The sequence below is a fragment of the Corvus moneduloides genome, chromosome 22 (assembly GCF_009650955.1).
Source record: "Corvus moneduloides isolate bCorMon1 chromosome 22, bCorMon1.pri, whole genome shotgun sequence".
In the NCBI taxonomy this organism is placed as follows: Eukaryota; Metazoa; Chordata; class Aves; order Passeriformes; family Corvidae; genus Corvus; species Corvus moneduloides.
Window position 1 is genome coordinate 6,630,460 of NC_045497.1, and position 60,948 is coordinate 6,691,407.

The 60,948-nt window shown below is 53.8% G+C and overlaps 1 protein-coding gene across 1 annotated transcript; it reads right to left on the reverse strand.

Annotated features, from left to right (window-relative positions):
* Window positions 1–3,389: 3,389 nt before the first annotated feature.
* Window positions 3,390–56,492, reverse strand: EPHA8 (EPH receptor A8). Its single transcript, XM_032131813.1, has 17 exons — window positions 56,227–56,492; window positions 43,870–43,934; window positions 33,571–34,234; window positions 20,246–20,401; window positions 18,632–18,967; window positions 16,303–16,427; window positions 16,019–16,181; window positions 15,201–15,297; window positions 14,479–14,546; window positions 13,862–13,987; window positions 12,868–13,053; window positions 12,198–12,259; window positions 11,649–11,858; window positions 9,520–9,669; window positions 8,119–8,309; window positions 6,958–7,113; window positions 3,390–5,660 (listed from the first exon to the last, which is right to left on the reverse strand). The coding sequence occupies exons 1-17, from the start codon at window positions 56,309–56,311 to the stop codon at window positions 5,546–5,548; spliced, it is 2,955 nt and encodes a 984-aa protein (XP_031987704.1). The 5' UTR covers window positions 56,312–56,492; the 3' UTR covers window positions 3,390–5,545.
* Window positions 56,493–60,948: the final 4,456 nt, after the last annotated feature.

Genomic DNA, 60,948 nt, shown 5'->3' on the forward strand with positions numbered 1-60,948 from the left:
CTTCCTGGAATAAGCGGGACGGTGTGTAGGGAAATACTCCCAGCTCTGCATCCAGAAACTTTTCTGGAACTTGCAGATTGTCTGCAATTCTATTCTGGAAGGACCATCATAAGCAGGAGATGTGCATTGGGATTTCCCAAAACACAACTGCCAGGAGTTTTCACCCAGGAAATTTAAGAGGCTTTGTTGTTTTACCGGCTATTGGGGATTTTTGACAGCCTGTTCAGAGGATTCTGTATGGGGGCCCAACAAACTGCTGAGGGGGCAGAGATGAGGATTCTGCTCACAGGCACAGCAAACCCTCCCATCCCAGGCCGTAGGGGCTGGGACATGGGTCCCTGAGGAGCTGGGCTGCCAGGCAGTCCCCTGGCACTCCCCTCTGAGTGGGATGCTCCAGGGTGCATCCCATAGACCGGTGGGGCCGGCTGGGATGCACATCATGTGGCTGGAGGTTCACTCAGGCTGCTTAGTCCAGGTTTACACCCAAAGGAGAGAAGAAGTCCCTTTTGCAGGCAGGGGATGAAGTGCTATTGCTTTCCTCCTTTGTCCTGTGGCTGCTCCAAGGGAGCCCTCCTAATGTGAGACCTGCCTCTCTGCTCTGAGTCCTGCCCCATATTCCCAGCCCTGCAGAAGTCAGGGTAGTCCTGGCTCATCTCTCCCCGAGCCCGGCTTGCTCAAGGTGGGGAGACATTGGGCTGGTGGCAGAGCGGGCACTTCTGTCATCCTGGGATGAGCTGTGCTGCTATTGCAATCCTTGATGGTGGCTGCCAAGACATGACCTATGGGACACTTCAAAACCCATGCAGAACTTAACCCCATAATCCTTCCAAGAGTTAAAGCAGCAGCTGGGGCTGATATTTCTATCTTACATCAGATTATCCTGAGTAATTTACTTGGACATGACGCTGAACAACTGTGCTAAAAGCAGGGAGAGAAGGTGGTTTGGGAATACAGCCTTCCTTGGCAGACTAAGCTGCTGTGTGATCAGACAGGAATCATATCAAGAAATCCGAAGCCGAATTCACCATCTGTTCCCGCCAGCCCCGGAATGCATCTGACCCCTGCAAACCTCCGCAGGGCTGGCACCGACAGGGTGTGGGGGGGAGCCGAGGCGGCGGCTCCACGCAGGGCTCTGCAGGTGCTCCGCAGGTCCAGACTGCCACCTCCAGGCACACAGAGCTCGCAGAGCCTCCCTTCCTAATGACACAGCCAAATCGGGCCCGGGCAGCTGCAAAGGAAATGCTTCCGAGATGAGTTACTGGAAGCCTGGGGTAATGCTGGGTGTCAGTAGACAAGAAAAGCTGTTTTACCAGGGAAAGACCAGCTGCCAGCGGTGCAAGATGGGATAAAATTCTCTTGGGGGACATTTAAGAAGGTGTGAACATCCTGTGGGCTGTTTTGGTACAGGAAGGGGTTTATCTGCTGGTGTATATGAACCAGGGTGTCCATCACCTCTCCTTGGATGGAAGACTTTGCCTCTAGACCAACCCCTTCCCCAGGATCCTCTTCCCAAGGATCCCTGGGTGCCAGCCCTGGCCCCAGCCTGGCCAGATGGGAGTGCAGGAGGTCTGGAAACATGGCTCTGTGTCCTGGAGAAGTGTCCCCAGTGATGGGCCTCTGCCAGGACTGCAATTTCATGGCAATTTCTTTAAAAATGACGCAACTGTGCCTCATCTTCCTGAGGCTGTGAGCAGGGTGATGCCCTGGGTGTGGTGCTCACAGGCTTTGACAAAGTGATGCTGTAGTGGCTGTGGGCCCCTCCCCACACAAAGCCATGCACCGCAGCCTGGCTGAGTGCCGCTGCCACTGCCGCTGCCCCTGCTCCTGCCTGGGGAAGGAGCCAGGCACCAGCATCATCCATCCTTCCAAATGTTTGGGTCTGAGAAATGTAAGAAAACTTTGTACATTTTGCACAATGTGGACACTGGCTTTATTAATAACTGAAATAAAGTAGTGAAATGTGCGTCCTCAGTGAACAGTGACAGGTCCCAGCATGCCCAGGCTGTCTCACTGTGCACTGTGCTCTGGACCATGAGCAAGGTATGATGTGGTTGCTGTCCCTGTCTGTATGAAGTGATGAGGGTCTGAGCAGAACCTGCACAAGTATGTGCACTGCACAGGCACCTGGAGGGGCAGGATGACCTTCAGAGATTCCTTCTAACCATATTTATCAGGGAATGGTTTGGGTTGGAAGGCACCTTAAAGCCCATCTTGTTCCCACCCCCTGCCATGGGCAGGGACACCTTCCTCTGTCCCAAGCTGCTCCAAGCCCCGTCCAACCTGGCCTTGGGCATTTCCAGGGATCCAGGGGCAGCCACAGCTGCTCTGGATAAAGGAGAAGGGTCTGGGAGAGAGTAAGGGTTGTAGGGATGGGAAATGTAAATACAGAAATGGGGTGAAGGTGAAGGGGAATGCAGAGCACAGGACTTGTAAGCTCAACCCTCAGCACAGGGGACACTGACCAGGAGCAGCTTGTCCAGCCTAGGGGCCGGTGCTTCTGGAAAGGGGCACGGGAGAGAGCGGTGGGAGGGGGGACCATGAAGAAGGAAGCTCTGGCTGGGCAGGCAGGATAACCTGACAGTGTGCAGGCAGGCTGGGGTAGGACAGAGCCCCGGGCAGCCGGGCTGGCCTTTCCTCACCTGCGGGATGGGGAGCGGGCTGGGGCAGTGAATGGTCACCTCCATCCTTGAAGCGTGGCAAAGGCAGGGAGCATGTGAGCAGGCAGTGATGGGTTTAGAGCCTACCCCACACTGTGCTGTGGGACCATTTTGCTTTTATAGGGCGTTTACTGAAAACAGTGCTTGCTTTGTCCTGCGACTCATTTGCTGGTAAATCCTTCACGGAAGGGCAGCTGGAACACTGCTAAACACCCACAGGAAGAGTTTTGCAAGCCCACCTACAACATACTTCAGCTCAGACTTCAGGACATGAGGGCTGAAGTTTTACTGGTTGGGTTTTTTGGTGTTAATTTTTCTTTAAAAAAAAAAAAAAAATCTGCATTTCCAGAAGAAGGTAAGGCTGAGTCTAGGAAAACCTGCAAGAGACCCCCGAGGTTCAGAGGAGCCTTTGCACACAAGATGTCCTACATGAGATGCTCCTACACAGCAGTGACGTGGTGGTTTTGGGAAGTCCTCTCCCAGCCACAGCACCCCTTCCTTGGGAGCCTACAAACATCCTTTTGGCTCTTCCCTGTCCCTGTGGGCCCATCCCATGGATACTCCTGCTTTGCAGGGAAGCATCCTTCACGTGTGGGAGGCTTTCTGGAGCAAGGGAGGTGGTGACTAGCTGAGCATCCCAGTGCTGGCCCCCCCAAAGCAGCTGCAGTGTCCCCCATTCTCACTGCAAGTGGTGACAGCTCTGTGCAGCCCAATGACAATAACAGGCAAGGAGATGGATCACGGAAAGAGGGGTTTTTATTGTCCAGGAGGAAGTGCACACTCTGAACATAAAAGGCAAACCCTGCCCCACCATCCCCACAGCCAGGAGCAGCCCAGTGACCCCATGCTGCAGGATCTGACTCATGAACCACCTGGAAAGGGGCCATCTGGCAGCTCCCAGCCTCAGATCCTGCATCCCACCTGACTGGGGTTGCCCAGCAAACCCCAAGGACACAGGTGTGGCGCTGGTCTGACCTCTGCTCTCACCAGTGTGTCCATGACGGAGTCCCAAATGTTGGGAAGAGAGGACAGGGCCAGCACCCAGCCCCCTGTGCGGCAGGGCTTGTGTGAGCTCTGTCACGTGCTGGCTGCGGGGAGGGAGTGTGCCAGGGCTGAGTGCAGGACGCAGGGTGCAATACAAATGAAACAACACATTGCATCTATCCCCCTTACAAAAAGCTTCCATAGGAAGAAGTAAAGTGCCCGCCGTAGTCAGAGAATCCATCAGGACACAAGCGCCCTGCATGGAAAGCCAAGCCAGCCCTGGAAAGGCTGGTTTAGCCAGAATTATTGCAGCTGAGAAATGGCTTTAACCCGCCCCCCACCCCCCTTGTGCCCAAACAGGCCTGGCAGGAACAGCCCTCAGGCCAGATCCCGCCAGCACCTGCATTGGAGTGATGCTGGGTGTGCTGTGCCCGTGCGAAGGACAGGGTGCTGTGGGCCAGGCTGGACCCCGGCAGGGAGCATGGCTCCCTCCAGTCCCTCTCCCCTCCTGTCACCCCCCAGCCCAGCCATGCTCCCAGCAGACTTTTTTTTGCAGTGAGTTCAGCCCCACAACTGAGGCTTCTGTGCTTTGAGACCATTTTGTGTACTTAACATCCTATTTCAGTAAAACAGTTCCCAAACCCATAGAAAATTGTATTTACACCAAAAGAAACTCCCAGCCCACAGCCTGCCCTGCTCCCCAGTTCATCTGTACCTTGGCATCCAGCTCAGCCTCTTGGACCAGCTCCACACATCTTTGGAGGCCACTGCTGAGCACCAGGCAAGCTCACCCAGAGAAATGCTCCTGTGGAGGACAGACCACCCTCCCAGACACTGGGGTCACCACCAGTGAGATCCTCTGTGCCTGGAGCCCCTGCCCTCAGCCACAGGATGCTGTGATTGAAGCTGGAAATGCTGTCAAGACCCTTCCTCTGCAGGTGACCCTGCAGCTCTGGGCACTGGCAGCCAGGTGATAGCACAGCTCTTGGGTTTCTCTAGGACAATATAAGAACAAAGAATTGTTTCTCTGTCCCTCCATCATGGGAGATGGGAGCATACTCTCCCATTCCTCTCTGTTCTGGGGGAGGCCAGGACAATTCTGCTGGCAGAGAAACCTGAGCTTGCGGCCCTAGAAAACATGCCTGGGCTGCCTGGAGGGCTGTGCTGGATCTGGGGAAGAGTAGTGCTGGTGGGTTAAAGAGGTGGAGAGTGTCCTGCAGCACTCCAGGGCTTCTTGAGGCTCCAGGTAGAAGGCCCTGGACAACTCTCCTCCAAGCTCGGAAGTATGGTCTGAAGGCAGACCCAGCTGTTCCTGGCACTGCCACCTTGTACTCTGTCCCCTGCCCTCCTGCTCTTGGTAGAGGTGGACCATGAAGTCACCTTCAGGCTGGTGCAGTTCAGGAGGTCCAGGCTGGAGTACGCTGGGAGGTACCGGAAGCTGCTGTGTGCAGCCTGTGGAGCCCTGCTAGTTCAAGATCCAAGGAACTCCCCAGCTCCTGATCCAAAGGAGTTGTGTGCCATGGCAAGCCCAGTCCCACTGCTCCTGGTTATTGCTGATGTGTCTGATACCCCTCCACCTGCAGGAGCAGCTGGACCATCCCACTGGGTGGTGGGGTTGCCTCCTGTCCTGCATAGTTGTGTGGAGACCCCCAGTCCCACAGGGAAAGAGCAGAGTCATGATGTGTCCCCAGCCCACTTGGAAGGCTGCTCCCCCCTTCAGGTGGGGGAAGGAGGCAACAGGACCACCAAGGTATTTGGAATACCATGTTTCCACCAACGCTGAAATCAAAGAGATGCTGGCAGGGCTCCAGCTCCTGGTGCCCCTGTTCCTGCTCACCACCCTGCTGCCCCTTTGCCAGGGTAAGTGTTAAGGAATGCCTGATGTGGCTCTGCAGAGCTTGTGATCAGAGATGCCTCCTGGGGCCATTTGTGTTCAGCAGCTGGGATCTCATGGCCTGGATGCTGCTCAAGATCTTCTTCTGGTGGCCCATCATGGTGATTCCCAGGCTCCGAACATCCCTGGAGAACAAAAACACTGTCAAAGACACCTGTGCCAGGCCCCAGGGAGACAACTGCACCCCATGGACCAGCCCAGGAACCTGTGCCTGGCTCTTCTCCACTTGTCCATCAGCACAAGGCTGGTCCTGACAGGGGTCCATGGGCATCCTCCCAGGGACAGAGAGACTGCCATTCCCTTGGGCACGTCCTCCTGACAAGGCCACTGTGACAGCCCTATGGGGAGCAGGATCACTCCTGACAGGCTGGCAGGTGACAAGATCGATGCTCTGAAATTGGATTCAGTTTTAGTGAGATGCCCTCAGATAACCCAGTCAGAAAGATGGATGGATAATGAGCCTTCCCCATTCAAAAGATTCTCTGATGTGCATGAGAAACAGGGATCACTATCAGCTGAATCCCAGAGCAAAGGCCCCATGTACAGCCCCCGATCGATGCAGACGACAACCCTCTGTCTGTGTCTCTCTGTCTTCCCTTTCACTGCCACAGGAACCACTGTCCAGCAGCTCCATGCCTCTGGACAGGGAACAAGGCTCCTTAGAGGCTGCAGAGGTTGTTGCCAGCCCTGTCACTACTGGTAACAGCACGGGATGGGGGATGTAAGCAGGCATAAGGGTAGGAGCTGGTATAGTTGCCTTCTTTTCTGGTACCGCTTGGATGCTCCACCTTGGAAACTCCCTAGACAGGTGGGAGATCAAGTTCCTCACAGCAGGAGGGTAGTGAGACAGATCTTAACCCACTCTTGGTCATGTGTTAATGACCTTCCAGTGATGCCTCCCTGCTGGCTGCACTGAGCAGGGAACCAGTCCTGTGCATGGGGTCTGGCAAAGCTCCAAGGTAATGCCCAGCTATTATGTTTTCCCAGTGATCCCAGAGAAGTTGCACAGGGTAGCACGGCCACACTCTGGTCCAGAGAGGCCTTTTGCAGGGGAAACAAAGATGAGAAGCACAGGGAGACAGCAACCTCCCGCCTGACCCTGCTGTGACCAGGAGGTTGGATTAGGTGACCTCCTGGAGCACCTTGCAACCTGACTTACCTCCTATGGGCCTATGGTGACATTGGAGAGCCACCACAGAGCACTGGAGGTGACTTGGTGCTCACAGCCTCTCAGTACAACTCCAACACCTTCCCTCAAAGCTCAGCACAGCCTTGGACATTGTCCCAAATCTCAACACCATTTGCCTAGAGATACGTATGGGGCACCAGGGACCAACTAGAATGAGCCAGCCAAGGCAGGACGGTCACTGTTTGGGGCTAGTGGTTTGGTGCAGGGACACCCAGCCACGCCCTGCTACTCACTCGATGTTCATGCGCATCACCATGCCCAGGGAGGAGTACCCAGCCATGGCAAAGTTCTCCCGGTAGTGCCCCAGTCGGATGGAGTCCAGCCAGTCCTCCACAGTCAAGCAGCTGGTCAGGTCGAGGAGACCCCTGTCCAAGCGTGTCTGGGTGAACCTGGGAGCAGGACAGAAAGGTTGGTCCAAGGTGACCAGGCTGTGAGGGCCACCTGAATGCACCTATAGAATCAGGAAAACATTAAGGCTGGAAAAGCCCTCTAAGATCATTAACTCCAACTGTTGACTCAGCGCTGCCAGGGCTACCACTAAACCATGTCCCCAAGTGCCACATCCACACCTCCAGGGATGGTGACTTCACCACTGCCCTGGGCAGCCTGTGCCAGGGCCTGACCTCCCTTTTCATGAAAAAAATTTCCCTAATTTTAAACCTAAACTTCCCTTAGTGCAACTCGAGGCTGTTTCCTCTTGTCCTGTCCCTCATTCCCTGGGACCAGAGGCCAACTGCTGCCTCGCTGCCCCCTCCTCTCAGGGAGTTGTGCAGAGCCACAGGGTCCCCCCTGAGCCTCCTTTTCCCCAGGCTGAGCCCCTTTCCCAGCTCCCTCAGCCGCTCCTGGTGCTCCAGGCCCTTCCCCAGCTCTGTTCCCTTCTCTGGACATGCTCCAGCCCCTCCATGTCTTTCTTGTCGTGAAGAGCCCAGAACTGCCCCAGGATTCAAGGTGGGGACTCACCAGTGCCCAGCACAGGGAGGCAGTCACTGCCCTGGTCCTGTTGGCCACACTATTCCTGATCCAGGCCAGATGCCGTTGGCCTCTTGCCCACCTGGGCACACAGCTGTGACCCTGCAGATCCTGCAGAGCAGGACAGAGAGAGCCTTCACAGGCAGGTAAAGGCAGGGATGCTGCTGCATGGGCAGGGATGCTGCTGCATGGGCACTGCTGCACTTCCTTGGCCTTGGCATGGGGGTGCCATGGAGGGAGCAGGGAGCTGAAGTGCAGGAAGTTCCTCACTACCCACCACTACCTATGCCCACGGGCCCTGTGCGTGTCCATGGTCCCAAGGGCAGCCATTGGTGCCACAGCCAGTCAGAAATAGCCCTTATTCCTGCAACCCACGTGGCCTGCCCAGTATCAGTCATCAGCCCCTGCTCACACAGAGCCCTCACCTGTTCACGGTGCCCATGCACTTGAGATTGTCAGGGTTGCGGATCAGCTTGTCCAGGATGCCCACAATCTGGGAGAAGCGAGGCCTCTCGCTGCGGTCCTTCTGCCAGCAGTCCAGCATGAGCTGGTGCAGGGTGGTGGGGCAGCCCATGGGGGCAGGCAGGCGGTAGCCTTCCTCCACAGAGTTAATGACCTGGAAGGAAGCCACACGCCGCAGTGGAGCTGCACCCCCATCCCGCTCCCAGCCCCCGATGGGAAGATCCGTGAGAGCTGCTGGGGCCATGGGATGGGGAGCAGAGGGCTGGGCACAAGCTTTGTGCTAAACAACAACTGAATGTCTGCGTGCAGGCTCTAAGCAGAGCTGGCAGCAGGCTGGACACCACACACGTACAGGAAATCAATGCTATGACAGCAGAGTTATTTAGTGGTGCTGTGGCCTAAAATATTGCAGCTTCCCTCCAGCAGACAAGCCACGAGGGCTGCACTCACACTCAGTTGTTCTACAGCCAGGGCGTGGCACTGGTCGGCAAGGCTGGAGGAAACCCTGCTCGAAGGAATTGTGTGGAGGAGGTAGTGTAAGCCACTGCATTCATGCCCTGCTGTCACCAAAGCCACCACAAAATAAAAAGAAACCTAGGAAGAGAGGGGAGTCCCAGCACAGGGGGAGATTTATAGAACTCATAGGTTAAAAAAGGAGTCCTGTGATTCTGCAGAGCCAAAATACTCATTTTACTCATTTACTGCCTCCTTTTGGAAATTTTGCCCTCAGGTTGTGGTCAGGATTATAACCTACATTCCCCTTCAGATTTTATACTACTCTTCAGATGAGAGTGGCTCCACACAACTCAGACAAGCCCAAAGCCTACAGCTGGGTGGGGCTAGCCTGAGGCTGTCAGCAACCTCACCTGGGCACTGGAAGGGATGGATGCCCAGCACTGGGACTGGCAGGCTGGTGCAGTGCAGCTGCAGGGATCCTAGGGAAGCCCTAACCCGTTCCAGGGACTCGGAAAGGTGGCACAATGTGCGGAATCTCTCCAGCCAGCAGAAAGGCAGGACTAGGGACAGCCACGGTGCACACAGGCAGCGTGGCAGCGACCTCCCTGCCTGCATTCATACCAGGCACTTGAGTCAGTGTCCCCAGGACGGGGCAGGACTGGGAAGGGCCAGCAGGTAGGTCAATGACCAGTGAGCTCCGGTCACTCCTGGGAGCCACGGGACTGCAAAGGCAAAGGCTGTGCAGTGCAGAGATGGACTGCTGTCCCCACAGAGGGGACGTGCACCCTGTGCACAGCCCTGTGGGGATGTGAGGAGAGGCAAGAGCTGATCCTTGGGGCCCTGTTCCCAGCCCCCCACCACGCTGGCCTGGGGAGGGCAGGAGGAGGGGCAGGTTTGGCAGCACTCACGTCCCGGTTGGTCATGTTCCAGTAGGGCCGCTCGCCGTAGGCCAGCACCTCCCACATGACTATTCCATAGCTCCACACATCACTGGCTGAGGAGAACTTGCGGTATGCGATGGCCTCGGGAGCCGTCCAGCGGATGGGGATCTTCCCCCCCTGGAAAAGTGAGTGAGAGTGGAGGCTCAGAGCAGGCAGGGCTCAGCATCCTGAGCTCTGCAGCTAGGACAGCTGTTGGACAAGCAATAAGCTGAGGTGGCGTCTTATGGGAAGGACTGAGGAGGCAGTGTGCACAAGATAAGCCCAAAGGTGTGTGTGAAGGACGACTTCAAGGTGTTTCCAGCAGAACAGGGAGAACACTGTGCTCTTTTACAAGGTCTTCATGGACAATTTGGTCCCCCAGTGCTCAAGAGACAAGGAATTCACAGTGATGAAGAAGACCCCTGGGCTACCAGAGTACACAAGCACAGAGCTGACCCTGGGTGCAAGCAGAGAACCTGACTTGAGCAGACAGGAAGAGTGATGGGATGTGCTCCCTGTCCTTCCCTGCTTTGACAGGCAAACACCGAAAAAGAAGACGCATTCAATTAAAGGACCATGCTGACAAAAATCAGCAATGTATGGACCAAGAATGCTTTTAAGCTGGAAATGTGGTTGCCAGACATCTGAAGAGGAAAGTTGCAGTATAGGGGACATTGGCTGGGCTTCCCAGAGCATCTGGGGCAGGAATGGTGTGTCTGGGATCACCTTCCAGGGATACCTGTATAGGGAGAGTTGCCTCTACCTCTACCCAGCTCTGCCTGCCCTGGCACATGCCTTGATAAGGACTGAAGATGAACAACGTGTCTCTTGGGAGAGTCCCTTGGGGGAAGCAATCTCCTGAGCACGTTGAAGACAACACAGGAGGAACACAAGTTGCTGAACACAACAGAAACCTCATTTGAAGGGTACCCTGACTGAGACCTCACCAGAGATCCTGACTCTGGCACTGCCTCCTTGTGGTTCAGCTCCACCCACACTATACATTATCCAGTCTTCCTCCACAGCAACCAGCTCTGGTGGGTTTCACTGCACTGAGGTGCCTCAAAGCAGCAGAAACCAAGCAGCAGGAACCTCCCCCAAAGTTAAATTATCTGGAATGCCCTGCTACTTCTTGAGATACCAGAGGGAGCAGGTGAGTGCATGGACACACAAACAGTGAGCCCCTCTGGCTCAGCTTCTCCACTTTGCTGAAGCCATGAAGAGCATGAAGGCCACGTTCCTCAGGCTGGGCCATGGTGCACTCATCCCTCAGAGCTGCAGCTGCTCTGGGACTTGCTCGGCATCAGCTACCCCAAAGGAACCTGAAGCCCTTTCTGCTTCTGTAGTCTTGGTCTTTCTGAGAAATGATGCTTGGAATCCTCAGCTACAGCTCCAAACTGGCCTCCATCAGGAACAGTCTGTCCTCCAGATATGTGCCAGGGGAGCACACTAATTCTTTTCATGGAGAGAGAAGAGCAAAAAGAGTTCATTTTATTTAACATATTCTATGTATTTCATGAAAATGTGTTTCATTTTGCTTCTGATGACCTCCCATGGAGGAGAACATCAAGCTCCAGAGCTGCCAGGTTGGCTAGAAAAATCTCAACATGGCTTCACAGACACAAGTGTCCTGCATGAAATAAAAACACAGGTTGCAAAATCAATTCCCACCTTTTCCACATCCATGAATGAGGCAGTCACATGGAAAAACCAGTGTGTGGCCACAATGCTGAAGGGTAGACCAGAACACCCCCCTACGGATTGACGGGTCTAGGACAACTGAGGAGTGAATGGAGCTACACAGCCTAGGGAAGGACTCCAACAGGGACACGTAAGCCACACGTGCCCATGGGAGCAGTTGGTTGGGGATGTTTGATAACTCCCCGCCCTCCCATCCTGCTGCTCTTTGTTCACTGCACACTCAGTTCTGGGATGTCCCTGTGCGAAGGACAACGCTCAGGACCTCTTTGGGTTTGAGCTCTTGGCCCAGATGTCAGCAGGAGGTGACATCACCATTCCTGCCCTACCTGTATTGGCTTGAGAGTCTCTGACTTTTCCATGTGTCAGTGGCCTGAGGCAACAACAGTCACTAGGGACCAGCACTGTGAGCCACCCACCGTGGTGGTGTACGCAGCATCAGGGTCGTCCTCCAGGACGCGGGAGAGGCCGAAGTCGGACACCTTGCACACCAGGTTGCTGTTGACCAGGATGTTGCGGGCGGCCAGGTCCCGGTGCACGTAGCCCAGGTCAGACAGGTACCTCATGCCCGCCCCGATGCCCCGCAGCATCCCCACCAGCTGGATCACCGTGAACTGCCCGTCGTGTTTCTGGAAAGGAAATAACCATCCTGTTGGTGCTGCTGTCATTAAACCAGCCCCCCAGTGCCTCTCATCTTTGGCTTAGTACCAAAGTGCCTCCAGCTTGTGCCCCTGCCCACTTCCTTGCCCTCTCAGTGCCTCTGACACATGCTCAGGCAGTTGTCCCTGCCTTTGCAGTGTCACTCCAGGGAGCCAGACACGATGCCTGGAGCCTGTGTCTGCCGGAGAGGTGAGAGCCCAGCACCCACAGCTCTCTCTAACATAGGGCTTTCAGTGGCTGAGAGGCTGAGGAGCAGGAACCAGCCCCAGGGGATGTGCAGTGAATGAAAATACAAACTCCCTCCTTACCCTGAGAAAGGTGTCTAGTGAGCCGTTCTCCATGTATTCAGTAACAATCATTACCAATTTGCCTGCAGAAGACAAGGGAGGTCAGGTTAGCAGAGAAGTCACCTTCCTCCGGGAAGCCCAGTGCCAGGTTTTTACTGGGAGAGACATGAAACCAGGCCTGTGGGTCTTCTGCAGCCCCTCAGACTGGTGTCACCCCTGCGCTGGGCAGGACTGGCCCAATGATGGGGATGTGGCAACAACCCAGACAGGTACCCCTCCCTCCAGGTGCCATTGATATGGCTGGGTCAGCTTCGTCACCCTGCTGAAATTTGCATGCCATTAGTGTAAGGCTTTGCATCAAAATGTGCCTTTTTGGAGAAAGACTTCAAATTGTGATTCAATACAGGCAGCCTTTAAAGTAAATGCCTTTGAGTAGGACATCTCCCAAACCAACAACAACCTGGAGCACACTGCAGAGCAAGGTGTGGAACTGCCACGGGAACTTTGTCCTGGAAGAGAAGGCAAGGGGGTGGCTGTCCCAGGTCAGATGCACGAATCTGAAAAGCCACTGGGGCAGTGAAGGATGGAGTGCACCCAAAGCGAGCCCTGACCCCCATCTCCCAGGCTGCTCACAGGGAGATACATCCCAACTCTGCCCCGCCATACGCTCCCTCCCCTGCCAGCCACATACTCCTGGTGACCACACCCTCCAGGTGGATGACGTTGGGGTGGTCGAACTGTGCCATGATGCTGGCCTCACTCAGGAAGTCCCGCCTCTGCTTCTCCGTGTAGCCTGCCTTCAGTGCTTTGATGGCCACGGGAATCTCCCTCTTCCCTGGCAGCTTCAGGCGGCCGTAGCACACCTCTCCAGACTCCCCTGCAAGGCAAGGGAAAGTGGGGGCATGGAGAGCTCCTCCACTTCTTGCACTCACCCACCAACACCACAAATCATCCAGTCTGTCAGCATACTCACAGCATGCCCCAGCCCCTCTGGGTTTCAGTCTGAATTTCAACCCCCTCCAACCCCTCCAGGATTCAATCCTCTGAAAGGATTGCTCAGCTCTGGCTTCCTGTTCAGGAAGGGTGGGAACATCAGAAACCACCTGTCTCTGGTGCCTTTCACTGAAGGCAGTGGGCCAAGAGCAGTGATTGCAGTGGCACTTGCTTTATTGTTTTTAATGAACAAATTTGAGAGTCTCAGAGCAGCCAGGATGACCCTCATCATTTCTCTGGGTTAAGCCCTTAGGGTGCTGCTCGTGAAGTTCAAGCTCCATCTCTGCACTGTGCTTCCCTGAAAGCCCCTGCTCCTATGCAAAATTCCCTTTTGTTCTGAAAATTTACCATTTCGCTTGCAATTTCATTTGCATCTTGTCACCCCAGGTTTTTCATGGGTGCATGTTGGGGCACCCATGGGGACAGGCTGAGCCATCTGCTGTGCCAGCCTGAGCCACCAGTGCCACACCTGCTGACGAGCAACCCCCTGCACCAGGCTGCTCCAAAGGGTTTATTTCACTCCCCCAAACCCCCACTCTATCCGAGGTTTTGATCTCACAAGGATAAGGAGCAGATGAAGCCCTGCTGAGCACGGCTCTGATCCCAGCGGGCCAGGGGCACGGCACAACCTCAGATCATGGATTTCCCCGAGCAGACACGATCCAAAGAGGCAGCTGGGCCCCAGGACTCACCAGACCCAATGACCTTCTCGATCTTGATCCGGGAGGCCTCTATTTCACGGGTGAACTCATGCACAGCTTGGCAGGGGTCCTCGTACGTGTGGGGGTCCACATAAAACTTGGACTCGGGGAACTTCACTGCCAGGTTTCAAAGTGGAGAGAGGAGATCAGCACTCTCAGGCAGCCGTGCTGGGAGGAGGGACACCCAGCAGCAGGGCAGAGGATGGGCAGGGGCAGGACAGGCTGAGGAGCCACAGAGATGCAGCACAAGGAACCCTAAGTCACTCTTTGGCCCAGCAGTGTCCTCAGAGCAGTTCAGGACCGGGCTGCCCAGGCGTTCTCCACATGATTGTCCCACTCCATCACTCCCCCCCCCCCCCCCCGCCCCTGGCCTGCTGCTCTCTGGGATGATCCTGCTGCAGTCTCAGTGCACCCTGTTCAACCTTTCAACCCCATTACCAGGATGCCCCTGGGATCAGAGCCCCCACTCAAGTCTCCTAAGACATGTTCCTAGGAGGAGGCAAGATACAAAACCCCTCCCCCTGGAAACCACAGCAGTGTCAGGGGGTAACAGTCCAGCTCTGCCCCTCCATGGGGCTGGCTGGGGTCCTTCCCAGAGACTGTCCTACCTTGCCCATTCTGATAATGCATCTTCTCCTCATCAGAGTCCTGGAAAGCCTTGCTGTACCCACAGTGCCTGCCACAGGGGGACAAGGGTCAGAAAAAAGCCCCCATCCCCCATCCACAAGCATTCCAAAAGCAGGGTGGAAGGCAGTGCATGCTGGGGCTGTGGGCAGCCAGAGAAAACACCTGGCCATCCACCAGCTGCATCCCTGCATCTCGCTGGACTGACACTTTGGTCTGGATCAAAGAACTCTCCAGGTGCTCTCCGAGGCTTGGCAGTGCTAAAAGCATGTGTGCTCCACATGCCTGGCTCAGCCACATTCAGACAGAGCACACAGTCTCCCTTGGATCTGTCTGAGGTAGAAAAGATCTCTCCACTCCTGACCTACCCACCAGTCCATCCAGTCAGCCCTTGTACTGGTACTAGTTCTGGTACTGGAATTGCTATTGCCTGTGCTGCTAATGTTCCATATATCATATATTATAGTGTATATACCAATTTTTTACTACTCAGCCTGCTGGCATGAAGAGGGGAAGATCTGGAGACTGGCTCTGCCTCAGGGAAAGTGGTGACCCTTAAGTGAAGTCTCTTGGCTGCTTATTAATCCCAGACCTATGGATGCTCTGGACAAACTGAAAGGCGAAAAGTTGTGCCAAAGTTCTCCCGTCCCTCCTGTCCCTGTTGGAGACCTCCAGAAAATCCCCCTGGCCTCCAGAAAACTCTTACCTCTTCTTGCAAATCAGAACTACCAGCAAGGCGACGAGGCCAGTGATGAGTGTCAGGCAGATCCAGACGATCGTCATCGTGTCGTACCGGAGAGACGCTGAAGAAGCAGGGTAGGAAGGGGTGAGCTGAAGTGGGGACTGGAGTGGTGAATGCACTGCTGAGCTCAGGAATGTACCTACCCCATGGTCTTCAAAGGTAAAGCCTTGGGATGACCATGGGGTCATGGTCTTCAAAGATGAAGCACTGTTCCACTTACTCCCAGTTTTAAGCCTCTCCCAGTGTACAGGGACCATTTGCATGTGGGGAAACCAAGCCAAGATCTGAGAAAGCCTCTCTACGTCTTCCCTGAACTAACTGCTACATCCTTCCTCCCTCTTCTTTCTAATGTATAAGCATAGATTCATGGAATCATTAAGGTTGGAAAAGACCTCTAAGATCACTGAGTCCAGCCATCAACCCAGCACAGCCAAGGCCATCACTAAACCACATCCCCAAGTGCCACATCAACAGATTCCTCAAGCACTTCCAGGTGTGGTGATTCCACCACTATCCTGCGCAGCCTGTTCCAATATCTTCTTCCAGTGAAGAAATATTTCCTAATATCCAATCTAAGCCCTGTTTCAATTTGAGTGTTTCCTCTTGTCTCAAACATCTCAGGAGTGCAACCTCAAGCAATCCCTGCAGGCTGAAATGCCAGGGGATGTGCCTCCAGGCCCCCTCCCTGTGTGGTGGAGGAACAGTGGCCACGGAGAAGGGCATCACCAGGGTCCATGCTCTCTGCCCCACACTTCCCTCACCCCACACCTGCACACACTCACCCGGCTTCCCAGTCTCCACCTCCACAGTCTGACTGAACCTCCCACAGCCGGCAGAGGTGCGAGCCCGCACCTGGAAAATGTAGCGGGTTGCAGGCTTGAGCCCAGAGATGGTGGCAGTGGTGCTCTTGGATTTCAGAGTCGAGTAGCTCTGCATTTCCTTGTCCTGGGGACAATCAGCAACAAAACTCTCTCCGCATCAGCACAGCGACCAGAGTCTTCCAAAGAAGCCCCTTGTGCAAGGCTGGCTGATAGCAGGGGCCTCTGAGAAACAAGCTCAGCGTTACCTTCTCGTAGTACTTGATCTCGTACTCCAGGATGATGCCGTTGGGCTGGTCCGGCTCTTGCCACAGCAACGTGACACTGTTCTGGCCTGTGCTCTCCTGGTGCACCACCACCACCTGTGACGGGGCTGGGGACCAGACACAGGGGGTTAGGTGCCTGCTGATGGGGGGGAGCAGGACACAGCAGCAGGGAAGGGTGGAACTGGAGCCCCAGGCAGGACCCCTGGCTTAAATCAGGCTTCTGGTTTAATTAAAGCCATGTGGAGATGAGTGCTGTGATGGGGATTGCAAACAGGCTTTTCCTTGCTTTGGCTGTCTCAGTCTCTTTCCCATGGAGTGAAGCAGCTCTGAGAAGATGAGAAAGGAGGGCACTGTCCCAGGACAGGCAGGAGGGGACACTGGTGATTTGCTGTGATCTGGAGCCAGAGAGGAGAAGTACCAGTGGGGTTGCAGGTCATGGAGACCCCTAACAGGACTCTGTCCTCTCTTGTTCCACCTGGGATAAAGGGAGAGGGGCAGGGGAAGAGGGAAAGGGGAGATGATAAGTGTGGTCAGGGTCTGAGCATCAGTCTAAAAGTGCCCTGGGGGTGCTCTGCTGCCCTGGTATATTTGTCATCTTCCCAGGCCTGAGCTGGGAGCCTGTGAATCAGTTCGTGTACCTGTAGCCACGCCTGAGCTGTTGCTGTCACAGCTGGAGGAACCAACTCACCAGCCTCTTTTCCCACTGGGAAAATACCCACTGGAAGTTCCTCAGAGTGTGATGGCCAGGTGCAGCCATTGGGTATGGCTCATGGGAAGTTTCAGGCCCCACTTGTGAGCTTCACTGTCAGGTGAAAAAAGAGATGTGGCAGCCCTGGGGAAGACAGCTGCTGTGGCCATGGCTGCAGTGCAGGGGTGTCACTGGAGCAGCACAGAGACCAAAAGAGGCCACACAGGGGCTGCAGCAGCAGTGGGGCACCCAGGGACTGAAGGGCAGCAATTAAAGCTCAGTTCATCTTTGGGGCTGGCTCCTCTGAGAAGCAGAAAATGCTGCTGGTACAGAGCACCCTGGGGAGATGGGACAGGATGGGATGCTGGGAATCAGTTAAACTGCATGAGCATGGGCAACGCCTTTGCTCCAAGCAGCCCCAAGGAATCTGTGCTGCATCTGCCTCAGCCGTGCTCAGCCTTTGGGGCTGGGGGGACAAGGGTGACCAGCACCCAGGAGGTCCCCCCATGCAGTGTCAGGGTCCCTCAGCTCTCTGGAGGGCAGGGGGCTCTGTCACATGCAGCAGCTGGAGCACAGTAGCTGAACTACCAAATTCCCAACCCTGCTGCTTTCACAGCACCTGCTCAGAATCCATTTTGCAGCTGAGAAGTCAAAATGGGAATATTCAGCACTTCCTGAGAGCATCTCCATCTGAGGCATCAGGCTGAGGCAGCTCATCAGCACTTGGAGGGATTGTGAGGGATCAAGCCAGCAGGACTGAGCCACTTCCACGTGCTGCAGAAGCGCTACAGGCTGGCATTAGTGACAAAGGGACCTGTTCTCATGCCAGCCTTGAGCTATCCAGCAAGGCTCCCCAGGTTTCTCCTGCTGGTACCCCTGCCATGAGAGCAGAAGGGGCTCAGCATCATGGGAAGTTCTTGGGGGCTCATTTCAGACTGGGAGGACTGACAAGGAAGGTCAGTCCCTGCTCTGAACTCTCTGCCCACAGTGTGCTCCACGGAGAAGTGCCATGGAGCAAGGTCCTGTCCTACCTGGGCTACAGCACTGCTTAGTGGTTTCCTGGGGAAAGAGCATTTTGCAGTGAGGAATTTGCAAAGGTGAGACATGCATGGGAAAGACTTTTCCCAGCAAACATTGTTGTCACTTGCTGGGGCCTGGCATTGGTGTGAGCTAAGAGCAGAGCATGAACTGCTGCCTGGCCCTTTGGGAAGGAACAAAAGGCTGGAGGATCAGCCTGAAACATTCATGCTCCACTTAGTGTTCCTGTCAATAAACGAGTGTTCTCCATGTCCCCCGTCTCCTGCAGAAAAGGAGCCTCCAACAGCAGCTGCAGGCTGAAGTGAAGGGAAAGGAGGAGGAAAAAGGACACCGTGAGGCAGAACCAGAGAGGGATAAGAGTTGCCTTGGGCAGCAACTTGTCCCCAGCCCATCCCAGCTCCCCGAACCCACCTCCAGCAGCAGAGAGGACAGGGGTCACATCTGGCTGTCCCAAGCCCATCACCAAACCAGCCCTTCACTGCTAGAGCAGGTTCTGGATCCCACAGACACTGGCTGGAGCAACGTCGGAGCAACATCAGCATCACCCCCACAGGCCAAGCCTGAAGGGGGGTCTGCTCCTCCTACCTGCCTGGTTTGTCGTGATGTTGGCGACCGCGGCTCTCCTGGACTCCAGGCTGAGGTCGGAGACGCCGTTGACGGCCTCCACCCAGAAGGAGTAGTTGGTGTGTGCGAGGAGGTTGGTGACGGTCAGCGCTCCCTGCACCAGGCTCATCTGCTGGGGCACGAAGCGGATGCTGCTGCCGCAGGCCTCGCACGGCCCCGCGTCGCCCGTGCAGCGCCGGCACAGCACGTTGTACACGATGTCCGCACGGCCACCCTTGTCCAGCGGCGGGCCCCACTCCAGGGTCACAGAGGTGCCGTTCACACTGGAGATCAGGTTCACAGGAGCAGAGGGGGGCCCTGGAAGAGAAGTAGGGATTCAGACAGAGCGAGGGCTGCTGGAGTATTGGGAATGGTGGAGTGTGGGACCGATGGAGATGCACCTTGGGCAGCAGGAGCTGAGCGCACAAACACTGCTGCAAGGGACACAGAACTGCCCAGAGCAGGGAACACGAGACAGCAAAGACTCAGCAGGGCTTGGGGTGAAATGCCTTGGAGGTAAAATGGTCTGGATCAGGATGCCAAGTGCCAGATGTTAGTTTTGGGAGAAGCAGGAAGCAATGGTGAAGCATGAAGATTTGGGGGAAGAGCCACAGTGCTAATGAGCTGGATATGCCCACCTAAAGGGAAAGGTAAACCCACATCTCCTTGGCGAATTAATAAACTTGGGTGGATATTCCTTAGGGAAACACAGGTCAGATGCTGCTGACCCCTCTTTCACCCTGGCCTCAGCTAGCAATGCCATGCCTGTCTGTCCTCCTGGACCAACTACAGAAAGGAGGACTCCCCCTGGGATGTCCTTGTCCCCTTTTAATAGCACTGGGCCCCTCAAAGCAGTCTGTTGCAAAGCTGAGCTGAGACCATATGACAAACCCTGGTGTCACTGTCCACCCACAGAGGAGGAGAGCACAGCAACACTTGCACTGACCCCATGGCTGCCCAGGGGTGTCTGACCACCCGATGCACTTCTGGGAAAGGAAAGCTGGGGTGGGGCCAATCACTTCTCCCAGGTAACAAGTGATAGGACAAGAGGAAATGGCCTCAAGTTGTGCCACGAGAGGGTATTAGAGAAAATTGCATCACAGAAAGGATGGTCAGACATTGGAACAGGCTGTCCAGGGAAATGGTGGAGTTACCATCCCTGGAAGTGTTCCAAAAAATGTGTGGATGTGGCACTCGGGGGCACGGTTTAGTGGTGAACATGGTGGTGGTGCTGGGCTGATGGATGGACTTGATGAACACAGAGGCTTTTCCAACCTCAATGATTCTGTGACTCTCTGATTCTGGTCAGTGGTGTTTGGAGAGCAGCAGGATGGGGGGTGACACAGAGGCAGTGAGGGAGTGCAGCTAAGGGGGGCTCCCAGCTCACGTGCCAGACAGAGACCCAGGGTTGTAGGGCTGGAGGAGCACCTTGGGCATCAGGCCCAGGGCCCAGGGGAGAGTGCTGGGCTCAGCCAGGAGCAGCTGCCAGGTCCAAGGATGTGCCACGTGCCCCAGTGCAGCACGGCTGGGCACAGGGCAGCCAGGGGTACTCAGGGGGTACTCAGGGGGTACTCGGGATACTCAGGGGGTACTCACGTGTGCAGGCGGCGGAGGGGGGGTCCTGCACGGCACGGTAGAAGCTGCTGTCACAGCGGCACACGCGCGCTGCCCGGCTCTCCGAGTGGCTGTGCAGGGGACACTTGGCACACAGCTGGTCCCCAGGGGCTGATTTGTAAAATCCCAACTGGCAGGCTGCAGAGAGAAGGACCCAGGTCAGAGGGATGTGCCTGGATGAGGATCATCCCACGGCTCAGAGGATCCCACCAGCACAAAGCTGGGCTGTGCTCACACATTGAGCACAGGAAACCAGCCTTCTCCCCTGCACCGGGGTGAGTCCCCTCCAGCTGCCCACCTGGAAACTGGGCTCTGTGGAAACTTCTGTCTGTTCCCCCAGCTGCACTTACTGCCATCCTGACACCTGTTCCCCACTCTGCTGTTCAGGAGCTGCCTGAAAAGCTCCAGCTGTTCTCCTCGCACCTGTGCCTGCTGTCCAGCCACTGTCTGCCCTCAGGACAGAGAGCACTGCAGGGATCAAACATGCAGCACTGGAAATCTATTGGCAACTATTCCAAAAAATCATTTATGGAGCAAATTTACAACACAGTCCCCACTTCATGGTGGTTGCCACAAACACTGGCTTGTGCCCAGGTTCCCAAAAGCATCCATGTGGGAGGTTTCAGAAATTAAATCTCCACACCTGGGACATGGTACATGTCCCTCCACAAGACCCTGGGGTGCTGCCACACAGAGCAACAAGTTCCCTTGCACAAAACTCCAGGGAAAGAGCCTCTCTTGCTGCACGGCACAGCAAAAAGGCACCGCACGCCCACTGCTCTCTCTCTAGAGGCAGAGGGACATTCAGGCCAAATGAGACAGCCTTGAAAAGAAGTTTTTTTCTGACAACACAACCTGCCTGCAGTTCCTCTGCCTCCTCCTGATGCAGGAGCTCATCCCACGCCAGGTCTGGCATTGCTCTGCTTCATCCTCCCCCCTTCTCCCAGCAGCCCCTCGGGTGGATCATTTGTCACACAAACAAACAGCTCGTCTCTTGTTAGGAAAATCGATTTGTTCAAGAGTGACATGTGGCATGTCAGGTATCTGTCTGGGGGTGGAAGGATCTGCCCTCTCTTGCAGGCTTAGATTCCAAATAAGGGAGAGCAGGCTCTGTCTGGGTCCCTGTACTCCTGAGGTACTTTTAGGACCACTTGCAGTGATTCAAGGATTATTCCTGGCTCTGACTCATCTCCGTTTTTCCCCCCTGAGGTAGTAATACCTTCATTTTCTCATCTTTACCTCCAGTGGCCAGATCTGCATACAGCCTCAATCTTTGCTTTCAGGCATGTAAAAGGGTTTTGTTTGTGATCCAGCATCCTCAGTGGGCTGGGTCCCTCCATGCTGTTTGCTCTGTTGTTTCAAGGTGCTGATTTGTTTTCTATTAGTAACACTCTTTCCTTGCCACAGATCTCCCTGGACTGATGCTACCAGCATATTCCACCTATCACACACTGCACAGTGACACAACAGTTTTATAACTGAGCTACTCTAGCAATGGCAGCTGAAGGCAGTGCTCCAGTCACACATCCCTCATGTGGAGACCACTTGCTGGTCCCTCTCCAGGCTCTGTCACCAGTTTCTGTGGCACTTTTGCACCAAACGCTCTGTTAACAGCAGAGGAGTGATACCACTGGCAGGATTGACATGTGCTGCACGTGCCAGAGGTGGTACCACAGGCTGGTGTCACAGGCTGGTGTCACAGGTTGGTGTCACATCTTGGTACAGCAAAGGCCAGCAGTTCCAGACTTTGTTCCTAAATTCCTGCTCCTCCACTCCCCAAAGGGCATCACAGCAAGGAGCAAAAATGCCCAAACTTGGGGATGCAAGGGAATGCAGATGTGAAATTGCAGCAGCTTGGGGCTGGTTTTGTTACCCAGCTCTTCTGGCACCTTTCACTTCCCCAATGGCATCAGGAGAAGAGAGAACACAGGGGATGCAGATTTCAGGGGAGGTTTGCTGTCCCTTGCCAGCCACACCAAGGGCAGCCCAAGACATTTGGCAGGTTCTGGTGCTGACTGGTGCTGATGATACCAAGAGATTCAGGGACTCTGCCCTTGCCAAAGGCCGCCTGATGCTGCAGCACCCTCCAGTCTGCAGCCCTTTGGTTTTGGGTGTAAGACTGAGATGAGCACTGATACATCCTGTTCTCAGGTGGGGACAAATCTGGGAGGCAGCTAGCTGGTGAAAAAAAACCCCAACCAAACTCCAAAATAAATTGGAAGAAAGAAGATTTCCCAGTTTTTCTATGTGGGAAAGGATGAAGACACTGCATGAGCACGGCTGGGAGGTGAGCAATGGGACAGCCCCTGTCGGTGCCGGGCAGGTGCAGGTCAGGAACTGCTGCCTTTAACTTGTGCAAATGTCCCTTGGACCTGCAAACCACCATCATCTCTACACATGCAGCAACCAGGGACTTGTGATTCCAGAGGCATTGGAGTGGCTCCCTCCACCACTATTTAATTAAGAGCAGAGAAATCAGTACTACCTCAGGTAGGGAGAGGCAGGCAGCAGGAAGGATGGGAACACGAAGCACAGCAGATTTGCACAGAGCAATTGTAATCACTTAGCATTTAATGCTGTAAAAAAGCCATTAATTACCTGTAGCAATGAGTCACAATTATTTCAGATGCACTCAAGGGGAAAATTATACTAAATGACAAATTACAGGTGAATTTGTGCACCAGGGCAGAGCCATCGGGAGCCAGCTCCCGGCACATGGACAGCATGAGCACACAGGGAGGGCTGGGGAGCACCTGGGGCTGGGGCAGGCACTGCCTGGGGGGTCATGCACCTCTGGGTGTCTCAGTGCCCACTTTAGAGGGAAGCAGGACACACGTGCAAAGCCTTTCACAGGCACGGGAGAGGGCACCAGCTTGAACCTGCACAAGGTATAAAATACCTCCAGTACAGGACGCCAGGCATGTCCTGCTCCAGATTGAGCTCTCTCATGCCACACCAGTGACATGCGGAAGACCAGGACCCCCAGGTTAGTTCTGGGAAGAGCAAACAGCAGAGAAGTGCCCAGCAGGAAAAATTCAATCAAATGCACCAGGTCTAAAACACACAGGGCTCTAGAGGTGTGGCTGTGGCACACACAGAAGCCTCCCAAATCTGCAGCCATGCAGCAGAGAGGTGCGAGAGTGGTTGTTCTGCTGTCTTCACTGCAGTCAACTATAGCCACCTGCCAGAAATGCCCTCCCTGGAGCCCTGGGGAAGGTGGGGTTTCTTTTATTCCCATTATTTGATGTAATTGACACCCTTGCTCTGAGGATCCTGCCACTTTGTGAGCCACCAGAGGTGCTGCTATGGAGTGCTCCTGTCCCCAGTGCCACCCCCAGTAACAGGCAGCCCCGCTGCCTGTCCCAGCAGTTTGATCTCACATGACGGTGTGGTTTTGCAGTGCATGTGGGACAGCAGCACCCCTTCACCTGCCACTCAGCTCAAGATTTGCACATCTATGTTCTTCCTGCAGCCCAAACACCTGGCTGATCCCAGTGTCACCAGCAGAGCCTACAAAACCCAGCACTGAACCTGTGCTTGGCAGAGCACATCTCTAGCCCTGTATCACCCCAGACCTGTTTGGATCTGTTCCATGGGGCTTCCGCTGATCCCCCCACCCTGCACTGCACACCTTGCCTGTTTGCCCACCCCACCAGCCCCACTCTCATGCGCCGCCTGCCCAAAGGACTCCGGAGCAGCAGGTTTGCCTCAGGAACAGTGAACATGGAGGGATCTGCCAGCCATCTGGAGTTCGGTCCATTTGTTTCACTCCCCCTCCATCCTCTGGGGACAGGACAACATCTGCTAATAAGCTGGCAGAGCTCAAGAGATGATGGATGGACCTGTCAAGGATACGCTAGCAGGCAATGAGCTGCTCCTCTCCCTCTCAAGTGGCTGCCTGGGAGCAGTGCTCTGCAGGTGGCCCTGGTGGGACCACCAAGGGCTGCTCCAGTGGGGCTGCAAATGTGAGCACTGCCCCCATGTCACTCTCTCTTGGCTCTGTCCTCAGCCCAGGAGGTTTGGGTGGGGTGAGGGCATGGCTGAGAGGGTGACATGGGGCAGCTCTGTGACACTGGTGCCACGAATTGCCCCTTTTCCTGACCCTTTGACAGATCTGGGCATCCACAAGCACCAGAAGAGCAGTCATGTATCTCTCTTTGGCCATGCTGGGAAGAGATAGAGATGGAAATAAAGGTGTCACAGCCACTGTGACAGCCAGAGACAGGCACCAGTCCCAGAGCCCCCCGGGCTGCACAAGCCAGCACAGAAAATCCCAGCTCCTTTCAATCCAGTTTCAGCATGATGCCTCCAATCTCAGCTCCCATATGACACAGACACTGAAACAGAAGCAGGTTATTCTCAGCCCTGTCTTAAAATGAGGCACCTGCCTCATTGCCCAAAATCTTCTGTTTTAGCAGGGCTGTTCTCCCCCTCCCCTGCAACGCCAGGTCAGTCCTGGCTCTGGGCTGTTCAGTGGCCTGGAGGGAGTTTGGGGGTCTGGCTGGGCTGGTGCTCTCAGTAACCTCCTGGTCCTGACATCATGCCTCACCCCACAGTCCTGCTGGTGCTCACACACCCTCCTTGTGCTGCTTGTCCCTGCACTACCCCAGCCCTGGTCACCTCTGGCCCCTGAGCACCACATTAGCCTGTCCAGAGCCCCACTCCCACCTTGCAGCCCCTTCGCACAGTTCACAACTCTTCCCACCCTCAGTACAACCCATCACACCAGTACACACCCCTGAATTTGTCTTTTACCACCCCAGACTCCAGCTCACATCACCTCCCTGCTGCTTGGCCCTTCTTCCCACAATTAACCCACTTCACACCCCATTGTACCCCTGAGTCTTTCAGAGGGGGGAACAGGAGGAGTTTTTTACCCATGACTGCCTTGCAAAGCCAGCAGAACCCTGTGCTTGAGGCTCCCAGCAAATGGCCCACACAGCAAAGGACACCCTGAATCCCTCTTGGTAACACCCAGATTTCACTGCCGCCAGGACAAGCTGTATTTAGGAGGGTCCCGCCCTTCCAAGTGGAGTAATTTCACTTGAAGTGCTGGGAAAACTGGAACCATAGTTGTACAGACTGGCTGCATCTCAAACTGGAAATCTGCATGATGCTGCCATAGAAAAATCAGCAGGTCTTAGAGTCACAGAATCACTTAGAATCAAACCCCCAGCCTTAGAATTCCAGAATCCCAGAATGGTTTGGTTTGGAAGGGACCTCAGAGATCATCCAGCTCCCCTGCCCTGCCATGGGCAGGGACACCTTCCACTAGACCAGGTTGCTCACATCCCCATTCAGCCTGATCTCAGTACTGTTGGACACACACCTGACTCTCTTCTGCTCTTCCCCACATCTTAAAAAATGAAAAAATAAAAGCAGGAAACACCCAAATCTCAGTTTGCTATGAATGCTGCTCTGCTGCCTGGTGCAGACATCCTTATGTGGGAGTGGAGGTGACGCTGTGCAGACTTGTGTAGGTGAGACAGCCTGGCACGCTCGGAGCAAAGGCTTTTTTATAAAGCTCATCCAGGGAAACGCTACAGCTTGCCGGAGTCAGATGGAAACAGGCAGCCTAGTGCCAGAATTAGAAAAAAAGCTGTTTCCCAAACTCAGTCTTGTCAAAGAGTTTTAGATAAAAGTATCCAAAGCTTCTGAAAAAACCCCACAGATTTCACCAAACCATAAACAAACCCAGAAAACAGAGTCTGGAGGAAGGGGTGGGGCCGAATGGGGCACCCCTGAAGGGGACAGTGCTGGAGGTAACCCTGTGTCCCTGTTGCAAGGCATGAAAGAGGAAAGCACACACAGAACACCAAGAACTTCATCCCATCCCTGGCAGGAGCTGGGATGCAGTTTGGGGGGGCCCTCTCAGCACATCCATATGGCTGTGGATGTGTAGAGGGGCTGAGCTGGAAAATGAGGGTGCCCAGACATCCCAGGGCCAGCACAGCCCTCGCCCCCGCACAGCTGAGCCCCACCAGCCTCTGCAGAAGTGTCAGCAGCAGCAGCTTGTTTTCAGAAGGGGAAGAAGTCATCACACAAACAGTGACATGGGTGGCATCTGGAGCTCCTGCCAAGGGCAGAACAAGTTTCTGGCAGGGCCCTACTGCTCTCACCAAGCCTCTGAATGTGCTGGTGGGGAATTTGAGATCCCCGCCCCCCACAGTTGTTACACTATCCCCAGGGCAAGGACTGGTGCAAAATCCTGGTCTTTCCTTCACTGTGTCCAAACTTCCCCACAACAGCTTCTAAGGCACCTGCACACTGGAAACCCAGAGCAACAGCCTGTGTTCACCACCTAAACATGGCCAAATTTTGTGGAAGAGTTCAAAACAAAAATCCCCAAACAAAAAAAACCACATTCCCAAACTGGTGAATGTCTTCATCCATCACAGCCCAGCTGCTCTTCACCACTTCTCAGAGGGCCACAGAGACCTGCTAAGCACAAATAAAATTCGATTAATCCCCATCACTACCCAGAACTCCAGCTCAGGATCATTCTCACCCTTCATTTCTGTCAGTGCTGAAACACAGAAAACTCAGAGGAAAAGTAGCACACAATAAAATGATCAGCCAAGGACAAACCCCCTACTGTTGTGTTGGTGGGACACAGTGCTGCTCTGCAGGCACCTCCATCCTTTTTGTTTGTTCCTTAGCAGAGAAATAAATAGATGGGTTTAGGTGCTGGGGTGCTGCTTTGTTTTGTTTTCCAATTAGCCATTGGATTTTAGAGGAGGGAGTGTTGCTGGAGATCCTGGGATCACCCTGTCCTGCCTCCTGCCCTCTCCAGCGATCTCACTGGGCTGAATCAGCCACACACACACAGCCCAGCACCCCTGGGGTCCAAGCCTAGCAGCCAGGTCTGAGACAGTGAGCTGGAGGTCCCGGTATGAGACAAGTGTGAACCCAAGGATCCCACCCCAAGGTTGGATAAGCGTCTAGGGGAAGAAGTCCTTGCTAATGAAAAAGGAAAGAGAGCAGGTTTAGATGGCATATTGGGAGAAACTCTTCCCTGTGAAGGTGCTGAGGCCATGGCACAGGGTTCCCAGAGAAGCTGTAGCTGTCTCTGGATCCCTGGAAGTGTCCAAGGCCAGGCTGGATGGGGCTTGGAGCAACATGGTCATGTGGGAGGTGTCCCTGCCCGTGGCAGGGGGTGGAACAAGGAGAGCTTTAAGGTCCCTTCCAGTCCAAACCTTTCCATGATTCTGTGTTCATACACAGTCACAGATTATGTGTCTTGGAAAACAAACTGTTTTTTCTTTCTTTCTTTTTCTGGGAGGATGCGGAGCTTTGGGATAACCAGGAGGTGACGTGGTCTCACCAGCCAGTATTCCCTGTATTTTACAGAGCAGCTGGTGGCCTTGCAAATCACAATGAAAATCTTGTGAGTCATCAACTTTTTTTGATTCCCGTTTCTGGCATCACGGAAAGGACTTTTGCATAACTCCCACAGCACCACTTTGGAACTGTTTCTGCCCCTGCCCTCGGAAGCTTTGACTTGGTGTCTTGGGGTGACTCTATGATGTGTATCCCCTATCGCTGCTCTATGCCCAGACATAAATCCTGTCCCTTTGTGTGTCTTTAAGCTGGATTTGTGAGAAAGGGAGAAAAAAAAATGAGCAATTTTGTGTTCAAGGACACAGATACACACCGCCCTGTGTTCCTAGCTGCGACAGAGCAGAGGAAAGCACCTTCCTGCTTTTCCCAGCTCTTGGCTCCTTTTCTCAGGAGAGAGATGGAGAGTTAAACTCCTTTGCTTTTCAGCTAGTCTGCAAGCTGAGGCAAGAAAGTTTTTTTTCCCTGGGACTTTGGCTTCTTCTTCTTCTCTTCTGGAACTGTTCAGAACTTTCCACCAAGGCCTGGAAGGGGCCCAGGCCGACCCAGATCCGAAGAGGAGAGAGAGAGACCACGCCCAAAGAAAGGACTCTAAAATCTTACCAGGTTTCTCTCCACAGCGAGAGGTTTTATTATTTAGCATTATTATTCTTTTCCCGTGTGTCTGTTAAAGAAATAGGTTTTTTTCCTTTCACTTTCCTCTGGGGAAAATTTTTTTCCCCCTGAAACTTGGTGGGGGACGGATGGCTGTAACCTGCCTTCTATCAGAGGACGTTAAATTTGGATGTTCCTCCAAATTTGTCTCAAACTGGGACACTGGGTACACTCACGGCAGAACCCCTCTGTGGGGGACACCTGGAGCATTGGTGCCACCAGCTCTGAGTGTGACAGCCTGGTACCCAGACAGCAGGCACAGGATGCTGCAAGCGCTTAAGGCTGTGGCTTGGGCCTGCCATGTGTGTGCTGCGGCTTGCACAGAAATTCCTCTTGAAATCCACACCAAGAAAAGTGAAACACCTTCCAAGATGTTTGCGTGGAGCTGCAGTAACAGGGTATTCTCATAGAATCATGGAATCACCAAAGGGTTTGGACTGGAAGGGACCTTAAAGCCCATCTCGTTCCACCTGTGGCAGGGACACCTTCCACTAGACCAGATTGCTCCAAGCCCCATCCAGTGGCTTCACCTGGAACCTTTTTCCCAGGTGTTTCCAGGGCTTTCCCTGCCCCTATGCCAGGCTGTGCCCCCAGCACAGTACATTTCTCCTCCTCTCACACAGCTCTGCTCCCCCCTTGCCCCACCAGCTGTGGGACTTTCTTCATAAATGCCCATGGACACAAAACTATTCACAAGCACATAATTACCAAGCTGGGTATTTTCTCCTCTTAATTAGCAATGCCATGGTGCTTTAATTGCTCGATTAAAGTTGCCCACAAGGAAGGTTTAAGGTACATTAAATCTGCTGATTGGTTCATCAGCATGAATCCCACCAACTGGAAAAAATTAACTGGCTTCCAGATTGCTAACCAGACTCTCCAGATCCATTTCCACCAGCTGTGTCCCACAGGAGGAACGAGAGAGCCCAGCAGTCCTTCCTCTATTCCCACCTCTCCTTCACTTTGGGGGCTGGAAGGGAAGGGTTCCAGCAGGGGCAGTGTCCCTCTCTTCTCTTGTCCAGAGGAAAAAGGCCATCTTTTAGCTGAAGCAGAGCTGGGTAAAGTCTAACCCAGGGCCAGATCCTCATTCGGCCACACACAGCAAACCTGAGTTTGGTGGCTGTTCTCACTCAGGCTACAAACACTCATCTCGTGTGCACATGGGCTGCTGGAGCAGGAATTAGGAATTGCTCAGTTCCTGCTCTCTCATCACTGTTTTCCATCTAAAGGGAACAGCCAAGCTGAAGGTCCCAAGAACAGCGGAGGGACAGCAGCCAGAGCAATCAGAACACCCAGAGGATAAGATGCCTGTTCCCAAACTTCAGACAGAAATGTCTGAACGGCTCCTGAAAGCCATGGATATTCAACAAAGAAGCTCTTTGGGAGTGGCATTTCTGCCAAAGGCTCATCCACCCACTCTGACAACAGGGAAGAGGGCCCATCCTCTTTTCCACTTGTTTATTAAAGAAAACCCTTCCTGGGAGATTCTCTGCTCCTGGGGGTCCCCGTGGCTGGATGCTGGATGGGTTTGTGTCAGCTCCCAGAGAGCAGCACCATGATCCACAGCCATGGCACTGCTGCTGGTGCTCCAAACCAACTCCCTCTGCATGTACAACCTGTGAGCAGCTGAACAGATTTTAGCCCAACTTGAAGTTTTGCTCACTGATAGCTGGTGAGAGATGCAGCCCAAGAAATAATTCAGACCTGACTCAAAAGGGGGACCCTGATGCAAGGACTATGAATTTACATGGTCCAAGGACCAAGGTCTATCCACCAAGGACCACCACCACAACCCAAGGTCTTGGTGGCTCAGGAGCCTGGCAGCCCTCCCCAAAGAGGGGCTGACTGGGGCTGGTAGGAGGGATGTGGTTGAAGAGCCACTGTCCTCACCTGCCTGAGCCTCCATGTCCTCCTCTTCATCCATCCATCCATCCATCCATCCATCCATCCATCCATCCATCCATCCACCCACAGGACAGGGTACTCATGTCCCAGCTCTCAGCCTTCCCTGCCCACAGAAGCACAACCAGGCTCCCCTTTCCCATCCCTCTAATTGCACTGACCTTATTGAAATGGGTCTCTATTTGTCCTGCACAGCAGCTGCATATCAATAAGGTGAATTATGCTGATTGTCTCCTTATCTGATAAATTGCTGGGACAGATCCTTTTCCCTCCTGCTCTTGCTTATTCTGCTGTTTAGGCAGAGCAGTTGCTATTTGCTGTGTGTAAGAGATGTTAATGTGTCATGTGTGGACTGATGCGTTTCAAGGAGGAAAGAGCAGCACGTCCGAGGCTGTGGGTGAGGGGGTGAGGGAAGAAAAGTCTTTCAGAACCTTGAAAACAGAGGGAGAAGCAAGTGGGCTGTGCTGTCCCAGGAGGGGTTTCCTCCTTGAGGTGGCTGTGGCACAAGATGCTGTGGGACTAAATGCTGGGAATGTTAGGAGCTGGCAGACCCCAGGATGCCATCAACAGATGTGGGAATTCCTGCTCAAATCCCATTTCTGCCCAGTTAGGAACTGTAGCACACGTGCCCAGTCCCAGCTGGAGAAGGGGATTCTCTGGGGAGGAACCTGGCAGAGGCATTAGGCATGGATACAGGGACAAATGTCTGGTGTGTGGGGGCTGTGACACATCTGATGCCAAGCCAGCTGGCATCTCAGATGGCCCTGATCCCAGCACCCCTGGGCTGAGATCTGGCCCCCTCAATCCCATGGAAACTGCCCCTCACATCCTTATGGCAAACAGCAGGACATCAAAGCAAGGTGAAACGTGTGGATCCTGCTGGGATGAGTGCAGGAGTAGGAGATCCCAGCCACCACCCTCCTGCCCCAAAAAAGGGCAGCAAAGGATCCAACATGATGGATGACAGCAAAGCCCCATCCCTGCAAGTGTCCAAGGCCAGGTTGGACAGGGCTTGGAGCAACCTGGTCAAGTGGAACCCCATGGCAGAGGGTGGAATGGGATGAACTTTAAGATCCCTTTCAACCCCAGTCTGGGATTCTACAACTCTGTAATGGGGATGAGAGGCAAAGAAGTTCCTGATGTTCCTACACGTCTTTCACCACATCCCACCTCACCCCTTTCTTCCCAGGTCTGTGGCACTACTTTCCTTCTCCTCTGAAGGGCTGGGAACACCTCTGGCCATGGTCTGGTTTCCTGAGCTGTCTTCCATCACTCTGGCAGGCCCTTAGAAAAATGAATGTTAAAGAGGAGGGGGAGAAACCTCCACTGTTCAAATACCTTTAGCTTTGACAAATAAGGCGTCCAGCTGTGAAAGGCAGAAGGAAATTAATTTGGAATCATATTTTAAACACTGCCATAGAGGCAAAGTATCTTCTCTCTAATTTTTCCCCTTCCACACCTCCCCTCCCCAACCAAAAAATGAATTTCCCTGGTATTTATAGAAAGATTATTAGGGCCACAAGGAGTGATTTATATCCTCTCATCCCTGTGACCGAGAATGAAAAATTGCTGGGGCGACAGCCACTGGAATCCTGCTTTTGTCCGCCTGACAATTAAAACGGCTAATTTCCAACTCCAACAGATCCATCGGGGTTATAAATCATCCCCAAAAGGCACTTTTCATCCTGAAAAATGAACTCTGCCCCAATCAGGCACAAGATCAGAGATTAGCATCTGTTTGCCTTCACGTGTAAATGTATGTCCTGCTGCCCCACCAAAGGAGATGCAGGCAAGGAGGTGCTGCCCCTGTTCACTCGATGCTGGGTCAGCAAACTGTGCTGGAGCCAGAAAAATGGGACAGGAAAGGAAGGAGGGTGAGACAACACTGAGGTCAGAGAAAGTCCAGTGACGTTTCTGTCCTGATTCTGATGCCACAAGGCTTGGAGAGCTTCACCAGAGAGCACTGCTGGGTCTGAGTCCATCTGCAGGGCCACCTGGGAACATATGTTGGACCACGCTTCCTCCTGTGCCATGCCTGTGGTTGGAGCAATCCCACCAGAAATGGGCAGGAGGGCAGAGAAGGGGCCCACAGAGCAAAACTCCCACAGTTTTGCTGCAAGGAGAGAGCAAACCTGTCCAAGGAATCACATGAAAATGAGGCAGGCAGAGCCCAGCACCAACGCCACAGCCTCGCTCAGCCTCCTGCCTTTGGGGTGGGGATGTCCTGGGGCAGAGTGTGCAGTAGAGGACTGCTGGAGGGGAATACAAGGAAGGGCTGTTTGGTCCATCTGAGCCACCTTGCAGCTCCTTGCAGTGGTGGGGCTGGCACAGCCAGCCAGGAGGCCCATGCCAGTGCCCCCTCCTGCAGTAGCACATGCCTGGCCCCACATACATCTTGCACCCACTCTTTAACATGCTGGAAGACCTTTTCTGAGTTATTAGATCTATCCCAGGATGACTTTCACATCAACTGCCACAGACAGGAGGAGTTTCAGATAAAAGCATTTATTCTGCCCATCCTTCCCACTCTGTAGCTGGAGACCTGCAGGAGCCCCTGGATCCGTTCCAGTCCAGTGTCGGACGTCCTAACCTTGAGTCAAGTCTCCCTAAGACAAATGCTCCACTTGATGTTTCCTCACTTGACGAAACTCAAACAAAGGCCCCGCACTCGTATTTGTGCTGCTCCCCCTCACCATGTCCCATGAAGAAACAGAGAGCAAACAAATCTGTGTGGAGGGCTCTCCCGGGGAGCCTGTGCTCTGTACACACACATCCCTGTGCCTGCTGCTGGTCACCCCACTTCCTTATCACAGTTTGTTCAGTTGGCAGCTCGAAGCTGCCCAGCAGCACTGAGGGCCCCTGGGAAGGCTCCCCACACCCGCGGACAAGGGGCTCTGCAGCAGCCCCGGGAGGTGAGGCATGGACGCAATGACCTTGTTCCATGAAAGCTCAGTGTTCTCCTTTTTGCTTTCCTCTCTTTTAAGCCCCTGCCAGCGGTGGGTGTTTCGGTGAGGGCAAGTAGTGCCTTGCTGGAGCACACCAGAGATCTCAGCACCAGGCAGAGCTGCTGGGGGCACTGAGCTGGGATGTCTGGGCCAGTGATCCATGGTAGGGAAAGACGGAGCCAGAGCAGCCCCTGTCCTGATGCCAGCCAGTCCCCATCCCAAGGCCATGCCCTGTGCACCAGGACCTGTCAGAGCCACAGGAACCCCCAGGGAGTTTGGCAGTGGTACCAGCCACACATTTTGGAAGCATGAAGCCAGCTAGCAAAGGCATGGACAGCCTCCACAGAGACTGGCTGTCCCAGCTTCTGTGAGCAGGCTTCTGTCCTCAGCCCTTCCACAAAGAGGCAAGAGCCCCTTGCAGCCACCCCTCCCCCTTGGAGGCACTGCAGGCAAGAAGTAAGGACTCACCCATGCAGGAATCCCGCTGCTCTTCATAGCCAGCACTGCACACGCACTTCCCGATGGGCACCAACCACTCTCCCTCGGCACTGCAGTACATTTTGGGGGTGTCCCTCTCCTCCGAATGGCCCACGCATTCTCCCCGCACTTCCACCAAGGAGGACGAGTCTGCCCCAGTCACAGCCTCGGAGAAGGATGCCAAGTTCCTCACTGTAGCTGGGCACTTCTTGTAGTACACCCGCACCGAGACGATGGCAATGCAGGCACCTATATCCTGGAAGGCCAGGTAGAACCCCCTCTTGCTCAGCGGTCCCACACCCCGCACCTCTGTGTTCAGCTTCAGGCGCCGCACACCCAGGTCCACATTGGTGAAGCTCTCATCTGCTGCGATCGTGTCAATCTTCAGGAACTGGCTCTCCCGGGTGCTGGTGCCCAGGTCCCGGTCAGACTCCATGTAGTAGAGGTTGAAGGTCTCCTTGCAGGTGCCCAGCACACCTGGCATGCTGTTACAGTCCCTCAGTGTGAATTTGATCTCTGCATAGACCCGCCGCGCTCCATCCCGCTGGACCCAGTTGGTCCGGAGCCAGTTGTTCTGGTTGGGGGTCATGACGTTACAGACCTGGTAGGTGTGGATGGGGCTGAAAAACTCATCCATTTCATTGATCGAATCCCACTGCAGGACAGAGAAAACAGGTCACTGCAGATGTCCCCAACCCCTGGGGGAGCAGGGAGCATGCAGGAGTGTGTGCCATCTCCCACCCCGCTGCTCCTGTGTCTGGATGGGAGGTCACTGGTGCCACAGGGCAAAGGGAAATGAGGAGCAGTCGCTAGCCACACCAATTTGGGCAGTGACACCCGGTTGCAGCACTGTGGGAGATGCAGCCCTGCTTGCAAACGGGAACACTTGCTGATGTCCTGGCAGAAGGTGAGGGCAGTATGTGTTTGGGAGGGCTCCAAACCCTCCAGGTCATGTTTGTGAGTCCCTTTTCTTGGTGCTCAGCCTGTCATTTGCAGCAGTAGCAGGAACCACCTGCGTGGTGCTCACCTGGGTCTCCTCTGGCTCATGCACTGTCCACGCACAAACTAAACTGGGCACTTTCCATCTGGAGGAGTTTCAGGGTGGATACCAGAGGGTGAAGGGGAAGCATGTACTGAGCACAGGACTGTCAGCAAGAAATGTGGGCCCATGGGGGCTTAGAGGTCCCTTCTTCCCTGCAAGGTGATGCCAGTGTGGCTCCTTGGAGTGAGCCCACAGTGCCCAACCCAGCTGAGAGGCTGGATCACGGCTGGTTCTGGGAACCTGGATGCTCATAGCTTGACAGCTCAGGGGTGAAAATTCCACATACCAGTGGCTGCAGGGTGAGCCTGAGGAGGATATGCTGGCAAAAGTAGGTTGCAGCAAGCAGGATTGCAATGGAGGGTGGTCTGGGTGAGGGACAGGGACATGGGTGTCACACAATGGAGGGATGCTAAGTGGGTTTAAGTGATAAGAAGTGAGAAGTAGTGATATTTTGGATATGAGTTCCATAGGTGAGGGACATGTAGAACTCAGCTGTTTGGGGCTACATGACACTTCTGGGGGCTCAGTCTTGCCTCACGTCTCCCTCTCTACTCTCACCAAATACCTCACCAGGACTCACAGACTTTCGCTGCGCTGGGGGCTTTCCACCACCTCTTCAGCTCAGATTTCTGCTCAAACCAGATACTCTGATCACACCCCCATGGACGGGTCTGGGACCCCTGATTTTTTATGAGAGAAGGGGAGGAGGAAGAGGAGCAGAGGAGAACTTCAAACCATCTGGCTTTTCCCTAAACTTAGAAACAGGCTTTGAAGTTCCACCCCCATGCCCAAGTCCAGCTGTAAGGGACAGCCCCAGATGCAGTGCTGCAGAAGCTGGGGAAGGTACTGGCACTCCTGCTCCTCTGCCTTACAAATCATCACTACCGTCCTCACCCCAGCCTCAGCATTCCCCTCCTGCACCTTCCTGGGGTCCTGGCTCTGCCTGGAAGCTGGCAGGGAGCAGCCCCCACTTTGGAACCTGTGTGTACCCAGCTGTCTGTGGGGGTTGGGGGAGCCAAGCAGATCCCCAGCCATGCTGCAAAGAGCAGGAAAACAAATCTTTCAGGCAGCATTATAAGTACATTAAAATAAACCTCTAGGCTTGCTCTGACAGGGCAAAAATGTTGTTTTCTTATGCGAGTGGTGACTTGGTTTCATTAGACACAAAACCAACAGCAGTCCCAAGAGAAGGATGCTCAGCTCAAAGGGGGTGAGCCTTCAGCCCTCACCCCAGTGACATGGGAGCTGACAAGGATGCAGATCCCTGGGATCCCTGGGACAGGCACCCTCCAGCCTCGCTGTGTGGCTGCCAGCAGTGCAGGGACAGGGCACAGCTAGGAGAGGGCAGCACACCTCCAGAGCATGAGAGATACAGGAAGGAGGTATCAGTGATACCTGTAGGACAGCCCACTCCCTTCTCCCCTCTCCGATGGGAATGTCCTTCCTCGTTTGACCTCCCCCACCCGCTGCTCCTGGGGAGGTGGTGTGGTGCCTTCTGCTCGTGTGAGGGTGATCAGAGCAGTCACTGCACTCATGTACATCTTCAGTTTTCCCCAGAATCTCCAGTTTTCTCCTGCATTTAGGAGAAAACTCTGCTTCTCTGTCCTATGCAGCTTAAAGCAACCTGGAAAAGGCAGCAGCTGCAGGTGCAAACTACAATGGAAGCTCATTTTAAGGGGAATATGCTAGCAAAGGGGGTCAAAGTCAAGCCACTCCCTGGAAAGAAAAATGCTTGTGATGCATTTTAAAAAATTATCTTCTGAATTCCAGAAACGTCCAGGTTTGTCCTGGGATCACTGGGAACATGCCCTGCACTCCAGTGCTCAGGTGGACAACATGGAAAGGGGCCAGGCTACGGGTGTGCTTGGCTGGAGGGATGAGGGCAGCACCCCTCAGCTTCCCAAGCCCAGGGACGAGCCTGTCGAAGGTGCTGTGACACGCAGGACACTGTCCTGCCGCTGGGTCAGGGGCACAGGGGTGCTGGGCAGTGGGGGCAGCACCAGGCACAGCCCAGCCCCTGCCGGCGCTGCGGAGCAGAGAGCTCCCCGCTCCCGCACCCCACTTGTGCTCACGCTGCTGCGGCGCTTCCGAGGGGTGGAAGTCGCTGTCGAAATTAATCGAGCACAAATTAACACAACATCTGTTTCCTGTCTTTTCCCTGCCGAGTTTCCCGGGGGAGGTGAAGCAGAGCTGTGCACAGGAGGAGACGCACGGGGTGAGGGCAGAGCTGTGGGGGTGAGCAGGACTGTCCCCCACGATGCACAGCCAGCTTCCCTCGGCATTGCCTGTGGGGTCAGGGCTCTCCACGAGGGTCTGGCAAGGGAAAGATGAGGTTACTGTGCGCACCAAGATGCTTTGGCTCCAGCTCACCTCGTTGGTTTTGGTCTCCAGACATTCACTTCTCTCCCAAATTTGGCAGAGGAGATGGAGCTCACTACTGCTGTGTCCCCAAACGCTTGTGGCACTGCCAGAGCTGGCAGCATCCTCCCCGTTGACAGAGCAGGAGATAATGCCCACCTCCAAGCACCAGCAACAGTCGGGATCAGCCACACCTCCACCCCTCCCAGGGTGAATTTGAAGAGTTTGCATTTGCACCATCACTCTTGGTGCTTTTTTGCACAGCAGCTGCACTGTCAGTTCTGTTCCAGGGTCTCTTGGGATCCCAGTCTGAGACCAGCCCAAAACACCACACTTGGCCTGCACAGAAAGTGCTCTAAGAATGGGGCAGGCAGGCTACCTGAGCTCGTGGCTCAGATGCCACAGATTCATCTTCCCAGCGTGTCACAAGGCAACCAAAGTCCCATAGGCTCTGCCAGGTCCTGGGACTCGCAGGGCATTTGGGATCACAGAATCTGAGAATGGTTTGGGTTGGAAGGGACCATCTTGTTCCACCCCCTGCCATGGGCAGAGACACCTTCCACCATCCCAGGGTGCTCCAAGCCCCGTCCAACCTGGCCTTGGACACTGCGTGGGATGGGGCAGCCACAGCTTCTCTGGGCAACCTGTGCCAGGGTGTCACCACTCTCATAGAGAAGAATTTTTTCCCAATATCCAATCTGAATATACCCTCCTTCAGCTTAAAGCCATTCCCCCTTATTCTATCACTGCTTAACCTTGCAAAAAGTTCCTCTCCAATCTTCCCGTAGGCCCTTCTAGGTACCAGAAGGGGGATGGAAGGACCTGCTTCAGGAATCCCCATGACTGGAGGGGTTTTCTGTTTCACCTTAGTTCCAGGTTCTGTGGGCAGGAGGGGACATCTGTGACACTGGGTACCACTGGCTCAAGAGCGCAGGCACCGTGCACACCCCAGGCACTGCTGGCTCTCAGTTCATGGGTTGAAGTGGTTTTATGAACCAAAGCTCAGCTCAGCCCCACCAGTGTGATAAGATCCCCCAGCGAGACAGAAATGAGGACATCATAATTAACGTGGTGAGCGCACATGCTGGGGGATGATGTGATTGCATCTGCATTCAGGAGTTTGCCTAATAGTTTAAATTAAAGTCAACACCAGTTATAAAAAAATTTCCAGATTATGAAAGGCAAGAGATGCAAACACCAGATATCTGGGCAGCTGAGTAAGGTCTTATAAGTCTCCCAGGGCCTGTGTGGAACAGCAGAGGAGAAGGAGGAGGAGCTGAGGAGAGACTGTGTCCCCCTGGAGCAGCAGATCAGCCTCCCACCACCCTTGCAGTGCAAAGGAACGAATGTCCCCAGCCCTGAGACATCTTCCAGGAGGGATGCCAGGTCTGCCTGGCATAGCAAAGCTTTTGTGGCCACAGATATCCAGCACTTTCCTTCCCAGCATGCCATGGCACCTCCTCGCACCATTGTCACTGGGAGAGGAAAAAAAGAGAAGGCTGTTATTGCAGCTATAAATCATTAGATGGGAGGCCTTAATGGAGATAATCCCCATGAAATCAGTCACTGCTGTGGCTAAGGAGGGATTTGTCAGGCAGTTAACTACCCTGAGCTTCACTGCAGGTGATTAACTCCTGGTAGTGACCAGCATCTGGGGAATTAGCAATAACCCAGCATTTACTGAACAAGCACCGGGAGATGAGCTTTTATCTCAATTACCAGTCTAAATCTTTATTTTCCAATGTTCCATTCCTACACCTTTTTTTTCCCAAAGAAAATTAATTTCACCGCAGCTTGAGCTGTAACTTTCTGGTATTCCTGAATCCAGGTAGAGGCTCCAGCTTGGAAGAGAAACCCAAGAAATACAACACGGACATCAAAGTGAGAGAGAGCAGAGACATGGCCTAGGCACGTGGGAGAGCCCCAATATCTCTTGGTGCTCTGAGGAGATGAACCTGAAGCGGGGTGGAATATCAAGGACACAGCACAGCTCAGACTGGGGATGGGGTTTTACAGGGTGGGCTTGGGGCAAAGGGAGACCCCGCTCCATGACACGTGGGGCTTATCCAAGCCATGAACTCATTGTTGGCTGAAGGACCAGACCCAGGTAAAAAAAGTCCCCTGGTGCATAGGCATGGCTCTGGAAATAGCTCAGTCCCAGGGCTGGAATCCCCGTTCTTGGTGCACAAATACTGCTGGGAGACCATCCTGTGGGCACGTCTGTGCTTTCAGCTGGGGGTTCCAGCAGATCTGGTGCCTTTCTGACAGCATTCTCTCTGGGTGCTGTAGGATGAAGGAGGAGCACCCTTGGCCAATTGTGCCCAGGGGCCTCAGGATACATCCCTTTTTGAGGAGCCAAGGGGCAGGGATGGGGATCTGCAAACCTCTCTGAAGGTATCTCCTGGTGTGCCCACCAGCAAAGCCAACATGAAGCATGCCAGGTGGGATTGCTGGGGATTGTACAGGGCCAGGAGCTGGACTCAATAACCCTTGTGAGTCCTTCCAGCTCAGGATATTCCATGACTCTGTGATAGCTGCTGGGGCAGCTGCCTGGGTGGCAAGGCCCAGCAGCTCTCTGGGCTGACCCCAGCCCCTGCAGCACGGGGGAAGCTGTGGGGCCACCACAGGAGGTGCTGGTGGGGGCGGATGGGGAGGTCGTGAGCAGCATGGGGGGCCTTTCTCCAGCACTCAAGGTGCTCCCATTCTAATTAGCTTTTGCAAGGCATCATTCAAGCTCCTTAGATACCCTGTGTCTGAACAAAATCATTTCCTGTTTGACTTTGTAAATCAAAGTAGACGATACAATAATTATTAATAATATGTTGATTTATCTCATCAGTGTTTTAATTAGTCAGTAGAAAGGCAATTTGCAAAGGGGCCGATCAGGCTCCCTCTGATCCAGCAGCTCTCGTGCCAAGCAAGCAGAGGGGAGAGAAGGGCACTGGGGCACTGGGGCTTTTTGCTGGGGAGAACTGGGATACAGGAGGCATGGCAAGGGAAGGGGTTGACCACACTGATAAGAACTTAATTTTCAATGCAAAGGGAATTGTTCTGGGAAAGGAGTGAGCTGCAAAGCTCCTGGGAGCCCTTTGAAGTTATAATTGAGAGGAACCGCAGCCTGCGGGACGAGGATGCTCCCGGTGACCCTTCCGCTTCCTGCACGTGTCTCTGGGGTGGAGGTGAGGGGGGGGATGCAATTAAACCCCTGAGCAGCAATTACAGCCAATTACCCCTCAGTTAATTGTCTGGCAAGAGAAAATGTCAAAACAGGCCAGGCATGGCTCCCTGATGGCCTGACACTCCCCAGGGCCCAGGGCACTGCTGACCCTCACCGTGCCCACTGCTCCCAGCTCCGGCTCCTCTGCTCTTGCTGGCCATGGCAAAGCCAGAGAGGGATGCAACCTTCCAGTGAGGCAAGTTCACTTTGCCCACAGGTGTGATGAGAACATCAGGACTTTGCAAGTGGTACCCATCCAGTTTTGCAGTGCTGATGCTTTGGACTGTTGCCCTGGCTGTGCAGGCAGCTCTGGGATCTCCCAGTCAGAGGAAGAAGCCTCTGAGGCTGCTGCCTTTCCTCTGGATCCCCAGGTGTGACAGGACCTGCAGGTGCTGGAACAGCAAGCCATAGGGCACTAGGCAGTGAGCTAGCAGACACATGTCCCCTCCTGAAGATCCTCAGGCTGGGGGCCAAGGCTCTGTGCTGCTTAGAGACATGAAAAGACCCAGGCAGAACAACCCACCTCCTACTGTCACCCATGTGGTGGCCCTGGGGGGAATGGAGATGTGGGTAAAGCAAAACAAACATGACTTCAGCCAGCAGTGCTTGGCAGGAGGATGCTGTGTCTGCCCAGGGATGGAGCGGATACACTGTGGGGAAATCCTGCACCCTCCAGCACCAAGTGCACGCTCCAACTGTGGTCCAGGCAGGACAGCTGGCAGGCAGTAGGGATGGGGGAGCACTGCCACCAATCTTTCAGGCAGAGTATCTAAATAAGGAAATGGCAGCAAAAATAAAGGACCTCAATGAAAATCTGGCTTCACAATACAGTGCCTCTATACAACCCCAGCCCAGGCCTTCCAAAGCCACAGCACAGGGCAGTGGGCAGGGACAGCCCCAGGGACACCCAAAGCACTGGGCACAGATGGTGACCAGCAAATGGAGTCCCTTTCTAAGAGCAGGGATCACACCGGATCTCCCCCACCTGAGCCTGAACTGCGCTGTAGGGGCTGCTCGGGAGGCATCTGTCTGCTCAGAGCCAAACCATTGGCACTGAGAGTGAGTATTCTACCCCAGCTTCCCTGAGACACCAGCACCCTAATCCACCTCCTGGTGGATCCAGCAAGCAGATCCAAGGGCAAATTTACTACTCAGAAAGGACATGGAGCTGAAGGACCAGCAGAGAGGCAAAGGAATGAGATGCTCTTTCCGGATGATATAATGCAATGGCCCTGGAGGAAGAACTATGGCCCCGACAAGCATTTAGAGGAGCCATTAAAACATCCAGCTGGAAAAAGATATGCAAAGTTGAGGGTGTTCAAGACAGTTTCCACACAGGTGAGTGGTCATCCTGTTGGTAACAGGGCCACAATTTGGGCAAAAGCACAGGGTAAGTGCACAGAGGAGTTACCCCACGACTGAGGTCCTGTAGGACTCAGCACCATGGCCAAGAGGTGGCTCTGGCATTGGGTGCTACACAGCACCTTATGTTGTGAGCCTTTTTGGTCTTCTTTTACTTTTTTGGCATCCAGTATTATAATTTCTTTTTATTCTTTATTATATTTATTATTTACTCCTTATTTAATTTGCTTATAATTTTATTTAATTTATTATGTATTATTTAATTTATTATACATATTATTTATTTTATTATTTATTTTTAATAAACATCACTAATAACATGGAGAATTCAGATGTATTAGTGTTCAAGAGCTGCTGGTGAAGGACTGCTGGGCATCTGCTGCAGAGAGCCCTGAGAGCCAGCCCCAGCCCCCGCGGTCACCTGACAGTCACACCTGACAGTCCAAATGGCTTGGGGCTCTGGATTCATCCCTGGATTTGTGAATGTCCAGTACAGGGTGCTGCACCTTAGCTGGCCATGGAAGTCCCTGATGTGGTGAGATTGAGGCTCCTGTAGGCTCAATCCTTTGTCTGCTTTGGGAGTGCAAGGCCCTGCCCAGCACAGCCGGCTCAGGTGGATTCATCGTCACCCAAGTCACCTCAGTGATGAGGTGATCCCGCCTGCGTTCCTGACAGGGAGCAAGGGCCTGGGCATGCGGTCATCCAGAAGGAGAGTCTTGGGCAGTCTGTGGATGGTCTGACTATGGGGAGGAATTGCCTAGGGAGGGATGAAGGACAGAACACTGGATGTGGACAATGGAAAACAGCCCTGACTCCCAGAAAATCCCAGAAACATTCTCCCTTGCAGGAGAGCAGAGGAAGCCCTGGTCCCTGATTCCCTGAATGTGTGTCAGACCCCTCCAGGATGCCAGGATTTGGCAGCAGGGCTGGGATGAGATGACAGCTAAGTAGTGACAGGACAGTAGTGACAGCCAAGGGCAGCCATGAGGAGGACAACATCTGCCTCAGCCAGGCAGAGGCAGAAGAAGGTCCCCTGGCTGGAGACCAGAGCCAGGCAAACCCTCGATGGGTTTTTAACAGGGGCCCGTTAACAGTATCGCCACAGGACCTGGAGGATTTACCAGCACCAGCAATTTTGCAGCCAAGGATGTTTTTTCCTCAAAGCTGGGCTGCTCTGAGATGTGAATGAATTGACAGGTCTGAAGGCCCGTATTTATGCAGGAGATCACATCACATTAGTTCCGCGGTCCCCTCTGACCTTGTACCTCTCAATCTTTTGCATTCCCAGGATACTCATCATTGCAACAACTAACTGCTAAAATTAGAGCTGAGTTAACGATTTCATATATTTACATATATGATAAAGTCTGATAGAAATCTGATCATTGGTATTATTATGAATTCACCGTTCTGATCACTCCTGCTCAAGCAGCGTGGGGATTGAAAGTCTCAAGCAACAGATCAATGAAAATTATTAGAGGCCTGGGAAGATTTCTGTGGGAGGTGGAATTGAAAAGATTAGGACCGTTTAGTTCAGAGAGAGGATGAAAAAGAATGGACATGAAAAATCAACACAGCAGCAACAGCCAGGTAGGCACCCTAATTTTGCACATTCTGTGCCTGCAGAAAGCCCCACTGTGCGTTGCAGTTGGTCCTGTGGGTATTTATGGGATTGTTTCTGTTCGCTAAATGAACGAGCAAAATCCTTCCAGCCAGGTCACCCTGAATCTGAAGCTCACTATTTCCAAAAAGCTACTGTGTGGGGAAAACCTGGCATGGAAATGCAACTGAAGGGAACGTGTGGAGAGGATCCAGCCAGTGGAGATGGCCGGCTCACATGGGGGTCACCACCCCACCATCCCTCCTGGACATGCCGCAGGGCTGTGAGTTTGCATCCCCTTTCCCTCCCCTCCACAGGGGAGGCTCCCCTGCCACTCTTGCCCAGTTCCCACAGAAACTCCTCGGATTACAGGTTGTTGGGAGCTCCGTGGTCATTTGGGGCTGTTCCCCCTGATGCTCACCTGCTGCAGTGAGGAATGAGATGCTTCTTAGCACGTCCCAGCTCTTGAGTCCCCCCACACCAGACCTGGTGAAAACCTGGTCCCTAGCAGGGGATGTGGAGGGTTAAATGGCATTTCCAAAACAGCTGTCAGGCTGGCATTTTCCCAACAGACATGGTCTGTTTGTCTCATCAGCACTGACTTGGGGCTGAGATGTCCACTCCCTATCCATCCCCTGATCCCTGCCACAGCGACCCATGGTGACCCATCCCACTGGGGTCCCTCAGTGCCAACAGTCACTTCATACTCACCCCGTGTGAGGGATAAGTCATCCAGCCCCAGTCTCCCGGGATTGTTGACGTGTCTAGCAAGTTCACTGGAAAACACAGGAGCAAAAGCTGTGTTAGAAAGCTTTGTCCCCATCCCCAAGGGGTGAGGAACAGAGCCACCATGAAGAAGCCCTCCTCACAGGCCACTTCCCTGAAAATGCCCCCCCCCCATCAATCTTTCACCAGGGACTGCCTGGCTGGATATGAGGCAGGTATTGAGTTTGGGATGGCAACAAGCGATGCTCCCCAGAGCTGGTGGTTCAGGGTAGAGTTGAGTTCTGGCCCAAGCACTGAGAGCAGTGTGACCTTTTGGAGGAGGCTGCAAACAGCCGGTTGGAGGGAATGCAAAGCAAGGAAGGGCTGTGGAAACAAACTCCCAGCACCAGGGTGTCCACCAGTCCCACCTTGGGCCTGGTGCAACTGGAGCATCATTCCTCAGCTGGACACTTCTCCTCTGGAAGCCCTTTAGGCTCAGCTCCCTCCCAGCATCACTGGTTTGAAGCCTGCACTCCAGCAGCTGCTGTAATTGCACACTGCAGTGCCCAGCTCCAGCACAAAGAGACTCCCCATGGTCCTGGCTGACACCCCACTGGAAAAGTCCATCAAAGCCAACCCCTCCAAATCCCTGCCACCACCAGGAGCCCAGCTTAAAGAGGAGACAGAGGCAAACTGCAGGAAGAGGGGAGCAGATTGTGTGGGGGGAGAGGCGAGGATGCTTTCCAATGTGCTCAGGAGCTTCCTGTGGAAACCTGTGCAGTGGCAGCAGTGGAGGAAAGCAGGATGCCGTGGCACTGCTGCCTCTGAGCCATCTGCGCCCCACGCCCAGATCCTGCAGCAGCAGGCAGAGGAGAGCCTTGCCCTGCCTGATAACCCCGACTTGCTCAGCACCTGGGGAAGGAGCCCAAGCCCCAGCTCCATGGTGCAGATCCAGGGGGATGGAGGCTTGGGGGAGGGTGACAGCAAGGCACCCTGATCCTGGGAATGAGTGCAGGGGGCACCAGCACCTCGATGCCTCAACCTCAAGAGCACCAGGCTCCCACAGGGACCCCCAGTGCCTCCAGCTTTCCCCATTCCCTTTCTCCTGAGGCCACCCAGTGAGGTCAATGCCTCCAGAGGCTTCATCCTTGCCTGCTGCCTTTCCTCACCCTTGAGGAGCACTAAACTGGACTGGAGGCACTTTGTCAGCATCCCTCTGCAGCACCAGGGCTGGGCTGGTCCCTGGGCTTCGGAAGGACAGTGGTCTTGTTGCCAGGACCAGCTTGTCATAGCAGGGACAGGGCATATCAGGACAGCGGCTCCAGTCCTGGCATAGACTGGGCTCAGCATGAGGCTGGTCCCTGTAGCCCGAGGAACGGGTGCCACTTTCATTTACTATTACCAGGCAGGAAAGGAGGGGGGGAGAGAGGAGCAGAGACGTGAGCTGGCTGTGAAACACCCGGACGTCATGCTCCTGACAGAGCAGATTAGGAGCTTTTGAGGCATTTATTAATGTTAGCAGAACAATTTGAAAGAATTTCCAGGGTTTCTTGTGTGGTTCCATTGGCCCAACAGCAGGCCAAGCCCCTCCACTCCCTGCGTGGCGCTGCTCCCACTGCTGAAGAGGCCCCTTGCCCTCAGCACAGAGTAATTACCTCGGAGATCTCAAATCCATTTTTATTTGTTATTGTTAATCTGAAGATTTTCTGCCTATTTTCCCTGGGTAATTCGCCCAGCAGGAGCCCAGGCTTGGGAGTTTCCCTGCTCACAGTGCAGGAGCACAGTCCCGGTGACCCTCAGCAGGCAGGTTGCAGGGAGGGGACAGCTTTCGCAGACCCTCTCTCCCCCCCACTGTGGTCTCTGCACCCTCTTTCCCACGCTGGGATGCTCAGCAATGGATGTGGCTGCCTCACACTGCTCTGCAGGCAGCAGGAGGAGCCTGCATGGACTGGGGTCCAGCGGGAGCATCGTGTTGTGAGGAATGACGCTGAGAGCAAATAGAGGGTGTAGCCCAGACTTGTCTGCCAACAGTGTGTGGGACCTGGAATCAGCTTGCTACACCCCATCTCACCACGCTGACCATGTGGTCATCACCCAGTCTCACAGAAATGTCATGACGACTTGAAGGAGCCATCTCCTTTCGGTTGCTTTGGTTCCAAGACAACCTACGCCAGCTTGCATCCCTGCATCCCACCCATGGTCAGATTCCTCTTTGCAGGAAGAGGGATAAGTTATTTCTTTTATTCCCTCGATTCAGCCAAGTGCAGAGAGCCCTGCGTTCTAAGGCCACACAGTGGGCACTGCACAAACACAAAGGCATTGCGCGTCTGAGAGCTCCCGTTAACTCATGGGATAGCACACACGCCTGTGGATCCCAGTGTCCATCCAGCAGCACTGCGACATGCTCGGATACGGGGACACCAACGCTCTCCCAAAACCCAAGCAGTTACAGCCCAGGTTACAGCCCAGCTCCGAAGGGAACCCGCCACACCTCATGCGACAAGTGCCTGTCCAGCCCCATGCAGGTGAGCGCACGGCTGTGCTGCTTCTCCGGGGGTGATGCTCAGAGCCCGCCCTCGATGACGCAGGGTGAGCAAGACCACCACAAAGGACCCCTTTCAGCTGAAATATTTTTTCAGAAAATGTGCCGGTTTGGGAGACCTCTCTCCTACAGCTGGGTGATTCTGTTTGATGTTATGGACTGTCTGCATGTATCAGTCTCAAACCGCAAGCTCCATTTTGTTTTCCTTAGCACCATTTTGTCGTTTCCCTGTTCTGTGCCTTGGCCTTGACTCGGCGTATTGAGCCAAAACACCAGGAGGTGTCAGGGGAAATTCTCACCCTGGTGGAAAAGCTGTCAAGCTTGATTGCCTGTTCAAATGGAAGCACCTAGGAGCAAGCAGGTCGCTTCCCGGCACAACTGGGGTCTGCAGACGGAGCCTCACATAAGGCAGACCCTCTTGCTGCATAAAGTTGTATCGTGTAATGGTGCATGAGTATTGCACATTGCAGCCTCACAGATGCAGACTAGGCAGGAGTCAATGTGTGAATCAGTATATGATGTTTGTGTATATTGTATTTATACCTATATCTCTATTTTTGGATCTATATCTGTATCCATTTCCATACCCAGATCTACCAAATTCTAAACCCTGCTTGGGAAGAGTGAGGCAGCTGAGACTGGGACTAACATCCAGAGGATGTGTGTTTTTCTTGGGACCACATATCTCTTGCCATCTATCTATATCTGTGTCTATATATCTCTTATATATATATTTATATCAGTATCTGTATCTGTATTGTGTATATGTATATCTATATCTATATCTATATCTCTATCTGTATCTGTATATCTATATCTATATCTGTATCTGTATCTATATCTGTATCTGTATCTGTATCTGTATCTATATCTATATCTGTATCTGTATCTATATCTATATCATCTATAAAGACTGAGTACTTAGATACCCTTCCCAACTCGTGCACTGGTGGCCACAGCTCTGCAGGGATGTATTGCATCCCTATAAACAGGTGTGTGGGCACCTTGCGGTCTCACATCCAAGCATCCCGGGCTCAGGAATGGACTCATGGTATTTAGGGGAGCCTGTGCATCCTCAGCCCACCCTGGGTTCATGGTGGGGTGGTGGAACAAGACTGGGGGTGACACACTGGTGGATGTGCTGAGCCCCAGCCTCTGGAAGAGCAGTGGGGGACCAAAGAGGGCTCTGAGCACCCTCACTAATTGTTAACCCACTGCGGTCCTCCCTCTAATTACTCCACCATCTCCCTCTTAGGCAGGGGCTTTGTAGCGCAAGCATGGGGAGGAAGGGTCAGTGGGAGCAGCCCCGTTCCCTTGGGCTTCAGTTCCTCTCCATCAGAACTTCAAAGGCCTCCCAAGATTCACAGCAAGGCTCCCTCCCATGCAACAACGCCTTTTGCATCGATAATTAAACTCTTGTCAGCGCAGTTTGGCTGCTCCCCACTACCCAAAGACCAGCAGGCTCAGCTCCACAACCCCAGCAGGTCTGCACACCCCACACCGTCCCCACAGCCCCAGCCCCTCTTCATGGGGGAATGACACAGGGAGGGTTATCCACAGTGGGAAGAGAGTCTGAGAAAGGGGCAGCAAGAGGCTCCCTGAGAGGAGGGGAACAAGAGCTAGTGGCATTCATTTCCCATCATCTGGCGCAGAACTCTGAAGGGGCAGGTGGGGCTGGGGTGGGTCAGCTATTTGTGTCTCACCGTTTAATCCAAGGGCCGGCTGAATAGGCAGCTGTGACCTTTCCAACTCGGGATGCAAAGCTGAGACACAAAGTTGTGTCTTACTGGCCTCGGAACATGGTGAGGGGACAGGATGGGAAGCTTCGCTTTCAGCATCCTGATCCCTGGGACAATATTTATCCTTAAGGAATGAAAAATAGCCATTTATTCCCCAACACACGAGGCCAACCGTTGGGGCTTGGGAGGGAGGAGCAGCACGCCTGGAGGGTAGGTCAGCTCTCCCCGGTCGGGAGCTGTGTGCAGGGATGTTCCCCACGGATCCGGGTCAGCAGTGGGGTGCTGCTCTGCCAGACCAGCAGCCAGATCCAGCCAGGATTTGTCCAGCAGCTGCTCATCCCCAAGGCTGCACATACTAAGGACACAGCGGGGATGGGGCTCCCCTCGACACTCGCCAGCCTCGGCTGCCCAGAGAAGGAGTTTAGAAAAGCACTGCGGGTAAATCAAGAAAATATCATCAAATCTGGCAGGAATTTTGGATTTCCACACCTCTGGAAGTGACAGAATCAGGCTGGAAAACAAAACAAAAAAACCAATACCCAAAAAAGGGAAAAAAAAATAAAGAGAAGAAAAATCCCAACCAACCAACAAAAAAAAAAAAAAAAAAAAACCAAAAAAAAAAAAAAAAACAACCAAAAAAACCAAGCTAAAAAGAAACATTTTCAAACTAAAGCAGTGCTGCTTTTTGGCCGTGCCCTAATTCCCACTTCAGGATTTCTTCTCAGACCTCCAGATTGTTGCTGTGAACCTTCTGTATTTAATTTTATATCATTTTGTAATGCATCAGGAGCGGCAATGCCCATAAGGACTGCCCAGAGGGTCACCCCTTTTCACTACACCCAGAGCAGGAGATACTTTGATGTGGGAAGAAAGCTTGTTTGTTCAATCAGTGCTAACAAAAAGCCTCAGTTCAGGTTTTAAAAATAAAATTATCAACCTGATCCTTCCAGCCCCTGCATGATATGTAAGATAATGTGCAGCGCAAGAGCATAACCTGTGGTAGGACTGAGGTGTTGTGAAATAATGCAAAAAATGAAACAAAACAAAACAAAACAGAACACCCTGAATAAAGTATTTCTAAGGCTAAAAACCTTGAAATTATAGGGCAGGTTTTTTCTTCCCAGAAAAAAAAAAAAGCACATCAAAAGCCAAACAACAAAAAGCTGTTCCCTCTCAAAACTACAGGTGAGAAAATAGAGATGTAAAATGGTCATGTTTCCTGCTTGCTTTGAGACCCCCAGTGCTTGTGTGCAGTGGGACAGACAGGGAGAACCGGGCAGGCTGGTGTAGGAGACCCAAATTAAACATGCTACCCACCACTAGGCAGGGTGTTACGGTACTGGTGTGCACCCATCCCCAGTACAGGTGTGCAGCCCCGCACTGTGGCACCCACTGGTTCCAGTGCAAGCTGAAACTGGAAATGTCAGAAACCCCCGGGCTGTGCCAGGGCTCGAGCACGGGTGTGTGGGGCTGGACAGGGCTCAGAGTGAGGTTGAGCCCACACTTCCATGTGCCTGGTCCCAGAGCCTGTGGGAAAGGAACTGTTTCAGGCTCTAGGGGTGACTGGGCTTGTTGTAATTCAGGACAGAAGCCAGAGAAGGAGGTGGGAAGGCTCTGGGGATGGGGGATTGGAAAGGTCAGGGAGGCAAGAAATTCCATGGAAACCAATCCAATGTGAGCAGGGGAAGAAGCAAGACTGTGGCGAGGCTGGGGAAGGTGCCCCGGGGTCCCTGTGGCCCTGGAGAAGGCACAACTGGTGCCCCTAGGTCTGGATTTGGCCATCTGGGAGTCACAGGAGTTTTTCCACCACAATGTCCCCAGCCTGAGGGACGGCACAATGACACGGCCCTGTCCATCAGCAGAGAGGAGCTCATGCCTGGCACAGCCATTCCTTGACATGTCATCTGGCTAAAGCCCTGTGAGAACTGATCCATTCAACCCCCACACCACCAAAGGGCGGCTCCTGGCATCCCTGACCACTGTCCCCAAAGCCAGAAGCTTGAGGAACAGGTAATGGGCCTGCACCCGAACCGGGACTTCCCGCTGAGCTGCAGTCCAGGTACAGGGACAGCCTAAACACCTCATGGTACCAGTAATGCAATATCATGACAGCCTTTAAAAATGACACAGGAGTTTTCTAACACAAAATAAATGTCTTCTGCTTGCAGTCAGCAACACTTCTGTGGTACAGACTCCAAGAACTGGGAGCTGTGTCCAGAGGGGTTTGCCCAGTGTCCTCACACCAGTCCTGACTCCCTCTTCTCTTTTCTCATATCTGTTGGGTATAATAAAATAGACACAAATGTATTTTCAGCTTTAGCCACCAAGGTTTCCAACCTCTGCTGCATTTTTTGGACATTGAAGCTCGTGCCAGGTAAGCTGCTAACACTGTCCCAAGTCCTTTTCCCAGAGTATCTCACTCCCTACATGTAAGCTGCGTGCCCACTCTGTTATCTCCTGCCTGTTTGGGATTTGGAAGATTTCTTACCCCAAACTGCCACTTTCCATGCCACCCACAGTGACTCAGGCAGACCTGCCACTGGAGATCTATGCCTGTATCAGAGCCAGGGCAAACCTTGCAGCACCCTGAAAATGCCACCCTGCCCTTCCCACCAATCCCTGCATCCCAGCAGTCCTGGCAAAGCTTTGAGTGTTATCCTCTCTGGAATCCTCACTAGGGAAATGTGGGTTTTGCAAATGTGCTCGCTTATCTGGATTATCTGGAGGGGCTTTGCATGGCAGCTTTTCAGGCTGTCGTATGATTTTTCCCTAATTTCTCTTAGGACGTTTTTGCTCTCACACCAGTTGGCCACCCTAAACCATGCTGAGCTGTTTGTACCCCGGTGACATTTTTAATGCAAGATAATTTCTTTTAAAGGCTTTTGCCTTTGCTCTCTTAAAAATAGCTTTCTAAAATGAAACATTTTCACAGACAAAAATACCAATACTAACTGCATTTGAGGGGACAGCCTGAATATCTCATACCACTGGTAATTAAATATCACGGAAGTCCTTAAAAATTGCACGGAAAGTGCATAACACAGAAGGTATTTCATCCAAGGAAAGACCCAGGAACTTGGTGCTGGGATGGAGCTGGAATGGAACTCATCTATCCAGCTGCAGCCAGCACTGTTGCCACTCACTAATGTGATTACATAAACATTTTAAATATGAGAAATTGGACATAGAGCAGAAGATAGCACAGGCACAAGCATGATAACCAGGGCTGGAGGTAAAGGAAAATCACAGAAGGGAACCTGCAGAGCCCAATCTGCTCGTGCCCACAAGGGTTGCGAGGTGCCCAGGTTGAGTTTAGCACTTCCACAGCCGAAAAATATGGACTCTTTAATCCTGCAGGAAAAGTCTAACAAGAACAAATGGCTGGAAGGTGAAGCCAGGAAAATTCGTATTAGGGAAAGAGGAGGCCGATTTTTAAAGGCTGGAGCTGATGAGCCCTTGGAAGGGATTATTAAAAGCAGCGGTGCCTTTGTCGATGTCTTCAGATAAACAGTGAAAACCTTTCTGGACACTATCCCTGGGCCAAACACACTTCATTAGGCTTTATTGGTGTGCCTAGATCTGATCCATTAAGGAGTTACATCTTTTACATGGTTGTTTTATGACACCGAGTATCGCGCATCGACATGGGCAGGACAGGAGGGTTTTGTTTCATTTTGAAGGAAATACAAGTGCCTGATTCCACCATGCACTTTGGAACTGGTAGGGCTGAAGGGGTTAATTGCCTCTGTGACAGAGGAATCATTTTGAGTGTTGGCCAGGCAAAGAGGCTGGGTTAGGAGAATGAACTATCAAAAACTGTCAGGGTATGAATAGAGTTATCATATGAATGGATGTGCCCCTGGAGATAAAGGCAGCACCGAAGACTGCCAGTGAGGCCAGCAGGGACAGGCAAAACACAGGACCCGACCAGAACAAAGAGCAGAGGTGTGGGGACGTCTCCATGAAACCGGTGCTCCCCCAAGTCCTGCCGCCAGGACCCAGCACCGATGCCGGGATGTGTGGGATGAGCTTCCGCCCTTCCTGAGCATCTTTGGGGCCTGGGGTTCACTGCTGGGTTGTTGGGGGTTTTTCGAGTAAAATATTTTGCTAACCATCTTTCAGCAATTGAAAAAATAAGGAATTCTTTCCTCACTGTAGCAATTCATTGGGTTTTCAGTTGTACTTAAATTTGGCTTCATCAGATCCATTTCCACCATCACCAAAATGGGTGCTCATTTATTGTCACTGGAAACAACTCCTTGCAATTTCAGGAAACAAGAATTCAAGGAGAATGAAAAAATCAAAGTAGGTGTGTATTGTGCACTGGTGTGTTATTTTTCTGCAAATTTTGGAGGTTGATTTTCCAGAAGTTTTATACGTTATTAATATAAGAGAGATGGAAATGAAGATGGCACCAGAAACATACCCCCATAAACCCACCTAAAATTATGCAAATATTTGCTTTATTTCAGCATTTTGGGAGTAATAAAAAAATTAAACACCCCCCCATTCTTTTTTCACTAATGTAGCCTAAATCAGCTCCCTGTTTCAAACCAATGCTTCTCCATCCCCCATCACCAGAAGTCCATATGCCTAAACGCTCGTTTCCTACCCTTACAGAGGAACACATATCCCCACAGCCTTTTTAAAACGGAAGAGGCGATTTCCTCTCCCTTTCAGTGCCTTGCTTTTCCCGCAGCCCCGACTTCGGCATTGCTGCAGAGGAGTAGGAAAGAAGGGTTGAATAAACATGCAGATGAGTTTTTACCTTTTTTTCTGTTTGAGCAGAGGGGCAATTAATGAGATTACGATGAGAGATTAGCAGGAGAGACCCCCATGAACCCTCCCTGTGGCCCCTGTTTCAGCAGCGCAGCAAGCGGCTGGGTTTTCCCAGGGAACCTGGTGCTTTCCCGCACCCCATCCCTGTTGAGTGGAGGAACAAAAGCCCATCACCATGGTACGAGGAAAAGATGAGGATCCCCTCATCAGCTCTGCATCCTCCCCTGTACATCACCCCATCCCCATCACCTGCTGTTTGCCTCAGCCAGCCCGACATGTCCCAAAATGCTGGGGGAGATGGCCCCAAATCCCCCTTCCCTGCTTCACGAGGTCGCCACAAGGACACCCCCAAGCTCACCTGCGGGTCATGGGGTCCATGCTGTGATGGGGAGGAAGGTCACCCATCTCATGGACGGAGGGCAGAGCTGAGCTGGGGGCATCACCCGGGAGGGAGCAGACCCCCAGCAGCAGCATTTGAAGTGCCGTTTTTGGGCAGAAAATACAATTTTGTTACCCTCCACCTGAGCCCCAAATGGGGTAATTTCTGCTCTTCTAATTTTCTTTCAATATAACAAAGATATTTCATATTTTATTATTGAACTTCAATTCGCGCTATAATATAAAATACCAGCTTTAATATTTTCACCTATGCAACTCAGAGTGCAATAGTGTAAATATTTTAGTCTCTCATACTTCATATTATTGAAAATAACTTTTCTACCTCCCTGCTCTAAAGCAATTTAATAATTTCAGACAATTCTTTTTTCAGTGCTCCAAATAAAAATTTTCCACATCTTGCAAATTTCTACCCCTCAAAAAAAAAAATCTGAGTTTTGGCTTTCAATGCATTTTGCAATGGCTGCCGTGCTGAAATGGGGGATTTCCCATGGAATGGCGAATCCCTTTTCCTCCTATTTCTCGGGTACCCCTGCACACAAGACTGAAAGGAATAAAAAATATAAGCTTAAAACTCCTTGGAACAAATATTTCAGGAAGGAGAAAGGCACTGGGAGCTCTTGGAAAGAAAAAACCTAGGATTGAATCTGGTTTTTTGGTTAATACATGTTTTTATACACCAATTGCCTCCCAATACATGCAGGCAGAGTGTAGCTCATCCCGGCCTGAAATTTGCTTTGCGGTTGTAATTTTCTACCCAGCAGTTCCCAAACCAGCACTGGGTTTGCTCGGGAGCACGGCCAGAAATGCAGGGCACAGAGAGGCTGTGGGAGCAGGCAGAGGTGACGGGCAACAGGGCTACACCCTCACACCGTGCCCGCACTCACCACGCGCTCTGAGAATGGGGCAGCCAAGCCTGGCACAACTGGAGTGTGGCACGCACCAGGGCCAGGCTGTCCTCTGCGGCATCTCCCACACTTCCAGTCCCATCCCATGCCATGGTGCTCAGCGACCAGCACCACAGCCGATCCCAGCGCAGACGCCGCTCCCAGCCCAGCCCATCCCAGCACCGGGGACACGGGAACTGGCAGAGCCCACAGCCACATCCCAGCTCCACTGCTCATGCTGGAGACCCAGCTGGCACTGAGTGCCCCATCCCAGGGCACAGCAGAGCCCCAGGATCCGCGGCGCCATGAGCATCATCAGAGCAGTGGATGGAGCACTGCCGGCTTTCTGCAGGCTCCCACACCTTTTCTTGATGCCACTCAGCACCTCCTGTCTGGTCTAATCCAGATCCAGCCCTCTAGGTCTGCCCCAGAGCCTGGATCATGCCCAGCCCTGTGCAACCTCCTGACCAAGGCTGTAATTGAGGATAGCTTTCTTTTCCATCAAGTCTTGTGGGAAAGCCAGGTCTTTCCTAGCTGGTGACAGACAGACAGCAGTCCAGGGCCTGGCTGTCCATGCAGACACCATAAAACCCAACCCAGCATCCAGCGATCTCCTCCGTAGAGGACAGCAAGGAGGGTGCGCCAAGTCCAGGCAGGGATGTTTGGCTTTGCGGGGCTGCAGCACTGAGAGGCTGGTGCGGCACGGGCAGAATCCTGCACCACTCCCTACCCAGGGCACGGGGCACAGGGCAGCAGCAAAGACCGGGCAAGGACTGGGAGTGTTGGGGGCGCTGGGGCCCCATTCCGCACCTTCACAGCCCATCCACAGCAATGAGAGCCCAATGCATCCCCCTGCATGGGCAGCAAAGCGGACGGGAAAAGGAGCAGGAAGAGGGGCAGAAAGCAGACATCAGGCAGAAAATAGGGTTAGGACCAGAAATAGCTGGAAATTGGGAGTAGAAGTGAGGAAGATGCTGGTGGGTGTTGGACGATGGCGGTAAGCACAAGGACCCAGCCCAGCAGGATGCTGCAAAGTGCACGAGGAGCAGCGGGGGCAGCCCTTGGGCCTCAGCATGCTGGAAGGATGGCAGAGATGCAGGGGCAGGAGAAGGGAGAGATGCCACCGCCTTCACGGGGCAGGGACACCGGCCCCAGGGCTCGCTGCAGAGGCTGTGCCGTGCTGGTCGTGGCTCTCAAGCACAGCAGAAGGGAGGAAGGATGCTGCTGCCGGTGCCAAGGACACGCTCGGGAGCGGGAATGGCAGATCTCTGGCGATGAAGATCAGCAGACCTGGGAAGCAGCCGTGCCACCGCTGCCAGCGCAGAGGGAGGCAGGCGAGCAGGTGGGTGGCAGGAGCAGAAGCAGCACTGCCAAAACCGAGGAGGGCCTCAGATATCGGAGTAGGGACGCGGACAAGGGCCAGGGATGAGGGCAGCTGGCCGGGTGGAGAGAGCAGGCCTGACGTGGCTGGCACCAAGATGTCGGGAGAGGATCCCCAGCTGCATCCCTGCTTTCCACTTCAGAAGTTTCCAGCCCTTTCTCTCACGAGAAGTTTCCCACCTGAGTGCCCTTTCCAGCTCCCTTCATCCTCTGCACACTTTCCTGTGCCCACCCACTCGCTCCATCACAGCCCACACTGCTTGGCCAACGCGCACGGCCCCGCGCTGCTGCCTTCTCCGGTGATGGGGATCACCACGGCTGAGCCGGTGGCAGTGTCCCTGTCCCCTCTGCAGCCACCCCTGCATGCTGCAGCAGAGCCCGGGCAGGGGAGGGAGGCAGAGCTGCCGGCATTGCTGCAGAATTAGGTTCTCCTGACCAGCTCCGAAGTTTTGCCTCTGGTGCAAAAGCTCCAGGATCTGCAAACTCAGGCAGGCAGGAACCTGGAGCTGCCCTCCCCTGGGAGCACGGAGAAGCCAAGCCCGGCAGGGCTAAGCCCATGTGGACACATCCAAACAGACACAGCGATCCCGCGGGTCCCCCCAACACTGCTCCGTCACTCCAGGGCCACCCCGGTTCCTACCTTCGCTGGTGGTGGCGGAGAGGCAGGCAGCCAAGGTGATGACGATGGAGAGCGAAGATGTCAGATCCCCCTGTGCCCATGCCATGGTCCGAAAGGGGCCACCAGGCGCGGGATAGGGCCACCTCGGTTGTCCCAGCACCTCTGCGAGCGAGCTACCTACCTCTGCCCACAGCTACGGCACTCGCCGGCTAATGCAAAGGCACTTTGCGCACATTGCTCGCAGCCACACAGGCGAGCGAGCAGGGAGGGAGCAGCCTGCCCGTCACCGCTCGCAAGCCAATGGGCTGGGTGGGCTCTGCAGTGAGCCCCCCTTTCCGCACCACACGCGCTCGCTGTACCCAGACCCAGCATCCGGACTCAGGCTCCCACTCCCCACTTTCCCCCACCCCCCCGGCCTCGGGAAGCTCCAACAGTCCCCCCTGCATCTTGTGCCCCCCATCCCTCTTCGCTGTTCTCACTGGCCGCGGCGAGAGGCAAACTTGCAGCCCTGCGGGGAGCTCTGCGCTCGGTCGGGGTCAGGTGTGAAGGGGATGGGGTTACCCGTCCCTCCCGATGTGCACAGAGCGGAAAACCCCTTTTAAGCGCTCCACTTGCATGTCTGAAGGAGACAGGCGGGACACCCCCATCCCGATGCTTTCCATGCCACATCGTTCTGGGATAGGTACTCCGCTCACAATTGACCTGTGGCAGTGGGAGCAGGGGACAGCAGAGCCAGGGCTCACAACGCCCTGTTTACTGCCACGTTGGTCACCTGAGAGAAGGCCAGCCCTTTCCAAAGCAGTTTGGGAAGACACAGTAGTTGTGCTAAGGCAGAAAGGCTGGGCACTGGGCAAGGGTGTCCTGCGACAGGGGCCTGGGGCTACCTGGGAAACACAAAGCATCCTTCCCCCAGCCTCTGCATCCCTCCTGCTTTGATCCACCAGAATCACCGAGCCGGGTGAGTACCTTGCTCAGCATTAAACACTCGACATCTGTCAACAGATGCCCTACAGCCACAACTGCTTCCCCATCTAAATGCTGAACAATCATTAATACCTGCCTGTGATAACCACAGATGCTAACTCCCATCTACACCACATGCAGTGAGTTATTTGCTCCTTCATGCACTCGTGGCCAGTGCATTGTGACTGCAGCTCTACCCCACCCCAGGAACTATCCCTGGACAAGTCACACAGGGCAGGCTGGGCATCTCTCTGTTGTCTGTCAGGCCATCCCTTGGAAAAAGCTCATCCCAGACTTGCTCAGTGGCCACAGGGAGGGAGAGGGGGTGTTGCACTCTGTGCACCCTGTGTGTTCCCTAGAGATGCTAGACCTCATGCTGGGGCACCTCACGGTTCTACCAGCAGCTTCCTGTGTGGAGGGGTGAGAGGAGCTCCCTGCCCAACTCCCAGCATGTAGTGGCAAAAGATCCTCATTCAGAACAGATGAGGACTGTACCTGCAGGGACATGTCTGCACCACTCATCACCAGGACCTGGGAACAGCACAGAGCCTCGGGTCCCTCCAGGTTTTTTACCCTGCCTGCCTGGGAAGCCGTCCATCCAGAGACAGTGCTGGAGAGATCCTGTCATCAGCGGTATCACGGGATGGGCTTGCAGAGCGGCTTAGGCAGGGACACAGCTGTGGCTCAGGAAGACGCCAGACGTTCCCAAGGCAGCTGGCAGAGGCCGAGCAGTGTGGTAGGGCAGGGGATGCAGCTACACAGTGGCCTTTGCAGTGGACCTTGGAGCAAAGGGGTCAGGGCTGATGGTCTCCAAAATGGCACCAAGCCACCAGGAAGCCCCAGAGGATGCCAAAGTAGTTGCACCCCTGCAGCTGGTGAGAAAGCAAATTTTCTGCCAGCTATCACATTGCTACTCTGATCCAGACATCTCCATTTGCTGAAAGGGCTTGTCACAGCTCAGTGCTGGATCCTTCAGCTCTCTGTCCCCCAGTGCCCAAGCAGAGCCAGGCATTCCAGAGGGACACCATTCACACTGCCACCATCTTCAGCTTGGCTCTTGTGCAGGGGGGTTCCCCTGCAGAGCTACCTCCAGCTCTGGGGTCCCCAACATTAGAAGGATGTGGACTCATTGGAGCAAGTCCAGAGGAGACCACAGAGATGCTCCAAGGGCTGGAGACAGGCTGGGAGAGCTGGGGGTGTTCACCTGGAGAAGAGAAGGCTCTGGGGAGACCTCAAAGCCCTTTCCAGGGCCTAAAGGGGCTCCAGAAGAGCTGGAGAGAGACTGGGGACAAGGGCTGGAGTGACAAGATAAGGGGGAATGGCTTTGCACTCATACAGGGAAGGGATAGATGGGATATTGGGAAGAAATTTCTCCCTGTGAGGGTGGGGAGGCCCTGGCACAGGGTGCCCAGAGCAGCTGTGGCTGCCCCATCCCTGGGAATGTTCAAGGCCAGGCTGGGTAGGGCTTGGAGCAGCCTGATCTGTTGGATATGGGGTGGAACAAGATGGTCTTTAAGGTCCTTTCCAACACAAAAATTTCTATGATTCTGTGATCTCAGTCCCAAACTCTGGCAAAAGCTCTGAGGAGGCAGAAGCCAGCTTTTGCCTTCCAGCACTGAGTGATTCCATTCCCAGTGCCATGCCCCTACCCTGCAGACCTTCAACATACCCCAGCCACCCACATGGGCTCTCCAGTCCCCTGGTGCCATCCCAGCCCCATGTGTGACAGGAATGTGGGTCCTCTGGGTCTTGCAAAGGTGCCAAGAGCTACCAGCTATTGCACATCCCCACAGGTTTTGGCTTTGCTGAGCCCCAGGATCCCAGAGAAGCTGTGCTGGCTGAGCATTGTTACACACTGTAAAGCAGCTTTGCAGGAGCCAAAACACAGCCACTCCAGAAATGCCCCAAAATCCCTTCCAGGGAGTGGGAGGCCTCTCAGATATGCTGTCAGCTCTGGTGAGAGGGGATGGTGTGTAATGGGATGCCTGCAAGCAGTGGTGGGTGCAGCAGGGTCAGTGTGAACTCTGTACCACAACACAGTGCACACACAATGGGCACTGAAGGGCTGTGGGGGTAGGGGCAGACATCCTGGTCTCCCTGGACACCTGGTTTTGTGGTCAGAATGTGCCTTGAGTGCATAATCAATGCATGTGCGTGGAGGCTGGGCACTGTCAGGGGTGTTGGAGCTGGTACAGGGTCAAACAATTCTGGGGTGCTCCTGACTGGGAATGCAGACCCCTTCCATACTAGGATTCATGTGCAGCCACAGACATGGTCACAAGGCATCCTGGGAACCCCAAACAGACCAGGAAACAGAAGCATGGAGGGCATCACACCAGGATCCCTGGCCCTCTCCCTACCTGCAGCCTTCCCCAGGCTCCCATTCAGCTCTCCCTGGCCTGAGCCCAGCTGCCTTCCCCTTCTTGCTGAGTGCCGCTGCCTCCACTCCTTGGTGAGAATCTTGCCACGTCCCTCAGCTGTGGTCCTGCACCTGGCTGTCATCGAGATGGGGAGGATATTTATAGATGCAGCGGAGAGAGGAGAGAGCAGCTCAGACAGGGAGGATCAGCAAAGGAGGGAAGCAAGCCTGGGTTTGCCCCCTTTTAGCAGCACCCAGGTCACTGTGCATTTAGCAGGGAGGCTACAGCCTCCTCGCTAACTCGGCAGCTCAAACTGAGTGGTTGTTGCCCTTTGCACACAGCTTTGCACCCAGGGATTGCCCATTGCACCCCTGAAAGAGCAAATCTGTGCCTGGGCTGAGGAGGGCAGCCCTGTCTCTGGTGTTCCAGCACTTCTCCAGCACATCCAGGCACTTCTGCTCTCCTGTAGCATCTACAGGGCCACGTTCCTCAGGGTCAAGGCTGGTGGACACACCAGGTGACAGTCATCAAGGGCATGGCACCATCTTCACACCCATGTCACTCTGGTTGGGACACCAGCAGAGCCAGGACTCCCTGCTCCAACCCCTGCAGAGAAGGAGATGCTCAGGGCAGGGACAGAGCCATGCTGCAGGTCCCTGTAACCCCTCACGCCTGTTCATCCATCTGTCCTCTGCTGTACATTCCTTTCCCAGGAGGAGGATACAGGATGAGACGTGGGTGCCCTCTCCCAAGCCCAGTATTCTTCCCTGTCCCGCTCATCAGGTGTCTGCAGAAGGAGGACAAGGACAAGCTGTGTATGTCCCTGAGCAGTGGCAACACCGCACAGAGGTCCCGGATCCTCCCAGCAAAGCACTGATCATTGTGGGTAGGGGGACAGGACTCCTGGGGGACTTTCTCCACCCAAATAGCCTTAAAGGATGCTCCATCCATGTCTTGACCAGGCAACAGCCCTCAATCCAAGGAGGTCTAAAACCTGAGGTTGAACAAGTCAGATTCCTACTGCCTTCCCCCACAACCCTGAGCCCTCCATCCTGGCTCTACAGCAGAGCCCCAGAGGTCACAGGACAGGAGGAGGGTGCTGGACCCATGCAGGTGAGACATCCCCCTCCACACTTCTAGTGGCTGTGGCATCCCCCAGCAAAGTTTGCATTTGGTGCCCCAACCTGAGCTGTCAGCAGGAATTCCCAGGGAACTCCAGTGTGCCCCACGTAAGGATGCCTGTGGACAGCCCTTTAAACTGGCATCTGCTACATAAACAAGCTGACAAGCTATCTACATCCATGTAACAGTTCACCTGGAGCAATCTGGGTGCTAAATCACTGTAATTCCTTGTGCTGTGTCAGGGCTGGGACAGATTGCTCAGCTGCAAGGTTGAGGATCACAGGGACCACATCTCACC

Bases quoted from the DNA above. Each gene is read 5' to 3' on its own strand.
- EPHA8 (XM_032131813.1), bottom strand. From the start codon at position 56,311: ATGGCATGGGCACAGGGGGATCTGACATCTTCGCTCTCCATCGTCATC. The intron at 14,547-15,200 runs GTAAGAGTTTTC...CCCCTGTGGCAG, and splicing joins GTTCTGATTTGCAAGAAGAG to GCACTGTGGGTACAGCAAGG. The intron at 11,859-12,197 runs GTAAGGAGGGAG...TTTCCTTTCCAG, and splicing joins CACTAGACACCTTTCTCAGG to AAACACGACGGGCAGTTCAC.